The sequence below is a fragment of the Convolutriloba macropyga genome, chromosome 11, assembly GCF_964194025.1.
Source record: "Convolutriloba macropyga chromosome 11, txConMacr16.3, whole genome shotgun sequence".
Taxonomy (NCBI): domain Eukaryota; kingdom Metazoa; phylum Xenacoelomorpha; order Acoela; family Convolutidae; genus Convolutriloba; species Convolutriloba macropyga.
In genome coordinates this window covers 46,745,141-46,817,229 of record NC_134478.1, presented here as the reverse complement: position 1 = coordinate 46,817,229, position 72,089 = coordinate 46,745,141, and the positions used below count along the sequence as shown (strand labels likewise).

The 72,089-nt window shown below is 37.3% G+C and overlaps 1 protein-coding gene across 1 annotated transcript; it reads right to left on the bottom strand.

The window, feature by feature from the left end:
- Window positions 1–18,873: 18,873 nt before the first annotated feature.
- LOC142349749 (uncharacterized) lies at window positions 18,874–63,735 on the bottom strand. Its single transcript, XM_075401496.1, has 14 exons — window positions 63,416–63,735; window positions 54,553–54,745; window positions 53,996–54,075; window positions 53,354–53,503; window positions 48,686–48,769; window positions 48,016–48,177; window positions 47,718–47,798; window positions 38,108–38,297; window positions 37,004–37,496; window positions 36,612–36,738; window positions 27,539–27,692; window positions 24,685–24,875; window positions 21,651–22,156; window positions 18,874–19,846 (listed from the first exon to the last, which is right to left on the bottom strand). The coding sequence occupies exons 1-14, from the start codon at window positions 63,653–63,655 to the stop codon at window positions 18,979–18,981; spliced, it is 3,519 nt and encodes a 1,172-aa protein (XP_075257611.1). The 5' UTR covers window positions 63,656–63,735; the 3' UTR covers window positions 18,874–18,978.
- Window positions 63,736–72,089: the final 8,354 nt, after the last annotated feature.

Below are 72,089 nucleotides of genomic sequence, written 5' to 3'. Positions count from 1 at the left end.
TCATTGTTAAGGAAATCTATGTGAGTACCGGTTAAAATGATAATTTTTACAAAACTCCTGTTAAACACACAGAACTACCAGCCAACGATCGTTTAGGAGTTCTGTGGTTGACAAGAAAACTACACGATTTTGATTTCGACAAAGCTGAAATACTATACACAGATCTCAAAAATATTTGTTCGGTTATTAGTCTCAGACTCCTCCTCCGGAAAGATCTTTTTTGACAAAGGTACTGAAAGAAGCGAGTTATTTTGCAAACTTTTACACAAGACGGTTTACAACCTCGAGGATTTTTTGTTTTCCATATTTCAGAGATCTTCCCAATAAAAAATGTCAACTCTTGCAATCTGAACACAAAGCACTGTAAAAAAGATCAGGTGTCTAACCATTTTGCTAAACAAAAAGCTGAAATTGTTGCTCAGTGGCTGAAAAGCAAGGCAGAGGGAAACATCAGCAACTTCATTAACATAACTGTCAGAAATTTTGAAGATCTTTACTTGTGCTATTCCCCTTGATGATCAGTCTGTAATTATTTTCCAAAGAACACAATATCCCTGCATTCCTCGTCAAAAATAATGGTTTGACCAACAGGAGAAGGGATCAATATTCACAAACAAGCTTGATGTCTAACAGCAGTCGCGCTAAACTATGATATGCAGCACTACTGTCAAAGGAATTTTGTAACAACTACTCTATCACCGAGATTGACAGCTTTATAGCTTTTCTTTCTTTTTTTGATAATTTTTACCAGGTTCAATTTCATTTGAGGAACAAGCAGAGGCTCGAAAACATCGCAAAAAACTCAACTATGAATATAAGCAGAGGGCCAAAGAAAACTCTACATCCTCAAAAAGAACCGTGAACCCCCACTGAAAAGTACGGGCCGACAAAAAGTTTCTCCATTTGAAGTGCAAAAACAACTACCTGAATGTGAATTATGTCTGCAAAAAATGCCCGAAAAACTAGAAGCTAATGCGTTAGATCATCTCGAATTTCAAAAAACTTTCATATAGTCATCTGTTGGTGAACATGACTCAGCATCGAGATGTTGTTATGAATTAGAAATCAAACGTCATATTAAAGATGTTAATTTTTTTGAACACTGGCATATGAAACAGTTGCCCGTTGAAAATTCCGAGAATTATTTCAATTGGCTGTTTTTATTGTAACTCTTTTAACCTCCTCTTAAAACAAGTAAATTTTTTTCACTTTGTCTCAAAGGGATGACGCAGCCACCGGTATAAGTAGTTTAGTTTTCGATGTCAACAATAAAGAACTTCCACCCTGGCGTTGCTGTTCAAATTAATGCCGCCGTGGTCTGAATTGATTCTTTTTTTTCAAGTAAGCGTCATAGAGCTGAAGAAAATTCTTTGCTTTACAATGCTCTTCCTATTATCAGAAAGCTGTGAGGAAAAATCAATTTGGATTGCATTCTTATCAAGTTAGATGGTTACATTCTATCCAATCCAAAACTATGAAAAAAGTTATCCTTAACCATAACAGGGTCTTTATGTCAAATGTGACTCCGGAAAGACAGAACTCTTGTTTCGCAAGCTAGGATGTTCATCATTTTACCCCCATTTTGAGTCATTTTTTTTATTTTTGCAAATAATACCGACCGCTGTTCTGAGAAATGCAACGCTTCCCTCCGGGGTTAGATGTCATCAAATACTCAGGATACAAAAAAGTTTTTCCAACTGTCTACTGATCTATGACGATTTATGTGAAGACTTCTTCAACGATAAAGAGTCGATCAAAAAGGTAAAATCAGTATGCCATTGTAAATCTCACGTCATATATGTGAAGCATAAATTGTTTCATCAAAGCAAGTGATCAAAGACAATTGATTTCAGGTCGCAAAGAGACAATCAACAAATTGAGCACCTTGGAAAACAGCTCAATTGTGTTCTACTTTTGAAAGACACTTACGTGTTAGCAACCGCAGAGCATTTTGGACATTTGATCATAGAATTCGATTCATAAACCAGTCCAAAATGACGTTTTTCATCACAAAGGACTGGATTCATCAGTTTTTTACGTGTTCGCTGAGAAGACAAATGTTAAAGGCATAAAAAATTTAAAAAAAATAAACGGTTGCTTATGAACAGGCAATGGGCAGACACCAAATATAAACACACAGAACTAAGCAAATCTTTAACGAAATGGAATTTCATTTGGTTTTTGAGTGCAAGTGTGATGTACGTACTCTCTGAACTCAATGTGTGATGTACGTATTAACCAATTAAGTTGAATACTAAACGTTTGAGAAACCACTACGCAAGCTCACAAAAAAATGGGTTAAATTGATAGAATCGCAATTTTTTAATCTAATTCTGGAATCGCTTTAATTAAACTTATTGCATTGCCCTGTGAGGTAAATCTGAAGCAAAATTGACAACAAAAAGTTTTTGCTAATTCCTTGTCAAATATATACAAAGCAACAACCCTACGTTTCTCAAATGCATGACAACGAAAAAATTGGAGACAAATATCAAAAAGTATCACTGTTGCAGAGATTCAGGTCTCCATCAGCACCTTCTAACACACAACACGACACATAATAGCAGACAGATATATCGGAAACCATTAAAGCTGAGTCTAGAGATGCTACAGTTGCGCCTCACGCTAGAAATAAAATCAGTCAGCAAGTGTTGAGGGAAATTCAACACCTCGAGAAGAAAAAGTTGAAAAAGCGCGCATAATACAAGAAAAAATAGGGTAATCAGAGTCCCTGTCATTAGATCGAACGTGAGTGGTTCATGAATCAGAGACAAGAATTCTTGCCGCTGAATTTTTTTACAATCTGCATCAAACAAAATCTAGGCTGTCAATTGAACACTAAAAAGCTCCTAAGTAGCCATAAAAGTTCCTATACAGATTAGCACAAAATTAACTTGTAACGCTTATGCAAAACAATTTCTTGCTCTATCCAACATAGCAAAATTACAACTATTAGAAAATGAGTCATATAACGAAGAACAAGATGTCTCCGGAACAGAGGAAGCGAAAGCATTTGATGACGATGTGGGAAGATTTGAAGACGCAAAAAATGAAATCCAAACGTCTAGTTCCTGGGCATATTCCTTTCTCTCACGTTAAACAATTCAGTGAACTACTTTAAAGTGGTAGTTCTATTTTGTTAGCTTTGCTTTTCGACCAGAATGCAAACGGTGCACCGATATCAAAGAATGTCCGCTGCCTCCAAACAAAAGCCTCTTACACAAAATTCAAACAATTCAGAAAAATATTTCCACGGCTGAAAGTTATTGTTTTCAAAAAATCTAGATCTGGTCGTTTCATGTGGCGTATATGGATAAAGTTGCCCAACATAACAATAGAGTCAAATGTTTGCTGGTGGCCGTTGATGTTATAACGCGATAACCACGAGTGCATCCAAAGAATGTTCTATGCTCAAAAGATGCCGTTGAAGCGTTCGAAACAAATTATCCAGCAGAAACAATCAGAGAGGGTATGAACAGACAAGGGATCCGCATACAAAGATGAATTAGAAACATTTTGTCGAATAAAATTCAATTGCATACAACAGAAAACGAAACACAGTCGGCATTTGCTGAGAGGTATATTCGATCACTTCACAATATAATGTACAAATACTTGGAGTAAGTTTGGACTTTAACATATATCGAAGAATGGCCCAGGTTTGCAGATACTATAAACAGTTCGCTTAATCATGTCAGCCAACTTGCATCTAATGGACCTTTCCAAAAACAAGAACACTTTCAGATATCCCTTGCAAATAGCACGAAAAACACAAACCAAAATACGAAGAAGGAGAGCTTGTTTCGATTGCAAAGGCTGATGAAAAATTTAGGAAAAATTATAAACAAAACCATACAAACGAAGTCTACAAAATATTCCACCCTCAGTCAACCAACAAAAAACCTTATAGATGCAAAAAACTTTATGATTAAAATTAAATTTTATGTACCAGAATTTGTCCATGTGAACCTTCCCATACTCGAAAACTAAACATGGGAACTCATAATGAATTTACTATTGATTTGATATCGAACCCATCGGTGGGTATATTTTACTAATAATACCAAGTTTCGAGATCAACTAGCACAACCATTATAGTTAGATTTAGATTGGCATGTTGCCCTTGCTTCAAAATCATTTCCCTCAAATAACTTTAAAATAAACTCAACTGAAGTAGTCGCGTACGTTAACTCTGGTGTGAACTTGATGCTTCACACGACCGCTCGGTAAAACTTTGAAGAACTCGTAAAGATATACACAACAGTCGAGAAGATCTTTTAGAGGAAAATTTTCGAATAGCTAAATTGAAACAGTTCGACAACAATTTGGACAAGGTGACGCAAAAATTAGTTTAGAATATTGTGTCCCACGAACGGAGGTTTGTCATTTGAAGACGAAGAGCTCCCAAACGTTTTTGATTTTGAACGAAAAAAGACACTTCTCGTCATGGGTTTATTCATATTGGCTACAAATCGGAAAATGAAGCCAACTGTTCGAATCGACAAACTGAAGATTTCTCAGTTGATATCACCTTCAAATTGCAGTTGATATTTGAATAAAATGATATAATTGAACATCAGAACGTTGGTGTTGACAGAGCTCCAGCAATAACTATCATAGAATTTGAAAGACATTTGAGAAACAGAACAAGTGCTACAAAAATTTGAATTATAAGCCAAGACAAAAAAGCCATATTTCGAACACTCCAGTCGAGTTGAGAAACGAAACCGGTAAACTAATTCTTTTTACTGGTAGCGGAAAAGTTATAATCAGTTTAAAATTTCAACAAATTATTCGAAATGGAAGTATATTACAGCAATCAAGCATCTCAATCAAAGCCGCATTTTTCCGGAAACTACAAACAAAGAGGCAGTGGCTTTGGATTCCTTGCTGCAGGTATTGGAAGAGTTGCTCTAGCATTGATGCGCGAATTTCTCTGGCCCGCAGCGAAAAAGATTGGTCGAGATTTTTTGGTTCAGGGAGCACCGGAGTTAAGAGAAGTTGTACCAGAAAGAAAGTCAGCATAACAAGCATTGAAAAACACAGTAGCCAAAACAGCTCGCAAGCAAATAGGTGGACCTCTTCAATCACGTATTGAAACATATCGTAAAAAAATTAGACGAAGCAGACGACAATACACGGTACCAAACCAAAAACGAGAAATCTCGACCAGAAGAATCGTTTCTCGAAAACCCCGTCCAAACATAGGTCATCTGAAGTTTTTTACACGAGTGAAAAAAGCAAACCAATATTTTGAACCATCTGAAACCACTTACAGTTCATTAGATTTATTTGAAATATCACCTTTGCAGCAAACAATTGATCAGTCACTCGAGCCATAAACAGGACCACTTTATTCGCCTTCAGGATTATCATTGCAATTTGAAGTTGTTGGTAACCGCGAAAATTTTATTGATCTGCAAAAAATTTACCTGCAGATTGAGTGTCAAAAACTCCAAACCGAAGAGTTGGTTTTGCGCTACGCACCTGATGACGCTAATGCCAGTGATATTCCAAACTTTGCTAACAATATCTTCAATTCGCGTTTCGCCGACGGAACTGGTTCTTCAATTTGCATCAAAAATTCAACAGCTAATGAACACTATGCACAAAAACGTTTCCTTCTCTCACGGGACAGACGCAAAAAAAAAACTTGGATTAAATGTTTGGGTTACGAGTAAGAAGAAAACCCGGCATTATTCCAGCAGGAAAATTAAAAGTACGAAAAAGAACAGTGCGATATTCTGCACGCATAACGTTATATGAAAAGTTGGCAGTTGACTTTTTCATGCTCGAAACATTTGGTAAAAGGATTTATGTTAAGCTTTTCAACGAGAAGATCTCAGATTTTGTTGTTATCAGTGAAGACACAGAAAAACACTACAGGTAAAACTAAAGATGAGGCTAAATTCTTTATTCGGAAGATGACGACGCCATATAAAGTTGTTGGTGCAATTGAAAAGACATTATTGAAAACTCCGACAGTTTACCGATATTATGATTTCATAACCAAACCACTCTTGGCTACAACAGGCCAACAAAATTTGAAACATAAGGATGTTATCACTAAAGAGCCAATCACAAGAGTCATTGTTGCATTATGCGTTGGTACAGCATTTATCGGTCCCAACAGTGCTAACGCATTCCAATATCAAAAATTTGGTTTAAGAGAGATAACCATTTATCGAAAAAAATTAGTAACGGCTGGAACCCCAATGTCAACAACTGATAACAAGAGGTTGTACATTTCATTGATTGCATTAGCTTTTGTAGAATATTGCCATGGAATACCCCTGAGTGAGATCTTAAACCAGTATAAAATGGTATTTGATGTGACCAGTACTCAAGAGGCACCTCATTACTTCATTCATCTAGAACTCACAAATTCACCATTGTCTGTTAATCTCAAGTTCGATGCAGCGTTAGCTCATAACGTTGAAACTCTTTTTCTTGAAGTAAAAAGCATCCACAATCCACACTGACTCAGCAAAAAACACATTTAAAAACGCTTTACCATTGAAAGGCTCATAAGGGACGAAGATCAAATTTCGCATGAAATTTACGATGGTGCTTTGATGTTGCTATTTTGGCAAAATCATTATCCGTTGAAGATTTTTTCACCGGAATTGTCATGGATCAGTGGACAGTTGGAAAGGTTTTTCTTGTTTTCGAATCCTTGGTATTTGATTACCTCTAACTCCGGAAGAAACCATTGCTTTTCGCTAAACACTGGTTGGTATTCTTTGCAAAAATAAAGAAATTGTGCAAAACTGCGTTCCGAAATTGACAATTAGGAGCCTGTCATGAGTAAGGATAATCTTATTTGTAGTTTTAGTTTGGAAAGAAAGTAACCAATTAAACAGGTTAACAATTCAATCCAAATTGATTTCTCCTCGCAGCTTTCTGATAATAGGAAGAGCATTGTCAAGCAAAGAATAATCATCACTATGATGCTTACCTGAACAGAAATAATAACTTCAGACCAAGGCACTATAGAATTTGAGTTACAATACAATTAGTCAACTGAACGTTTGTACTCGGAATGACCAACAGGTGACCGTTTCATATACCAGAGTTCAAACAATATAAAAGCTTTAATATGACTTTGATTTCTAATTTATAACACTATCTCGATGCTGAGTCAGTTTCATCAAATTACAGCTTAATGAAAATTTTTGAGCTGCGAGATAATCTAATACATAAGCTTTTAGATCTTCAGGCACTTCACACACACATAGTTCACTTTGAGGTGGTCTTTTGAGGTGAACTTTGAGGGTTAACTGCTCTTTTTGAGAATGAGATCTCTTTGGACGTCTGCTCATATCCATTGTTGAATAGTGTGCAATGTTCTTGCGATCTCTGCTTGTGGATCAAGTAAAGTTTGAACTGGTAAAATAAACATCGATAATAGGAGGAAATGCTCTAAAGATACCAAGCCGGTCTGGTGATGAGGTAATTGTAGCAAACTAACTTTTGACAGCAGTGCTGTATATTGAGATATAGCGAGGCTGCTCTGAGACTTCATGCTTGTTTACGAAAATTGGTCCCCTCTGCTGTTGGTTAATCGAAGTTTTGCGGAGGTAGGCAGGGATATTGTGTTCTTTGGAAAATAATTACAGACTGATCATCAACGGGAGTAGCACAAGTAAAGATCTTCAAAATTTCTGACAGGTATGTTAATGAAGTTGCTGACGTTTCCCCCTGCCTTGCTTTTCGGCCACTGAGCAACAATTTTAGCTGTTTGTTTAGCACAATGGTTGGACATCTGGTCTCTTTTACAATGCTTTGTGTGAAGATTGCAATAGTTGACACTTTTTATTGGGAAGATCTCTGAAAAATGGGAAACCAAAAAGTCTCGAGGTTGTAAACAGTCTTTTGTAAAAGTTTGCTAAATAAATCGCTTTTGTCGGTACTTTGGGCAAACAAGATGTTTCGGAGACTAATAACCAGACAAAAGGTTTTGAGATCTGTGTGGTATTTCTTCCTCGTCCCAATCAAGACAGCGTGGTTTTCTCGTCAACCAAAGAACTCTTAGAAGATTGTTGGCTGGTAGTTCTGTGAGCTTAACAGGAGGTTTGAAAAATATTGTATCCGACTAACTGGTACTAACACTGAGGTCCTTAACAATGAATCCAAGACTACAAGTACAATCCTTAGAGATCGATAACAACAATGTTTTTTGACTCAACGTTGTCTAGCATTCCAAACTACGGAATAGGCGAGGGTGGAAAATTTTAACAAATAAAGCAGATAGTAATCAGGTCAAATGACCAAATAAGCAATTGTTTAATGGGAAGTAGTGGAACGCCTAAACATATACGGGAACTATATCTTTGCAGTCTTTAATGAAACCTGCTGCCCCATGTAAAGCTGCGTGAAGTCTGAAAACTTGCTGTCTAAGCGTGAAATCTAAATTCCAATCAATTCACAAAAAGATCTCATTTTTAATGCTATCTCTACGTCAATTTCAGGATCAAAAAACAAACACTTCACAAGAAAATGCAATTGTCTTTGTGAAATATATGTGTGTGTGTGGTGTGTGTGTGTGTGTGTGTGTGTGTTTGTGGGGGGGGGGGGGGTGTTGAGAGTAGTTGGTTGATGTTTAGCGGATGTTTTTGGGTTGTGGCAGTGAGATGCATTTTGGTGTTTATCACTCACAAATTGTGTTTCGCACCATCTCATATTGATTAAAACCAAAAATACGTAAATTTTTTAACTCTATTTTTTGAAAATTTTTAAAAGTTTATGTCCCCCTAGGGCATCAATTTTGATTTTTGGAAAAAGTGTGAAATGATTCACAACATTTCATACCCATTAGAGACAAAAATCGGCAGCAAAAATTTATACCCCATTTTTCAAAAATTTTACGAGTTTTTTCCCCTCTTTTATGAAGGACAAAGAAAAATTTCAAAAATTGCATTCTCATTCCGGCGGAAAAAAGGAACGGGAGGACACTTTTGGTAATGCGTTACGTTTTTTCCTTTTGGTCATTGTCCAACCACTTTGTAACAATCGCGGTAAAAATCACTAATTGTCCCTCCCCCGTTGTACCTCTAGTCAGCTTCTTTTACTACTATTATAGAGCAGCATCCACTACACCTGCTCTCACAAAAATTTCTGGAGAACTATACAAAGCGTAGAAGGTAGACTTTTTCATGCAAACGTTTAATAACCAAAAAACAATTTGGTTTCGGGAAAAAATTTTCATACCATACTATAAAAAAAATTGAAATGTCTTGGATTCAAGGATTCAACAGTGAAAAATTTATCAAGGTTCCTAAGGGTAGGATGCAGAGTAATTGTAAATAATGAAAACTCGGACTGGTTTCAATTATATCATGGGGTGCTCCAGGGTCCAGTTCTGGACCGCTTTTATTCAATCTTTATGTAAAATCTTTAGAACTAAAAACTTGTGAAATAAACCAATACGCTGACGATACCGTTCTTTTGACAAAACATTGTGACCTTGATATTTGTAAAAACTCACATGAACACTCAATAGAAGTTATGCTGGACAACTCTATGTCACTGGCACTTAAATTAATTGCAGATAAAATTGAATTTATTGTTTTTGGCGACGAGCTCAGCTGTCAAACAGAGGTTCTGAATCTACCATCAAAAATGGCCAAAAGTATTAACTGCTCATAGAATTTGAGCGACTACCTGCTGTTATCATCGTGCGAAATTCGAATAATCTACAGATATCAAGCTCCTTCTTACTTGAAAACCAGAATTTAATACCGCAAATGGAATCTCGGTACCTACTTTTGACGGCTATGAAAATCAGAAGTGAATGTTTTTTCATCAAGCAGTTAGTAGGAGCAAAAACTACGATAAAAACGTGATCCAAACAGGTATTGAAGTTTTAAACAATTCACCTAAAAATCTTAAATTCTGCTCAGGTAATTAGGCGACATTTAAAAAAAATCCCAGAGATTTTTTCTTTAAACAGTTTGTTGCAAACTTTAAAATCATAGTTTTGGTAAAATTTCATGGCGTGAATTCAAAATATTGTGCGTGTTTTTTTAATGTAATAACTAATCAAATAAAAATTTTGGATTAATGCCCATTTGTAATAAATATAGTTGTATTTTCTCTATCCTTATTGACTGTAAACGCGCATTTTCTGTTTTGAGTTAGTAATTTCGTAATATTGCAACAATTACTCATCTTACATAATAACTGAAAAACACACTGCCTGGAATTTTACCAAAGTCTTTAATTATTCATGTAATTCAGTGACTCTTTTTCTACAAAGATTACAGATTCGGTGCACCTGAATTATGCACTCAATTCAACTGTAGATAACCATCGTATATTTATGTAGAAGACAAAAAACTTCGCTCTCCAAATCACATTTCAGCAAAAAGTCTAGCTTTCCGCTAAGCGAAATCAGCACTGCGGCAAACTAGCAAAACAAAGTAATTTCGGTTATTGAAGTAGCATAAAAATTAATTTGGATAACGAAACAGAAAAGTTTGTAGAGCTCCTCCCGGAAGACCAACTGCTGTAGTGACGTAATGACACATAAGAGGAGAAAAACATGTGGGTAGCAGGTAAGGATGCCACGCGCGGCCAAAATAACAAACTAGATGACAAGTCTTGAATCCTTCAGCCACAAAGTGTTTCGTCCGATAAGCATAAAGTTGACGACAGCTCCACTGAAACTGGTCCAGAAATGTGACACCCATGTTTTCCCACATAAGTTTTGATGGCCTGTATGAGCTCTGGGCCTTGAGCCCCGTAATAACCAGAGCGGACCAACATACATTTCGTATTATGCAGTCTGGAAAACCGAACTTGACCATTCATTATAGCGATCTTGCGAAATGCGGAATGTGCGAGGAGCGGCACTTCCTTTATAGAGTATATCAAAAGCCCAAATATGGACACTAATGTACGGGCAATCACCAGGCAAAAAATGATGTAGACGTCACCAGTTAAAAAACGATCACTAATAAGTCAATATTACTCATGTGATGTATTCTAATAGACCAAAACTTTTTCATAGGTTTCCGGCTTTCGATCGGTTTTCGTCAGATAAAAATGCGTCCTCTGCTTCATGGACTCACTGAGAGAAATCACAGGGCGAAATCGTTTTGGACTCACTGGGTGGAATCGGGGGCCTGCAGGCAAAACAGAGCCACTGATTAGTGAGCAGAGTCATTTTTGCTCCTTTTAGCTACAGTTTGCAGAGATTGTTTAAATTACCGAAGGTAGCTAGGTTGATATTTAAAGAAATATGGCCTCGTTGCTGTTACCTTTTGAAGGCTGCGATTTGGGTGAACAAGATACGGCAGATCATTTAGTGATCTCATACCAGTAATATTTGCGACTTATTGAGTTGTTTGCTGGCTCTAGTGAATGTAGCTTGTTTTAAGGCATTTGATTCGGCGGTTACAATAGATGCTGCTAATTTCGCTGGTTCTGGTGGCTGTGCACCAATGATTTGTGCAGATCATCATCGCTGAGCAGCTCCTACTGGTTTTTTTTTCATGCAATTGTGAATAAGACATATTGCTATTGTTAGCGGTTAATTTTTGCCCGCAATTCAAAAAATTGTTTAGAAATGGGAAATACGATACTTCGGATATATTGTTTAAAGACAAATATTGCACCAACTTTCTACATACTTATCCAATCCTTCTGTGTCCGTGATTTGCCTAATTTTTCATGCCTAGACTTTTACATGCCAAGTAATAAATCTTGATAGGTTTCGTGACATAAGTCAACTGTCGAAATATCTACAACGGTACACTGAAAAAAATTTATACAGTAGTTCTGCATACATAAAGTGCCGAGAACAAAATGACAACCTGTCGCAGTAACTGGCACGCAAACAGCAATAAATTTTAATACTTGCACCGTTTCTGAAATTGACTTCAACAAACAAAATTATTGATAGTAAGGACGCTCCTTCGATCATCTTTCAATTCAGCACAAAAGGGATTTCCATTAAATTGTTTGAAATGTGAAACAATGGATTTCGAAAAGGACTACAGAAAAGTTTGCAGAGATAAAAAAGAATAACAACAAAAATGTTTTGAAGATAGCTGGCAGACTGCCAGAAAATAGCCGCAATAGCTTTGTAGATCTGCAGTCTCAAAAAAACAGTAAAGACAGACCAAAAAAATTCGTCTTTTCATTGAAGGCCGATATATTATATTTTGATTTAAAATCTGTATAAGTTTTTGCTGCCTCTATTAGCTGCTCTCAAATAACCTTCATTTAGAGTGACACACACCCATTTGACCTCATCTCTTTGAATTAAAGTAAATAAAAGTAAACTTCAAAGTGAGGAAGTCATTTTTGAGAGTGAGGTAAGTCAAGTGTGACCAAAAATTTAATCACGCGAATGAACAAATAAACTCGCTCCACTAAGAGCGAAAAAAGACGTCACACACGCACATCAATTGAAATTGCAGGAACGATTGAAAAAAAAGCAGATTTGAAGTGTTTGTGACGTCATATGGTCGTAACAAAAATCGTGACGACGAAATAAAAAAACATAGCAGGACAAGTCCTGACGTACAATTCAAAGAATTTTCATTTACTTAACAAACAACTAGACCTAGAACGGACAATGAGTGAATTAGGAAAACCAATTCTAAAAAAATCAGATAAAAAAACAGAAAATCAATGTCAAAATGCTGCTCGGGAGAAAAAACCACTAGAGAGATATGTAATTTTGATTCTAAAAAAAACTAGGTACAGAATGAGCTGTGAATTGATTGGGAAAAACTATTTAGAAGAAAATCCGATCCAAAAAATTGAAAAAACAGTAAAAATCAGAGTGAAATTGCCGCATGTGAACAAAAAACTACTACCGAGAAACCGATTTTTTGTTCAAACACCGTTTTCTCACTCTGATTTTAAAATTAGAGCGAAAAAAAATTCACACCGCAAAACCACTCGCTTTTTCGCTCTATTTCCTGTTCCGGCGTGACCAAAATCACCACCCCAATTCGACTTCAAAAATCATGAAAATGTGTGAAAAGATCTTAAAAAAAAAGACAGCGCCCCAATACAATTGAAGTTCATTGAATTGTAGAAAAACCAAGAGAAGGCCAATAATAGCCCCAGCTATCGCTGTTGAGCTATTAATAAAAAGAACAGTATTCATTTTGTAATAATGCGATGCACCAAAGTAGCAAATCCATAGTCAGGTATACAACCAAGGAGATATTTGATACACTCAACCACCTAAATGTTAAGAAGCCGTGTATCCACCACGCAATCCAGCTTAGTCCTTGAAAGATGCAAGAGAACACACAGCCAAGCTTGTTTTTTGGTTAACCAAGTTTTAGTTGAACATTTCTCCCTGGAGACATCCAGCGTGCCCATGTGATGACTCTTTAAAAAAACGATCCTGAAGATCCGGTTAAATATCGACCAATTACACTTACTGGAGCTCTGGCAAAAAGAGAAATCCATCTACGAAATCTTATCAAAGATTATTTAGAGAAGGCTAGGCTGCTTGCACCAACATAGTTTGAATTCAGAAAAACTGTCAATTGCGGAAGCTCTTTTATTTAGCAATCAAAAAATCAGATATGATATCAGCAAAAGATTGTTACAGGCACATTTTTAGACCCGTCAAAAGCTTTTAATTCATTAACACATTTCATTTTCCTACGCAAAACCAAAACTTCAGGTTTTAGTGAACAAGCAAATACAAACCTCTAATCTTGCTTAGAAAACCGTTTGCAGAAAGTCAAATTCTTGAAGTAGGAATCAAGTTGAATGGCACTTAAGCGTGGAGTACCAAAAGGTACTGTTCTGAGGCCAATGCTCTTCAACATATATGTGAATGTTATGAAACATGATACTGAAGAGAATTCTAACAATCTAGTACGCTGATGATACATTTATTTTTTGCAAAAAAAAACGGAATCAAAAATACATCATGAAAAAGGCATTGCCAAACGGTTCCCTTTTTTCTAGAAAAACAATTTAAAAGTAATTAAAAAAATCCGATTGCATTGAGCCCCTAGATCGATCAAAATTGAAGAAATTGTTAACGGATGTACATTTCACAAAAGATTGGTGAAATACTTGGGAGTTAATATTGACCAGCTTAACTAGGGAGTCCATTTTGAATTTAAAAAAATGCTGAAATGGTGGTAAAAACATGTTTCAACAGAAGCAAGTTTAACAGTGCCACTGATCTCAAGACTAAACACGCAGCCACCCTTTGTGCTTAAATGAATGATCGTACAAACAAGCTGTCAGTTGAAGCAGAGCATAAAACAAATATAATGCAAAACTGTTTTTCAAAAATGCATTTCAGTGGTATAACGCTTTACCTCTCACCATGAGGCAGAATATCCTTAAAAAGCGGGCTTTCACATTTGCAATAAAATTGCTGGAATTCATAAAATTCGCAGAAAAGTTTTTCAAAGTAAAGAAAATGACCTGTTTTTGTGCCTAGGATTAGAATAAGAGTATTTAAAACATCAGCTTGATAAAAAATCTCAAACTGCCACTAAAGTACTAGATAAGCAGAATCTTATCGGCACTTCTCAATTCAGGTAGAGAACTCAGCTATGGTCATTTTGCTTATAAATGTCAAAGAAAAACGTAGATGCTTCTATCAAACTTTGTAACTTTTCTGAACCGAAAAGCAAAAAAGGTTTCGAGAAGCGATTGCTACTTTGGACGCTAATTAAAAAATAGAAAAGGAGGGTATATCTTATTTTCAGAGATCTGATTTTTCAACTCTGCTTTTCAAATTCTAACTAATTTAGTGCGATGACTTTTATTTCCGACCGACATATTTTCAGTTTATCATACCATCGAAAAAAAATCAGTCTCTCAGAAAAATCGGTGCCTTGCTTGATATAGATTTGTTTAAAAAAAAACAAGTTCTAAAAACATTATGTTCCTTCTAGTAACAGGAAAGAGTGGTAAAACGCAAAAATTTTGCCAATATTATATTACCAATAATAGAAGTTCACCTCTATTTTTTTTTACTTCACTGTGGCATCAAGTCGAAAAAAAGCAAACACATCTTAAAAAACCTAGCCTACAAAACATTTTCAGAACATTAGAAGAATAATAATTGTTAACTAAATCTAAAAATTAAAGATGATTATTTAGATACAAAAATATATTGAATTATAAAACTCATTTATTTCATAATGTAGAAGCAGTTCACATAAACATTTCGAGAGTCAAAATGAGATGGTGAAAATGTTCACGCAACAAAAGGAAAGCCATTAAAGGCGCACATCAAATTTTTAAGTAAAACCAAAAACCCAACAAACTAAAATTTTATTTTCTCAATTTGTCAATTCTCTTAAAAATTACTTATGCCATCGAAACAGCAAATTTCCACCCCCACTCCCCAAAATTCCGCTAATTAGCAGCCATCTGTTAAATCCCCCAATAAAAAATGAGCATAGAAAAATTGTTTACATCATAAAAACGCCACAAAATGGATGTAAAACAAAATTAGCATGAAAGTGAGATTAATCGCCAAAAAAATTAAAACTGCTTGAAAAATCCGTCCGTGAACTAAAAATTTAGCTGGCTTACAGAAAACTTTTTCAAGCATTTTTGTCGCTCTCTCGACAACAGCGCTATGAACACCGAACACTCTTGCACCTCTCCAATTTTCTAACAATCAAACCACTAAACGTTTTCAGGTACTTGACATTCACGACAATAAATTTGAAAAAAGACACTTCTCCAATACTCTTCGAGTCGTAAAAAAAACGCATCAATACAATCCAAATCCTTTAGTAAATCGTTACCTACAATTGAAATTAAATTGTGAAGGGAAAATAGCAGAACAAATTTGCTCATCGCATACTAAAATAGGCAAACTAATTAATTGAACGCTCATCAATCGATTTTTTTAACAAAAATAGAAATTCCCCACTAAAACCATTCATTGCAACTCAGCAAATTTAATTGCAATTTAGCAAACATACCCGGCAGATTGCCGGAAAATAGCCGCCGTTGATTCCAATAAGCATGATTGGGATTGAAATAACAGAAGATATTGAAAAAAAAAAAAGATTTTTGTTGAAAAACATTTTTTTAAGTCCGATTTATTTTGATGGCATTTCGTGGTTGCACATACTTCTGCTTTAGAGAGAGGCTACAGGGGCTACTATCAATACCAATAAGCATTAGAGATGGTAACTAAGACTTATAGGAACGACGTTCAATTAGCGGGCATCTAAAATTGGGCTTTATGGGTTTATCCCGTTTCTACTTCTGACTTCAATTTTTTATACTGACTCTGTTCATTTTGAATTGCTTTGCTGAGCAACTGATGTTCAAAATCACTTTTAGCAGAATGAGAGAAGAGAGAAACTAGCCTAGAGAAGTCAAAAAGATTTCACGCAAAATGTTGAAAAGGCGGCAAAATGAGGTAAAGCGAAACATTTTTTTATTCGACGAAGTAAAAAAAAAATAGGAGCGCTATAATAGCCGGCTGAGAAGATGAGGGCGGCTATTAAAAAACAATGCAAATTAGCAAAACAGCACAATTTAACTACAGCTCTTGGCCAAATCTCAACCTTTCTATCTCGTTTAGTTAGGGGTAAGAAACAACCGACTAACTTCGCGATAATTGCTCTGAAACGACGCGCGATGGCTTCGGTAGCCAGCTCGGGTGTAGAGATGCTAGAATTAGGGTGCGGTTTTATGCATTGAGGAGGGTAGGGTTGGGAGGAGAGTAAAAATTGACAGGTGAAAGAGGTTGGACGGGGGTGTTTTGTGTGTGTTTGAAGGGTGAGGAGGGGTGTGACTGAGGGTTTATATCTAGATTGAGAACCACTCTTCACGTCATGAAATTTGCTCCTCAAAACAGTTTCGTTGAATCTATTACTAAGATACTAAAAAGGCGGAAGGCTCTAAGAGAGCTGCTCAGCCACTTAATGTCCTAAGGGCTTTACCGGTTGATTTCGTTTTTCAGGACAAAAAGTTAAAAGAGTCACACGAAAAGTCGGTCAGGTGAAAAATCGCATTAAAGAAACACAGGAATAATATAATTGCTGCAAATTTTGTTTGAGAGCAAAAAGAAAAACAGCTGCAGAAAGTGAAACTTTATTGGGAGTTTCTGTTAGAACGATAGCAAAAGCTCATTTGTTACCAGGTACGTGTAAACTGCAGCGAACTCAACAGCGTAGTTAGATGACTCAATAACACATCAACTCACAAGATATACAACTACGTTGGGGTTGTAACAGGTTGCTGGGAATGGGCGTGAAAGGAATTGGCAACTTGACATTGGGGACTGATTTGAACATGAAGTGATAAATGAGGACTATTTCTACAAAAAAGTATCAAACTATTAAACAAAATGGTTCTTTCTCATTATAGACCACCAATATTAGTCGGGCTGAAACATTTACCCATTTATCCCCCCCCCCCCAAAAAAAACCGTAGTAATAACCTAGTAATAATAATAATCTTCGAGGGGGCCTATAATGGGGAAAGAGCCAACAAACCCCACCCCAAAATTTTTTGTTTTCTTTCACAAATTTTAGGTCTACTTACTGCACTATTGGAATGTAGGTATGTATATGTGAACAAGTTCCAAGATAAAAAAGAACTCTAATCCCACTTAGCTTGTTAAAGAAAAGTGCACGAAGAAAATGTACGAATAAGTGAGCAAATTTTATTAAATTTACAACAACGGAATGTTTACTAAAGAATATAAGCACGTGAATTAAACGGATCTTTCTCTGCTCATCTTCTAAAATTCTAAATTAAATGAAGTAATCTTCTTAATTTCATTTTCCACCATCACATTTCAATGTCATTTTGAACTATTTAAGGAATTTATTCAGACGCCCTCTGCTGTGAAACGAAATAGCAAACTCCATAAGTAAAAATAAACTTTTCAGACAGATTAAAATATTCTCTAAAGGCTTAAATTTCAGTCCATTAAGTTCTAAGAAATGTCCGTTTTGCTTGAAAATAATATACATACTGAATATTTTTACAAGCAGATTGTATTAGCATACAAATTCAAATAGAGTAGCTTCAAATTTTTCCAGCCGAACATCTGTTCGAAGAGCTGAAGCAGCAAATTTTCAGCGTTTAGCTTTTTAGAGATGGCCATTTGAACATAATTTCCGTCATTTTATTCAATTGTTTATTGATTTGATTCTAAATAGTCGTGTGTAGTTAACGAAAAGACTAATTTGTTTAATGGTTCGAATCTTAGTTTCAAATGATTTGCCCTAAACCTTTCAGATTCTGTTTAAAATTGAAAAGGTTTACAATTTTGTTAGGACTTTGAAACAGCCCACCCTACCCCCAAAAACAACTCAGTGAATAGGCTATTGATAAATAAAGCAGATTTTTCAATGTTATTGATAAATAGCTACATGAAATGTTCAAATGACCAGGATAATTACTATCAAAGTGTATTAAGAACAAGAGACAAATGAGAAGATGCATTTACAATACTTACACAAATCGATTTATTCTAAACTGAAATTCAAATTGAAAATTGCTAAAACTCTTCCTCTCTCTTGAAAACTCTAACTACTAAACTTTTTTGAGTAACATTGCAAAGCATTCAGTTTACATGTCATAACTAATTATCATCTCAAGATATAGAACGGTTGTATTTTAGATAATCACAATCTGAATAGCGCACTAATTTTTTGTTTCAAAGAAGAACAGAAATGGATGTGGAAATTTTTCTGTTTCATTGATTCAACATCGTGTAATTGATGCTTATACGTTGCATATTTCCAAAATTAACTGTAATGAAACAGTTAGTTTGTCGTCCATTTTCAAAAAAAAGTGTAATATCTGGGACATCAATTAATTTTTTCGCGAACCCTGATATTATTAGACCACTTTAGTTATCAAAAAATATTCTAATGTTTATACTATCCCAAAGCTTTTTATGTTCCCAGTTTTAATATTAAGCTTTTCTTTGAAACCACACAACATACGAACTCTATTAGACCATTTCTTCTATCAAAACAATTGCCCAAAAGTACAACTCTAAATTCTTGAGAAGTAATTAGAGCATGTGTTAGTATGCAAGACATGTTTTAAAAACTTATGACATGACCTGCAGACTTGAGTCCGAGGTTGGGCGGGTGCCGCGCTCGGAGGTGTGGCGCTGATTCCATAGGACGCCAGGGTCGCCGCTTGTTGATTAGAATTACATCCCGAGGGGGGCTTACGAGAGGAAACATCTGTTCGCTGGTTACCGAGATGTGACGAATTAGGGTTCGATTGCTGAACAGATCCATTCTGATGTGATCGGTACTGAGCTGAACTTGCCCTTCGGAACCCTCCAACTCCAACACCATTTGAAGGTTTCAAACTGTTGTTTCCGCCGTTTGAATTCAAATTGTTGTTGGTATGTGAAATGTTGCTGCGATTCATTTCATGACCTGCTGACGACTTTCTTGACAAATGGTTTGATGCTGTCGTTTCGGTTATGAATTCTGACTTGTTAGCAACAATCGGTTTAGCGATACAACTTGAAGGCCGGTTGAACCCTTTCCTGGAACCGTTAACATTAATGTTTGCAGTCCCGTTATAGGCAGATGCAAAACTATTCGTAGGTGTGTTGTGACTGCTGTTATTTTCGGGGATCTTAGTCAAGTTTGTGGTTGATACCATAGGCGACCCGGATCTCGGGGTTGCATTACCTCCCGACAACCCGGAGAGATTGTTGTTCAAATAACTGCCTACAATACTGGCATCGGCGTCCTCTTCCGTTTCTGTTGTTTCTCCATCTGCACCTATTTCTGGACAAGTTTCGTCTCCACTAGAAGAGGAAGTAGTTGAAGAGCAGCTGCTTGAGCTCAGACATCTGACTCTAGGAGGTTCATCTTCGTCTTCAGTTGTACTGTCGCGTCTGAAGGTGAGAGAGTTACAGAAACTTTAAAATCAAGCAAACTCTTAAGAACTTCAAACATACCCGGCAGATTGCCGGAAAATAGCCGCCATTGATTCCAATAAGCATGATTGGGATTGAAATAACAGAAGATATTGAAAAAAAAAGATTTTTGTACAAAAACATTTTTTTAAGTCCGATTTATTTTGATGGCATTTCGTAGTTGAACAAACTTCTGTTTCTTAGAGAGAGGCTACAGGGGCTCCTATCAATAACAATAAGCATTAGAGATGGTAAATAAGACTTATAGGAACGACGTTCAAAAAGCGGGCATCTAAAATTGGGCTTTATGGGTTTATCCCATTTCTATTTCTGACATCCATTTTTGTACTAACTCTGTTCATTTTGAATTGCTTTGCTGAGCAACTGATGTTCAAAATCACTTTTAGCAGAATGAGAGAAGAGAGAAACTAGCCTAGAGAAGTCAAAAAGATTTCACGCAAAATGTTGAAAAGGCGGCAAAATGAGGTAAAGCGAAACATTTTTTTATTCGACGAAGTAAAAAAACATAGCAGGACAAGTCCTGACATACAATTCTAAGAATTTTCATTGACTAAACAAAAAACTAGACCTAGAACGGACTATGAGTGAATTGGGAAACCCGTTTCTAAAAAAATCAGATAAAAAATATATAAAAAAAAACAGAATATCAATGTCAAAATGCCGAATGTGGACAAAAAACCACTAGCGGGAAATGGAAATTTGTTTCAAACAAAAAACAGGCCCAGAATGAACTATGAACGGATTGGGAAGCCCATTTAGAAAAAAAAATCCTATCCAAAAAATTGAAATACAGTAAAAATCAAAATGAAATTGCCGCATGTGAACAAAAAACCACTAGCGAGAAAGCGAAGTTTTGTTCAAAGACCGTTTTCTCACTCTGCTTTAAATTTAGAGCGAACAAATTTCACGCCGCAAAACCACTCGCTTTTTCGCTCCACTTCCTGTTTCGGCGTGACCAAAATCACTACTCCAATTTGACTTCAAAAATCATGAAAATGTGTGAACAGATCTTAAAAAAAAGACAGCGCCCCAATACAATTCAAATTCTTTGAATTGTAAAAAAAAATAGGAGCGCTATAATAGCCGGCTGAGATGAGGGCGGCTATTAAAAATAGAACAATGACATATTCATAGCAGTTTTTTTTTCGAATTCAGATGAACAGCTGAATTCGCATATTGTCTTTCATGGTTATTTTCTAATACTTAAATATAACCTTCTCGAGTTGACCACAAGATTCGTACAAGGAAACATTCCCCGGAAAGTTCCATGAAGTCTATTGAAATAGTCTTATGACCTGACAACGCTACCCAAATGCACTACATGTTAGGCGGTCATTCTAAGCCGCACCTAGAGTGAACATGGACCAGCACTGGAATTGAACAAGTATTTGTAAACTTGCAGCCCTTAAGCGTTACTTAAAAGGATACGCCTCAAAGTTCCATCTCTGCAGTCAACGCTGAACAAGTAAACCTTAAATTTTCAACAGATCTTTCTAAGCGATCGCAAAACATCTAACGGAAAAAGTTTGATTTTGTTTTCCTTTTTATCTTCCAATATACTAGGCAATAGTGTTGTTTACTAGTTATCCATTTCTGTAATTTATACTATAAGTCATTTTGTATATCCATGCAAAGCCAACTAATGGTAAAAACAATTTATCGGTGGTAGGAACGATTTGTTTTGAAATACTACCTCAGGCAATATATTTTATATTCTCTACTTAGCAGCTAATCAAAGGCAGCAACCCTGATAATGACTGACCTCAAAGGCAGGTCCGAATGTCTGGACTTCCTTCGATTACGACCATAGATTGCTTCTCTGCTCGACCCAGATATGATGAGAGAAGACCTTCTTGATGACTCAACACCACCTCTGCCGTCCAATTTATCAGAACTCTTATTGTATCTATTCTTACTACCAGAAGCAGTTGCTGTAGAAAGGCACTTTTCTTCCGTTGAATTTGAGAGGCAATCCCGACTTTTAGACTTTGCTGAATAGCTTGGTATTGACTTTTCATTCGCAACAACAACCCTTGAAGGCGTAGGACTCAAAATAGTGATAGGAACTCTTAGTAAATTTGTACTTGGCATCTGAATTGATCTGCAGCAGGACTTGCACACACTTTTGGCGCAGAATTTGCATGTGAATTTCTTTTTGAACATGTTGAATCGGGTAGTTTTGCACAGGAAACAAACGCACTCAGAGCGAACGTCTGCCAACAGGTCTTTTGCAAGGCTAAGGTTGTCTAGCTCCGCTTTTGTCAGCACCTGCAAACATTCCAAACATGAAAGGGTACAATAGACCTTATAAATTTGATATCTCACACTCAAGAACCGCCCATCACACTATGAATCTATCTATAAACTGATTCGACATAACTGAAATCACTGCTCGTTCTCCTTCTCATTGAAAAAAAAATTGGGAAAACCCGTACACAGATCTTCAAAAAACACACCGCAGATTGCCGGAAAACAGCCGCAATTGATTCCCATAACCCGATTGGGATTGAACCAACAGAAAATGAAAAAAAAGATTGTTGTACAAACAATTCTTTAGAGTGCGAACTATTTTGATGTCATTCCGCAATTACACATACTCCTGTTTCTTGATGAAGGTTTGCAGGAGCATAGTTTATACCAATAAGCATTAGAGATGGTAACTAAGACATATACGAATGAAGTTCAAGTAGCCGGCATATAAAATTGGGCTTTATGTGTTCATCCGTTTCTATTCTTGATTTCGTTTTCATGACTCCTTTTTTAGTTGCTGTTTAAAAGGGGCCTTGAGCAGAAAAAGTGAAGAATACAACTGGCCTAGGGAAGTCAAGAAGAATTAACGCAAGATGTTGAACAAGTTGTGACACACGGTAAAGCGAAACAAAGTTTTATTTGACAAAGTACAAGAAAAACAGGGCCGCTATGATAGCCGGCTATGATGAGGGTAGCTATTAATAGGACAGCGCCCCAATACAATTCAAATTCTGCGCTCAGATATAAGAGCTATTAATAAAAGAGTACCACTGGAGAAAGGATACAGGGTTTCCAAACTTCCCAAAAGTGTAATTACAGCTCCTCGGTAGTTTTGGTGAAAGGCATTCTTAGAGACTAAAAAGCCCGATTAGTACTGAACAGATACTTAATTCTGTCAAGCTTTACCATTTTATACGGCAATTAAAACAACATAGCCGGCAGATTGCCGGAAAATAGCCGCTGTTGGCGCGCTTGATGAACATCGGGATTGAAAGAGAAACATACCCGGCAGATTGCCGGAAAATAGCCGCCGTTGATTCCTATAACCACGATTGGGATTGAAAGAAGAGAAAATAATTTTAAAAAAAAAAGATTTTTTGGAGGAAAAAAAGTGCGAACTATTTTGATGTCATTTTGTAGTTGAACAAATTCCTGTTTCATAGGGAGACAATACAGGAGCCAGTATCAATATCAATAACCATTAGAGATGGTAACTAAGATTTAAAAGAACATAGTTCGAGTAACGTGCAACTAAAACTGGGCTTTATGGTTTTATCCCGTTTCTATTTCCAATTTCTTGTTGCTTTCCGTTTTTTGATACTGACTCTTTGCATTTTGAATTGCTTTGCTGCGCAACTGCTGTCTAAAAACGCTTTCAGCAGAACGAGCGAAAAGTGAAACTAGCCTAGAGAAATCAAAAAGATTTCACGCAAAATGTTGAACAGGCTGTGAACTAAGGTAAGGCCAAAAAATAGGAGCGCTATAATAGCCTGCTGAGAAGCTGAGGCGGCTATTAAAAATAAAAAAGAAGAGATAAATTGATCAAATTTCGTTCTGTTTTTTTTCAGTGCCAAAAAGTGTTCTAATTTGGCGTGCAGTTCTAAGTTGGATTCTAAAACTATACTTAATTCAGCTTCTAAACTGAAAGCTAATAAGCTTAATACCAATGTCAGCTAGCAAACACTAATGAACTTTGATAACCTAATTCTCAATGACCGGGCTTTATTGGTCTCTTTCGACTTTGATCATTTGACTTTGACAGTATTGACCACATTGCGTAATTGGATGTGTGAAATAATTTAAAATACATTCAGTTGAAACAGTGAGTGAAGTAAGTAAGAAGTCAAAGGTGAAAATCGTGACTTATATAAACCGAAAAACGTAATCAAAAGGTAAAGTGAATTTAAAAAAGGGGAGTGCCTAAAAAATAGCCGTTGAGAGGCTGACAGCAGCTATTAACAAACCGACTAAAGTTGGACGAATTGCTCTCGAACGACAGGCAGAGCAAGTTAATTCAAAGGGTACTGTAGCGTAGATAAATATTTTATGGGTGCAAAAACTTCCGACCGAGGATGGATTCGAGACCAGACCTCCGGCATAATTCAGTGCACCATTAGTCAGCCGCTCTTCTATCAGTGCCTTATTTTACAATTGATTTTGTTTTAGCAACGACTGAATTCTTAAACAAGCTCAATTTAGGTCACGAAAAATGAAGTCAAGCGTGAAGAAGTTACTCGAGAAATCAAATCACTCAAGCGAGCGAAAGAATGCTTTCGAAAAAAAATCGCAAAAACTTTGCATTAAAAAGACACGTTCGTGGGCAATTAAACAAGTTAAAGACTATCAGAGGATCTAATGGGCCTTTCTGTTCTTTCTTGCCATGCGTCAATTCTGCTGTCAGCTGCGCGCTGGCTGATATATACAGGAACTGTTTTCATGTGAGTAATTTCTGAATAGAATCAATCAATCAATAATTTAGAGGAATACAAGATACTGACTGGACGAGAGTGTGCTTGTTTTGTATGCTTTACTTGTATTTTTCTTACCTGTCTGATGTGCATCATCTCATCTACTGTGAGATTGAGGAAGTCCCTTCCATCCACTCCCTCATTGCACATCTTGCACTCTGACGTTCCACCCTCCCCGAGCCCCCCACCGACACTCCTGGCTGCCGACAACAGGGACTCCTCACTACCTCTGACCCCTCGTCTCCGACCAAATCCACTCGAACCACTTGCTAAAATTACAAAACTCGACATATATCAACGATATCTTATACACAAACGAACATTTCAAACACCTGATTCTTATTTGAACAACTCTATTTAACTGGAATTACATTTTCACATCCTACTGAAAACGGCTTATAGTTTGTTGAGCGTTTTCCAATTATTTATGTTCTACCATGACGCCCCACCGCTCAAATACGTTCTGAAAAACTCAATTAAGCCATCACTAAATTTATTTTTCATAACTGTTTTAGTCAAATTAATCTTAACGCAGAAGCTAAAATTCTGCTATATGAGCTTCGACTACTCCCAAACAAGATAAACAATAAACATGCAACTAAATTTGTAAATCAGAAGCTGATTCCTTCCCTATTACCTGATATTAAAAAGGCTTATCAAACTTCAACTTCTGGTGTTAATTTCACAAACAAATATATTTATAAACTCAACATTTCTATTACGCAGCAGCCATCAAATTAAAGCACCTCATCTAATTCAAGAATTATGGGAGCGCACAACCACAAAACCTTTTAGACAGATGAAATGGATGTCTTTGTTATCAGCTCTGGTAGACAAAACTTTTTCTATTCTTCCATTTATTGCCAAGGACTATGCAATATTTGAAAAACTAAGCAGAGGAACCAAGCAATTTAAAGCAAGTCAGCAATTTAAATGTTATTTGTATTTGTCGCACGCAAAGTAATGTACTCTTAATTTAAGTTACATAAAATTGAAGAAAAAATCTGTTTCAGGATTTCTTTGACCGCATTGTTTTAAAGTGATGAGCATTCTGCATTCACAGTTTGGTGACGGTGGTTTGGTTATAAACCTATTCCTCTCTATCAAAATTTAAATTGATAATTTTAAAGATACTAAAAGCTTAACTTCCGAATTTCTGTTTGACAAAATAAAAAAAAACGTGACAGATTTTTATTGACTAGACAGAAACTAGACTTATAATGGACTATGAATGTATTGGTAAACCCATTTAGAAAGAAATCCGAGCACAAAAAGCGAAAACAAAACATAGCCGGCAGATTGCCGGAAAAAAGACGCCGTTGACACTAGACGCATATCGGAATTGAAACAGACGAAGAGTTAAAAATTGACAGAATTTTTTCCGAAGTTTCAAAAATTGTTCTAATTCGGTGTTCAGTCTCGTTTAGGTTCTAAACCTTTACTTAATTCAGTTTCCAAATTAAAAGATTCTAAATTAAATTTTTTAAAAAAGGAGAGCGTCTAAATAATAGCAGTTGAGAGGCTGAAGGCTAAAAATCTAAGACAAATAACCTCATAAAAACCGCCAGCAAGAGAGCCAGTTTTAGTTCCAACTCCCTACTCTTGCTCTACAATAAAATTAGAGTGAAAAAATGTCACACAGCACTCAAAATTACATTCCACTTATGTTTCGGTGTGGCCAAAGTCATCAATCCAATTTGACGTAAGAAATCACCAAAAATGTGTAAACAGATCCTTAAAAAGAGCGCCCCATTTCAATTCAATTTCTTTTAAACTAAAAAACATCTTACTATAATAGCCGACTGGGAAAATAAGGATGGCTACTAAAAACTCGCTGTGATAAGTGCAAAAATGACGTCACGCCGGCAATTCGAAAATGCATAAATAAAGCATGAATGAAAAGCTGTTTTGAAGTGACCCTGACTTCATATGGTTGCGAGCATAACGCCATATGGTCATAGCAAACATCTCACGATGAAACAAAAAAAGAGAAAGCCAATAATAGCTCTCTTTATTCAACACTATCAAAGCTATAATATAAACCTTAATTATTCCAAAATGCAAAGCTTAACTTTCTGGTAATATTTGTTTCTGCAAAAAAACTAATTTCTGCTTAGTTTTACCAGCAATCAGATATACTGTCATTGTTATGCATCATAATATAACGAGCAAAAGATGATTTCACGTTTCCGAAAGAAATGGAAAAAAATCTATTTTCGTGCGTGAATTGCTTCTCATGCATGCCGTAAAGATGCACGAGTACAGGGTAAAAGATTAAAACTTCAGAAGAAAACAGACAAATACATTTTTGAGTTTTTCGTGATCCTTTCTATTCCGCATTTAGTCTTACATATACTGATTTCAATGGTGTACCTGATATGTACTCAGTGCAGAGACATGCAATTTTGTCTGACAACTGGATTTGGCCTAACAATTGGATGCCAGCTGTTATCTCAGATGGATTGAACGTGATTTTATGGTGTCTCACTTGAAAGTTTTTAACGACTTCTTAAGTGTATCTACTTAAGACTTAGAAGTGTATCTACGACTTAAGTTGTTTTCTTCTCAAGATTTTTTATCATTCAATTTATCTGACATATTATCAACAGAGAAAACAGCAAAATACCTTTTAAAGACTGCGATAAAAAATATTTTTGAGATAAAATATTTTGAAAAATGCTCGATTCTATTCAAGGATTGATTCCGTTTTATTCAGAGCCTTTGAATGATTAAATTTAAGTTTCTCTTCGCTACCGAAACCAATCACTCAAAAATAGCTTGCTAAAAAAGGCAGGATGTCAGATCGCGTAACCTAATAATAAATTTGCAGGAACTTGACATCAATCTATCATAAGTAACAGAGCACCTGGATCCTAATTTTACGTAAAGGCCATGCACTAGCGTTCGCAACAACGTTGAGCGACAAAAATACCTGAGAGCGCATTGTTTGATCCTCTGAGACCAGATGAGGATGATTTATGTCCCCCTCTGGGAAGTCCCCCTGCACTGCTGTCACGCTTCCTCTGTCTTCCATCTCTCGGACTGTACACACGCCGTCCAAGCCCACCACCTGGCGTCGGATGGGGCTAAAAATCAATTACTTATTTTTTAAATCGTTTTTGGTTACTACCCGCATTTCCACCCCTAACTACACCCCCAAATTAGCATTGCGATTCAGCGCCCATTCCAAATAAAGTGGACCATTTGGTATATTTTACCTCTGTAATTCCACAAAAGGTATCTTATTACATTTACATCCCACCAGTTAAGAGTATCCCAATTGAAAATCAGATTGGGGGTTCCACTATCGCAATTGAAAAACCGATTGTGTGGATTTTATTATTCCACCTGAAAACCCGATTGTGTGGGTTCTACTAATCCAATTGAAAACCCGATTGTGTGGATTTTGATTCACATAATTCACACACAGTGACGAGGGGCCATTAATCCGAGAGTTGCTGCGATTCCAAACTTGGATTATGACTTTTAAACTGATAACTAATGGCATGTCAATGAGTTAATAAAATAAAGTCGACCAAGATTATCTTACCAAGCCATATATTAATTGAATTCTATTTTTGTAAAAAATTATATAATGTCTTATACCGCCAAATTTCACAAACAAAGCGCAATATTATTTAAAAGCCCGGGATCTGACTCGTGATGAGTTGGCGCCTGAAAATTTGCTTGCAACCTCCCACAAGTCCCGTGAAATTTTAAAAAATAGCCGGCAAATTGCGGAAAAATAGCCGCGATAGACGCTTGTGGCCTACCATGAATTGAAACAACTAAAGAAATAAGATTGACAGATCGACCACCAGCTTTTTAATAGACCACTAGACTTTTTTTGGGTTCGATTTGGATTGTCATTTTTATGAGACACATTTTCTCTACAAGGAAAAGCCCTAATGAAGCTACTTTAAAATTAATATTCGATATTAAAACTCGAGACTCTACTACTCACGAATTAGGGCATAAGTTTGAAACTACTTAGATGCCCACTATAGACCTTTAATTAGTAAATTTTCATAAAATTTAAAGTTCCATAAGTGAGTTAGGAAGTCATTTTCTGAGTGATGTAAGTCACGCAATTGACCTAAAAGCAGAAATGACGCCACGAAAACAAATTGTAACTGCAAAGCAGTAGAAGTCACTGAAGTCATTGAAAAAGTCAATTCCAAGAAGTCAGGGTAAGACAAAACAAAAATCTGTTAGACGATTAAAAAACATTAGGAGCAAAATAATAGCCGCCTGGAATTGCTGATGCGGCTATTAATCAAAACAATTTACAGCTGGAGTCGTTTGACCTACTCGGTAGGCTCGTAAAGGCCCCTTTCATACGATATTTTACGCATCATTTCAATTTATCTCCCATTTATATTATGCGATACCCAAACACAAATTATGAGTTAATGACAACCCACCTGAGTGGAGGTTCCGCATTTTGTACTTTACGCAGGGAGATTACCGGAACAAAATTCGAAACAATCACAAATTTAAAAGTAAATTTTTTCAACTATCTTCATTTCATAATTTTTGCATAATATCCGGAACAACTTCTATTTAAACATTTTGGATTATTACTTTCGCATCGCTTTTTGGTAACAACATAGCAAAGCAGTTAACATGAAAATAGAACACCGACACCATTTTGGGAAAACAATAAAACCCATCATCAGGTTCTGCATTAGGAAAGAAGATTCCCAACTGACCAAAAGAAACCCGATAACGGTTCTATTTCTACCGCTCTAATTCAAATGCCCGAAGCTGAAGCAGTAGTTCTTACGATCTGTGAAAGTGTACTGACAAGAGAGGACGAGATCTAGGTGTATTCCTCCGCTTCACCAATCTCTGCAAGCAAATTATTGCACGTTATAACACGGACATTTCATTATAAACATAGCGGGGTCCAAAAATAACAAAAGCGTCGTTATACCATGACGTATGTCCCGTCTGTAGTTTCAGTGAACAGAACACTTGGATTTCAAAACACTTCTTTTGACATGAATAAATACCATTTTTCATTACAAAAGAACTCGTGCGTAAGTCAGCCACTATTTCTCTATATTAAACATAACCGACTAACGGGCGAATTGGGAGGTGTCTCAACCTCTAAGAACCGCCCTTCACAACATAAGTATAAGTCTCCAAAACAGTTTGAGCTGAAACAGAGCTGAAAGGCTCTAGGAGCACTTAATGCCCGCTGGGCGCTACCTGTTTATCCCGTTTTTGAGGACGAAAAGTCAAAAGCGTCAGACGAAAAATCGGTCAAGCGAAAAATCGCATTAAAAAAAGACCGACAGGACTAATATAATTGCTACAAACTTCGTTTGAGAGCAATTAAAAATAATTTTCAGAAATTGTAGATGAAGATTCTCGTGGTCTGTCCTTCTCTCATTAAGCAGTGCGTTGAGATCCCACTCATATGGCGAGGCCACACTAACTTGTTGACTACACCTCCTCCTCTTATTGGGTAGGCTATACAAGCTATCATCATTAAGGCAAAAACAAACATTAAATTGTTCACACATGTTAATTAAAACAATATCTGGTTCTCTGGGTGGAGGACATAATTGCACGATTGGAACATCTGTATCTGTGTTATTATCGGAGCATGTTTATCAAGCTACAAATTTGCAACCAGCCGACGTAAACATTCCTTTCTACATGTGCACAAATTCTTCACATACGCATCATAAATTCAAGACAATGAGCGAACATTAGATGCGTCTTACTAAACAGTTCGACTTTCAACAGCTGAACAAAATTGACGAAACCACATGAAAACCTTGAAAGAGAAACTTTCATCTCTTCAAAGCTTGATGACGTGATTCACTCAGCATTACATTCACCTCTGAAGTTTTTCTTCAATTCAAGAACTTTAAATTTTAGTTTTATTTTTGGTAGCTCTCGTGTAATTAATTAGTAAAACAATGTAAAAACTACGTGCCATTCTCAAGTCATTGACTATTAATCAAAAAGCTTGACGTAAATAAAAACAAGTTACACTTTTGAGTTTGTTCAACTTTTATGACTCAACTACGGTATCTAAACAATGATCACGCAAATTAGCACAAAACCAATAACTATGAAAAATACGTCTTTCAAGAGCCGCTCAATCTTTCAGAAGTGGAAATTTTTCGGCAAAATCTATATAAAACAGCCAAGCTGCATACTTACTTAACAACCCATTAACCACGTTCATCGAACTGTGCTCGGAATTTACAATTTTGAGAAAGTCGAGATGCGGACGCAATCTTTTATCTCAATCTAGAAAACACTTAATTTTTTAAATTGCAACTGATTGTTTGATATCTGTACAAAGGCTTCAATGTTAAACGCCTTCATTATCTGCCTTGAAAAGATGAAACAAGCGTCAGACGACAGAACAAATCATAAACCGAATAACGTCGGATGAATTGCGCTCGAAGCACCGGGGGCGCTGTCAGTTTAATTTAGTTTAGAGGTGTAGCTTAGCAATTTTTATGGGTGTAAAAAAAACGACCGCAGAGTTTTTCCCGCCCTCGACCTCTTGAATGCCAGTCTCCCATCGTAACCACGAACCCACAACGGCTTTGATACGCCATCGCTTACGCTCACAATTGCGTTAGTTATGAAAATTCATGTCGGAATGAGATCACACAAAAATTAAGAAATCACGAATGAAAAAGTTACTTGAAAGCTAAGCATTTTCTGAACAAAAAGGCCAAAAAGGTCATGCACAAATTTGCACAAAAAAGACAAGTTTGCAATAATTGCTTTAAACTTTGTTCGTGAGCAATTAGAAAACTTTGAGTAAAAGAATAGCGCAGTAAAACCTCTTGATTGATTGCGTTATCAAAATCACCAGTGAAATTTGACTTTTCATTGAATTCAAAAATCAGCCAAATGTGAAAAGATCATTCAAAAGTATGGTCGGTAAACAATCTATAAACAATTTCAAGTTGAGATGTCACCACAAAAACAGAAGTAATTAAATAAAAGACTGCCTAATTTAACGTACATATAGCCGCGATAGACCTCCTCGACCTCATTGGCAAGCAAAGAATAAGGATTAAACATAGCCGGCAGATTGCCGAAATAGCTGCGAAATAGACTTGCATGCCGTAAAATACAGATGGAAAAAGATACAGAACTGAGTTGATAGAAGTCATCGCCACCGCCTATAAAACATACAAGTTTAATTTAAAGGAGATTGTTTTTCGGTGCAAAAAATGTTTCACTGCCGCGGCTCGAACAGCCGATCTGATTACCAGCCAGTCGCCTCAAACAATCGGCTGCCGGACCATACAATCTTTATTCTTACAATAAAATTTGTTTTAGCAACAGATAACTTCTGAATAACCGCAATTTAGGTCACTGACAAAGCGTGAAATCAAGCGCGAAAAAAACCATTTAAGCAGTGACGAGAAAGAATGTTCTAGAACAAATAAAAAACGAAAATGGACCATCAGACTTTGCAGCTATAAAAATGAAGGAAAAAGATCTAAGAATAAGGCTTTGTTAAAATTAGATGTTTCAGATGAAAAGTACAAAAACTATGGATAAAGAATTAGAGCACTAATGTTTGTGGCACCAATTAGATGCGCACTATTAAGACTCAAAATATATTTTTTTTTAATTTAAACTTCACTAATAGAGCTCAGAATTCTTTTTCGAGTGAGTTAAGTCCAAAGGTTATCATCTATCACAAAATAGCCGTGCTATCGCTTCGCAGCTAATAACAAACGTTACCTTATTTCCCGGTTAAAAGCAGACATAAATGCCAGAAAACGATTGTTCATTAAAACAAAAAAAATCTATAAGAAAAAACTGAATTTCTGGATAAAAAAAGATACGCAGGTTATACCCTATTTAAAACTAGCAGAAAAAAACACAATAAAAAACTACTAAATAATTTTTGGAAAGAAGTCAATTTTTTCCCACTTCCAATCAAACATCATCATAAAGAATCCACCAATTCTGATAAGGAAACCATTTGTTGTTTTCAGAAAAGCCACAGAACCAGATGCTGAACGCAAAAAAAACAGAAAGCAATCCCATCTCGATAACATATAACCAACTAACGTCGGGCCAATTGCCCTCAAACGACCGGCAAGCGGTTGTTTGGCTTCGTCAGTAGCTAGCCAAGGTACAGTGAGGCTAGCCTTAACTTAATTGAAGGGGCGTGAGTTGAGCGCAGAGAGGGGTGCACCGGGGGCTGCGGGGGGACAGGGGGGTGTTGGCAACAGTTGGGGAGGGGCAACGGTGGAAGGGTTATTTTTGGCTGCACTGGGCCCTTACGGCCCAAACAATGCGCAGGGGTGGGGATTGGATGGGGGTGGGTTGTTTGCCAACTTCTAAGAACCGCCCTTCACACCATAAGTATAAGTTTCCCAATCAGTTTCTGTGAACCGCATACATGGAGACTAGTGAGCTGAAAGGCTCTAAGAGAACTTAATGCCCACTGGGCGCTACCTGCTTATCTCGATCTTGAGGACGAAAAGTCAAATGGGTCAGACGAAAGATCGGTCAAGCGAAAAATTGCAAAAAAAAAGACCGAGAGCACTAATATAATTGCTACAAACTTCGTTAGGGAGCAATTTTAAATCATAGCTGGCAGATTGCCAGAAAATAGCCGCAATAGCTTTGTAGATCTGGGGTCTAGAAAAACAGTAAAAAAAACGACCAAAAAATCTTCTTTTCATTGAAGGCTGATATGTTATATTTTGATTAAAAATCTGTAGAAGTTTTTGCTGCCTACATTAGCTGCACTCAAATAACCGTCATTTAGCAGGACAAGTCGTGACGTAAAATTCAAAGAATTTTCATTGACTAAACAAAAACTAGACCTAGAACGGACTATGAGCGAATTGGGAAAGACATTTTCTAAAAAAAAATCAGATCAAGAAAATTTGAAAATCAATGTCAAAAAGCCGCATGTGAACAAAAACCACTAACGAGAAAAAAATTTGGTTCAAACAGAAAACTAGGCATAAAATGAACTATGAATGGATTGGGAAAACCATTTAGAAAAAAAATCCGATTCAAAAAATAGAAAAAACAGAAAAAAAATCAAAGTGAAATTGCCGCATTTGAACAAGAAACCACTAGCGAGAAAACGAATTTTTGTTCAAACACCATTTTCTCACTCTACTTTAAAATTAGAGCGAAAAAATTTCAAGCCGCAAAACCACTCGCTTTTTTGCTCCACTTCCTGTTTTGGCGTGACCAAAATCAGTACTCCAATTTGACTTCAAAAATCATGAAAAAGGGTGAACAGATCTAATAAGGTTACCAGTAAAACAAATCAGCAAATTCACTTTAATGACATTTAAAACAATGCGCTATGGCTTCATCGGTTTCTACCACTAGATTGCGGAAAAATTGTTCGAAGAATTCAAAACTTAACTCGGTTGAAATAGCGATTTAAAGAAAATCAAGCAGCGGCTTTACGGCAAAAACACCCTAAGATCGAATTAATTTACAAAATCAGCCAAAACCTCACAATTTTGTCATCAATTGGCTCATCAAAAGTTAAAACTCAATTGGTCTTTTCTCGAAGTTTGTAAACATTCTTAAGAGAATGTTGCCATGACCAAAACACAAAGTTCAAAATGTACCAAAAATCTATCGATATATGCCCACCACTCAACTCCGTTTGGACACAGAAAGCTCAAAAATAACATTAACGCAAAAAAGAATGTAAATTATCCCAAAGAGAGGGACTAACTGTCCTCGGTGTTCCCCAGTCTATCTCACTTCTCAGGACGAGAAGTCAAAGGTCTAAGATTTTTGCCTAAGTTGCGAAGAAAAGCCAAAAAGAATAGAATGTGATAATGGAACGGTAACCAAATTTGAGGACCTCTAAAAATATGACAAGGAACACAGTGTATGTTCTGAATGATCGATTAAACTGTACCTGTTCTATTAATTATCCAAATGGTTTTGATCCTTTGGTACTAAAATTTTACCCTGCTACACGGCTATTAAAACAATCCCATTGCTATTGAGGAAACGGAACCATGGATTTTCAGGGTCTTTACTCTTCTGGAAAGCTTTGAATTAATCCGTTCAAAAAGGTGAATTAATCTGTTGAATAAAATCAATGAACAAAATTATGTCACTGAATTGTTAAAGAAAAAATCGAATATCAACTATAGATACAAATGCCAATGAAGAATAGAAAGATCTAGAAAGTCTTGTTGTTCATTTTGCTCTACAGAAATGAGAGCGCTTAATAAGCGGATGTAACGCGCAATTTTAGTATTGAGCATGAAAAAAAGACAGAACCCACAGCATTCTAATCGATAATTCAGACCAATCAGTCTGCTCACTGTAATATGACCTAAAGGCTTTAAATTTTGGAGCCTTTATAAGATTTGACTGCTAAAAATGATATTTTTATCTTTTTCTGAACCTAACCAAAACAGTTGAATGCTCCTTAAATATAGGAATAGCTCTATCTAATTGAAAGCCCGAGATAGAGTTCAGGAACGCAACTAAGTTACTGACGTCGGAAAAATTGCTCTCGAACGAATAGTGGGAGCACGAACCTATTGCAGCTTAATTCAGTCGAGAGGAGGAGGGGAGGGGTAATTGTATTCACCAGGAAGGGTTTCAAATGACGTCATTGGAGGTTATTATATACAACTAAAAACACTAAAAAAGTTTCAATAGACAAAATGTCACCAATATTTCGGCGTCAATTGAGTTCAGCTGCCTAAAATTTTGAATGGGAGAGAATTTTGCTCGCTCAAAACAAAAAAAGTTAATGGCGCAAAAGTCACATGGGTCAAATGAAAATTTTGCATGAACATAGCTGGCAGATTGCCAGAAAATAGCCGCAAAAGATTCGTAGATCGGCAGTCTAAAAAAAACAGTAAAAAAGACAGACCAAAAAAATTCGTCTTTTCATTAAAGGCTGATCTGTTATATTTTGATCAAAAATCTGTATAAGTTATTGCTGCTTCTATTAGCTGATCTCAAATAACCTTCATTTAGAGTGACACACACCCATTTGACCTTATCTCTTTGAATTAAAGTAAATAAAAGTCAGTTTCAAATTGAGGAAGTCATTTTTGAGAGTGAGCTAAGTCAAGTGTGACCAAAAATTTAATCACGCGCATGAACAAAAAAACTCGCTCCACTAAGAGCGAAAAATGACGTCACACATGCAATTCAGTTGAAATTGCATGAACGAATGAACAAAAAGTGGCTGTGACGTCATATGGTCGTAACAAAAATCATGACAATGAAATAAAAAAAAACCAAGAGAAGGCCAATAATAGCCCCAGCTATCGCTATGAGGCAATTAAAAAAGACCCGCACGTTTAATAATTGCTTCAAACTTCGTTCGAGAGCTATTAAAAATCTGAGAAGACCATATGAATGAGGTTTGGAATGAAGTAACGTTGGTTGATACGCAAAAACACCTGAACATAGCCGGCAGATTGCCGGAAAATAGCCGCCGTTGACGCGCTTGAGATAAGCCAACCAAATTTTTTTTTCAGTGTCAAAAAGTGTTCTAATTTGGCGTGCAGTTTTAGTTGGATTCTAAACCTACTCTTAATTCAGCTTCTAAACTGAAAGCTAATAAGCTTAATACCAATGTCAGCTAGCAGACACTCCAATGAACTTTGATAGCCTAATTCTCAATGACTTAATGACCGGTCTTTATCGGTTTATCCCGTCTCTTTTGATTTTGCTCTTTTGACTTTGACAGTATTCAATACATTGCGTACTTCACTGCGTGAAAGAATTTAAAATCCATTCATTTAAAACAGTGAGTGAAATGAGTCAGAAGTCAAGCGAGAAAATCTTGGCTTAAGTAACCGATGTCGTGGCTTATGTAAACGTGATCAAAAGGTAAAGCGAACTAAAATAATGAAAGCGCCTAAATAATAGCCTTTGAGAGGCTGACGGCGGCTATTAATAATTGTTACAAACTTCATTTGAGAGCAACTAAAAACAACTGTAGTAAACAGACGTAGAGCTTCTTGCAAAAGGCGCGAATTCTTTCTCACCTTGGCCCGGGCAGGAAATGCATCTCTATCTTCTGGATAGTTTCCCACACTGAGTCTGGCAGTTCTGTGGCTGTTTGCTTCATTCCCTCCTTTGTTGTTAATGCACAAATTAGTAGCCATGGAAGTACTAAAAACTAGACAATGAAAGACCAACGCCAAGTAAATGTCCAGCGAGTGCCTTCCATTTTTAACCCGAAGACTTTATGAATCTGTACAATCAGGACCGCTAAGCCGAAACATCTTTTCCGGAAGTTGACACATTGAAAATTAAAACGTGCGAATGCAACATACATACATTTTCCACCACGAGGTGGGTTTCAAAAGGGAAAGGGTTTGTTCATGACAAAAGAAAACATCCTTTTCATTAGAGCAATCAGTGAGAGGAAACAAACCTTCTGTCCATTTTATTTCTAAAGCCATCGGAGGATCCCACTCCATTATGAGACGAGAACTCTTTGACTATATCCTCAAGCGAGCTAGCTTGCGGCGTCGGCGTATTTTCTTCTCGTTCATCTTCGATCTCCGAGTCTGTTGTCAATTGCAATCCCGCATGTGAAATCTCACAAAAAGCATCAATATCATCAACAACAGTCGGAATCAGTGATTTGTCTTTGAAACACTCGGCGATGAAATTCCCAGCATCGTTTTTACCATTCGACGCGTTCCTCGTCATTTGAGATGTCAATGTTGAGTCGGATTTGGTAGATTTCTTGTGTCCCATTACAGGTGACGCAAAGTTCTGTTCGGTGAAGACAGTGTCATCTTGATCGCAACCTTCGTCTTCAGTGCAGGAGACGTCCTCGATGTCCAAATTCATGATAGATGCTGGTCGGATGAGGAGTCTGGTGCCTTCGTATCGCTTGTTGCCGTCCTTCATTATGTCAACTAAATAAAATTATACATTGAGATAAAATTTAAAGCTTCTTTTTCTCCACCGCATAAATTTTGAAACTAATCTGACACTGATTTTGATATTTTTGCTTCTCAATGACATTTTTTCTGGTATTACATCTTTAACCCCTTTATTACCCCTTTATACTGGTAGACGCAAACTGTAATAGTGAGTGCAAAACTATGAGTGCAAAAACAAGCAAATGCTTGTTCACATATGGAAATGAAAACGAAAACGTTATTCATGGGTAGCCCCAAGTAATATACATAAGAGTATACATAAGAGGACATTTTTCTGCAGTACTTGGGCACCCCACCCACCCTCTCCCCACCCTCTCTCCCAAGTATTAATGCATAACTCATAAGTATACAACGGCCCCAATGGAGTAACCTTCAAAAGCAGGCTCTAAAAATATTCTATAAAAAATTTGGACTAACTCATCTAAGACATCAATATTCCAAAGTTTCGCGTTAACTCTATCAATGGTTTGATAAATTTTCAGTTTAATAGGCGGAGGGGGTATATCGTATTCCGGGAGGCATAAAATACTGTTCACGCAAGTACAGGGCGATTCCGAAAAATTGCACTACGGTTTAATACTGACCAACTCGTCCTAGTTGCAGGCCTCTGTTGTAATTGGGCGTCTGGATGTGTTTCAGATTGGGTCTTGTTCTGATCAGATTGAGCATTGTGTCTCGGGCAGTGATAATCTCTGTTGAACTGTTGCTTTTTGAGGAACCTTTGAATGAGCTGGAACCTCCCGAAGTACTACTGCGCGAGCTTCTCCGAGTCACCTGAAACAAAGTGGACTTCGTGTTAATTGTAATGCATTCGATTCTTCGTCGAGGTGCGAAAAAATATACCGCAAAGTCTTCGGTTAGCAAAAAAAACGAACTCATAACGAAAATTGAAACACTTAACTTAGTCTCACATGATATTCCACTTAACAGTAAATTGGGAGCACAATTATTTGTTCCAAAACTCCAAATTTATATGGCGGTTAGAATCATTGTGCTAGCATGTTTTTTTGTCGAATCAATCTGGGCAGATCCATTACTTTTGCGGAGAGAAACATAACAGCTTTTATTAATACAGTTGTAAAGCTCTTGGAAATCTCAAGCAATCTTTGAATAAACTTTCGCAGAAAAACTGATCTTTTCCGTTTATCCATCCTCAATACGTTATGCGCCCCTACTTACAGCGCATGCATCATTCCATAGCAAAAGCAAAACAAAGTAAAATTATGTGGTTCATAACTACTGGGGATGGGAGTGGGGTGAGCGGAGCTTGATACTATGAATGTACGCCTGAGCAACAGTTTCGATGAATCGCATATCAGAAAGATTTGGGATCTACTCTGTCCCCCATCTCGCGCTTAGTGACAAGTAGCCTTACATAAGATTGCAATCGAGGGCATAAAAGCACTGGAAGTGCGGGCGAAATAGATTACATCCCAGACGTGTTGAAAGACGAAAAAACCCGTTTGGCAGACTAACACCTTAACCACTAGGCTATACCATTTTCCCTATCAAATTTACAATCGCTTTTATATTACCAACAGACTTAAATTCGGAATGAGCGCAACCCATAACATAGCCGGCAGATTGCCGGAAAATAGCCGCGATAGACGCTTGGGGCCTTCCATGAATTGGAAGAACTAATGAGATTAGATAGACAGATCGACCACCAGTCCTTTAATAGACCACTAGACTTTTTGGGTTAGCTTTGGACTGTCATTTTTATGAGACACATAAGCTCTATAAGGAGAAAGCCCTAATAGGGCTTTTCAAAATTAGGATCTTTTCCGTTTGTGCCCCCTCAGCTTAGTGGGCACATATTATTTGCACCCCTCAGACGAATGTGCAATACTTTTTTACATAATGACTTAATGTAATGGCACGTGCTCTGTAACTGGGGGGCGCATAACGTACTGGGGGCACAAACGGCGAAGATCTCAAAATTAATATTCGAAATCAAAAACTCAAGACTCTAATAATCAAGAATTAGGGCATATATGTTTGGCACTACTTAGATGCCCACTATAGACCTTTAACACGTAAATGTTCATAAAATTTAAAGATCCATAAGTGAGTTCAGAAGTCATTTTTTTAGTGAGGTAAGTCATTGAAAAAGTCAATTCAAAGAAGTCAGGGAAAGCTGAAACAATAATCTGTTAGACGAAGTAAAAAAACAGCAGGACAAGTTCTGACGTACAATTCAAAGAATTTTCATTGACTTAACAGAAAAACTAGACCTAAAATGGAATATGAGTGAATTGAGAAAACCATTTTTGAAGAAAAAATAAGATAAAAAAATAAGAAAAAACAAAATCAATGTCAAAATGCCGCATGTGAACAAAAAACCACTACGGAGAAACCGAATTTTTGTTCAAACACCGTTTTCTCACTCTACTTTAAAATAGGAGCGAAAAAAATTCACGCCGCAAAACCACTCGCTTTTTCGCTCCATTCAAAGAGTTAGAGAAAATACAGGCACTTTTAGAGCTGCTTAACTTCAGCTATCCAAATCTAATTTGTCCTGACAAAGATTAGTTTAATAGCACCTCACTTCAATATTGAAAATTTTTACAATTCAATGATAATCAAGTAACCTCTTAAAAAGGTAATAGCTCTAATGACAGGTCACGATAACCTCATGATCATGAGGGGTAGCTGTATGAGCATGACACACCCGCACGTTGAGAGAAAAAAATTGCATGTTTCATGAGTTTTGATATTTTCAGTTTTTGCTATGTCTTCTTCTTCAGCTAAGTGTGCTCGTTCGTCGGTAGATGAAAAGCTATCTGACGACGACACCTGCTATAATTACGGAGTTGCAGCTCAAATTTGGGAGTTGGTGGACGATTCGGGCAAGTTTCAGGAGGCGCCGCTCATCACCAAAGAGGATGTGGAGCAAGAGAGGGTGCGGCTTGGGAAGGTGCCGGCCCCAGTGATCAAGCTTGCCTAGGAAGCAGCTCAGGTTTGTTGTTCTACTTCCTCCTTGCTGTTCCTCTTTGTTGTTCTTGTTGTTGTTGGCTTGAGCACATGAAATCAAAACTTGTTATGAGAATAAAAAAACAAAACTAATTTTGTTACAGGCAGCTGCGATGGCGTTGACTGGTCGAGGGAGCTACCGACAGATGTTGGGCAGTGTAGGGGATCCTCGGCCAGACAGAGCGTTTGGGCGGACGACCATCTATGAGGGCGTGTACCCTCTTCTCTAGGAAGAAGCCCAGCATCGCTCCGCAGCTGAATGAGTTCGAGGTGTTTGGCGGGGATCGACTTCCTGATGCATCGCTCCTGGTTGCTGATGGCCCATCGTGGAGAGGTCATCATCTTGATGAGATCCCTGACTTGGTCCAGACGTTGGTTGTGCTTCATAGGGGTTTCAAGCTGTGGATCTTCTCCTCGACCAACCGCACAACGACGAAATTTTGGGTCAACCAGGAGTTTGATCTTCACTGGAAGCTTGCGTTCCTGCAGGTAATAATTGTGTGTAATTAAACCGAACAATGATTGACTAAACCCCATGAATACTAATCCACTAATCCGCTTGTTTGTCCTGTGGCGGTAGTTTACATGTTGTGCATGTTGATGGCGCAGCTGGCTTCTCCTTTTGTGTGCAGCGTCCTGGTGAGACTGTCTTCATGGAGAAGGCAATTGGTCACTGTGTCCTGACGGTAAGCTGCATTCCTCGGGAGTTCAAGGACCTCAGGACCGAGGATGTCGGCGCAGTGCTCGTATCCTCTTGGGTAGTGAGCTCCCGGACAGACAGTGACGAGCCCACCCTGCAGAAGTCTTGGTACTTCGCTCCTGGCCATCGGACATGGCCGGCGACTGCTGAGTCGAAGAAGTACAAGAAGAAAAGGAAGTCGACATTTGGTCGAAAAGGTCGCCGATGACTAGGTAAAAAACTATTTTACTGCTAAGAACCTTCTGCGGTTTTCTCTGCCATTAGATCTGTTGAAGTTTCCATTTCCATATCCACCTTGTGACTGAAAGTTTCCTCCGTTGTTGTTAGGCTGAACACCCTGGTGCATTGCTATCATTTGCTGCATCATGCCTTGCCAGTCGAAAGAAGGGTCGTTTGCTGCTGCGTGGGCGATTCCTTGATAGTTTTGTCCATATCGTCCTGTGTTCCAATTACTAGAACTCACATCTTGTGCTTGAGCTTTGTTTTCTATATTTGATAGTTTTTGATTAAGTTTTTCATTAGACTTTCAGTTCTTTTTGGCTTTTGTTAAAAGCTGAAATACTAGCAACAACTGTTTCAAACTGTGAGGTTGATATTTCATTAAAGGTTGACTCTGAATCATCCTCGGAGTACTGATCATCTAACATTAACCTTTTTGAGGCTTTTTCGCAATGTTGTTCGACGGGGGTCGCTACTGACAGAGTTAACAGATATTTTTTAAGTTTGTTTGGCATACCGTTTATAAAAGCTTCTTTAACTCTCCTAGTTCTATCATTTGCTCGTCTTCTGCAGCTAATGCAGGTAAACCACCGACGGCAGCTCGTGCTGCTATATTTGGAAAAGCTAAATTTGCCAATCTTTAACTCAGTTAGGTAGTCTTGAACTGTTTCTTTTGATTTATTAAACTTACGATTCTGAAACTGCAATTTCTAAAATTCAATGCGTTCGGGACCTACATACCTTTCACGTAAAGCTGCCAAAGCTAGATCCAAATCTTCTCTTGTAGCCTGTGCGAGTTGGTCATAGGAAGTTAAAGCGTTACCTTTCAGGTGAAGATGTAGGTACAAATGTTGATTTGCTGCATCAATTTGAGCCAAACCAATGCAACTTTTCAATTGCCGCTCAAATTGGTCAATGTTTTCAGTTTCTGCTCCAGAAAAAATTTTGCAAATTCAAAAAAGGTCGGATAGGTTGTGCCATTTTGGATGAAAATTTTCAAAAACCTCAAAATTCTATTCAGAAACACCAAATGACTCCTGTCACCATGTCACGACCGGCCCGGAAAGAAGTTTAAAACACGAAACAAGAAGTCGCGGTTCAAATGGTGCCAAAATTATTGCGCTGCGATTAGTGGTTCACCTGGGGTTTTGTAATTTTCATTTTCTACAGATGCGAAAATTGGGTTACTTTAGTGTTTCTCAACTTAAAATTAAAGAAAGGTTTTGAACTAGATGTTTGCTTTAAATCAAAGAGTCAGAGAAAATACAGGCACTATTGTAGCTGCTTAACTTCAGCTATCCAAATCTAATTTGTCCTGACAAAGATTAGTTTAATAGCACCTCATTTCAATACTTAAAAAAAAATTACAGTTCAATGATAATCAAGTAACATCTTAAAAAGGTAATAGCTCTAATGACAGGTCACTATAACCTCATGATCATGAGGCGTAGCTGCATGAGCATGACAGCTGCGAAAGAATAGACTTGCGTGCCGTATAAGAGATGCAAAAAGATACAGATCTGAATTGAAAAAAATGACGGCCCTCAAAAAGCTAGGTAAAAAATGACGGCCCTCAAAAAGCTAGGTATGTTGTGCATGTTGATGGCGCAGCTGGCTTCTCCTTTTGTGTGCAGCGTCCTGGTGAGACTGTCTTCATGGAGAAGGCAATTGGTCACTGTGTCCTGACGGTAAGCTGCATTCCTCGGGAGTTCAAGGACCTCAGGACCGAGGATGTCGGCGCAGTGCTCGTATCCTCTTGGGTAGTGAGCTCCCGGACAGACGGTGACGAGCCCACCCTGCAGAAGTCTTGGTACTTCGCTCCTGGCCATCGGACATGGCCGGCGACTGCTGAGTCGAAGAAGTACAAGAAGAAAAGGAAGTCGACATTTGGTCGAAAAGGTCGCCGATGACTAGGTAAAAAACTATTTTACTGCTAAGAACCTTCTGCGGTTTTCTCTGCCATTAGATCTGTTGAAGTTTCCATTTCCATATCCACCTTGTGACTGAAAGTTTCCTCCGTTGTTGTTAGGCTGAACACCCTGGTGCATTGCTATCATTTGCTGCATCATGCCTTGCCAGTCGAAAGAAGGGTCGTTTGCTGCTGCGTGGGCGATTCCTTGATAGTTTTGTCCATATCGTCCTGTGTTCCAATTACTAGAACTCACATCTTGTGCTTGAGCTTTGTTTTCTATATTTGATAGTTTTTGATTAAGTTTTTCATTAGACTTTCAGTTCTTTTTGGCTTTTGTTAAAAGCTGAAATACTAGCAACAACTGTTTCAAACTGTGAGGTTGATATTTCATTAAAGGTTGACTCTGAATCATCCTCGGAGTACTGATCATCTAACATTAACCTTTTTGAGGCTTTTTCGCAATGTTGTTCGACGGGGGTCGCTACTGACAGAGTTAACAGATATTTTTTAAGTTTGTTTGGCATACCGTTTATAAAAGCTTCTTTAACTCTCCTAGTTCTATCATTTGCTCGTCTTCTGCAGCTAATGCAGGTAAACCACCGACGGCAGCTCGTGCTGCTATATTTGGAAAAGCTAAATTTGCCAATCTTTAACTCAGTTAGGTAGTCTTGAACTGTTTCTTTTGATTTATTAAACTTACGATTCTGAAACTGCAATTTCTAAAATTCAATGCGTTCGGGACCTACATACCTTTCACGTAAAGCTGCCAAAGCTAGATCCAAATCTTCTCTTGTAGCCTGTGCGAGTTGGTCATAGGAAGTTAAAGCGTTACCTTTCAGGTGAAGATGTAGGTACAAATGTTGATTTGCTGCATCAATTTGAGCCAAACCAATGCAACTTTTCAATTGCCGCTCAAATTGGTCAATGTTTTCAGTTTCTGCTCCAGAAAAAATTTTGCAAATTCAAAAAAGGTCGGATAGGTTGTGCCATTTTGAATGAAAATTTTCAAAAACCTCAAAATTCTATTCAGAAACACCAAATGACTCCTGTCACCATGTCACGACCGGCCCGGAAAGAAGTTTAAAACACGAAACAAGAAGTCGCGGTTCAAATGGTGCCAAAATTATTGCGCTGCGATTAGTGGTTCACCTGGGGTTTTGTAATTTTCATTTTCTACAGATGCGAAAATTGGGTTACTTTAGTGTTTCTCAACTTAAAATTAAAGAAAGGTTTTGAACTAGATGTTTGCTTTAAATCAAAGAGTCAGAGAAAATACAGGCACTATTGTAGCTGCTTAACTTCAGCTATCCAAATCTAATTTGTCCTGACAAAGATTAGTTTAATAGCACCTCATTTCAATACTTAAAAAAAATTACAGTTCAATGATAATCAAGTAACATCTTAAAAAGGTAATAGCTCTAATGACAGGTCACTATAACCTCATGATCATGAGGCGTAGCTGCATGAGCATGACAGCTGCGAAAGAATAGACTTGCGTGCCGTATAAGAGATGCAAAAAGATACAGATCTGAATTGAAAAAAATGACGGCCCTCAAAAAGCTAGGTAAAAAATTGGGCGATAAATTAAAAAAGCTTGTTAACATTCATTCCGTAGAAGCCTTTTATTATGCACCTTTACTGCACATATTAGTTCCTTTGACCTTAAACTAATTCAAATTAAACTTAAGCTTTAAAGTGCAAAAGTCATTTTATCGAGTGAGGCAAGTCACGTATGACCAAAATCTAATCACGCAAATGATCTCAAAACCTTTGCTAGAGAGAGAATGAGAAACGACGTCACGCGCGCAAACGCCGCTGGTAGGAGGAAGAAGTCAATCAGAAAATTTGAAACAAAAACACCAAGAGCATCGAAATATAGCTCCGTCAGCTGAAAGCTTCGCAGCTATAAAAAGACGCTTCTGTTTACGAAATTCAAGGCAAATTTCGTTTGAGAGAAACTACAAATTTTGTTAAATTTCTTCATCTGGAAAATATAATTGTCATACAAGACGGATACTTTCCCAGAAAACACATCAAACGTTACCAATGCTGCCAAGATGCAAACTTTAAACTGAAATTCCTATTCAAAAAATTTTAAATTCCTTGGTTTTTCAACAGTTAGGACTTCATATAATTGACAAAACACATCTGTTCTGCCGTCAAAAGGAAATTAATTGTGATTAGTCTGAAAAGGAACAAAGAAATCGTGCAAGTTTCTGTCGATGCAAACTTGTCAACGCATACTGGCAACACAAAAAGTTGTGAAGTCATCGTCTTTAAAAAATACCTTAACATTTCTAACTCCCATTTTAAACCTTTTGATTCTTTTCGGCTCAGGCTGAAATCCTAAAATATGGTAAATACGAACCACGAGAATCCATTGACTGAAAGCCATGGAAGCGTAAATACTTGATTTTGGACTAAACAAATCGAATGTCAAAAAAACGAGAAGTCTTCTTTTTCAATATTTCGGCAAATATATTTTTGAAAAAAATAGTTTACAAAGATATGAATCCTCCTCTCAATTGACCCAAAACAAAGAAAGGATTAAATGTTGAACGGCAGCTGATGTCTAATTTTCTTAAATAACTTCTCTGGTGTTTAAAACAGCCGGCAGATTGCCGGAAAATAGCCGCGATAAACGCTTGGGGCCTTCCACGAATTGGAACACTAAAGAGATTAGATAGACAGATCGACCACCAGTCCTTTAATAGATCACTAGACAGTTTGGGTTAGCATTGGACTGTCATTTCTTGAGACAGAAGCTCTATAAGCAAAAAGCCCTAATAGGGCTTTTCAAAATTAGGATCTTTTCTGTTTGTGTTCCCTCGGCTTAGTGGGCGCATATTATTTGCACCCCTCAGATGCACGTGCAATATTTTTTAAATAAAGAATTAACGTAATGGCACGTGCTCAGTAACTGAGGGGCGCATAACGTACTGGGGGCACAAACGGAGAAGATCCCAAAATTAATATTCGAAATCAAAAACTCAAGACTCTAATAATCAAGAATTAGGGCATATATGTTTGGCACTACTTAGATGCCCACTATAGACCTTTAACACGTAAATGTTCATAAAATTTAAAGATCCATAAGTGAGTTCAGAAGTCATTTTTTTAGTGAGGTAAGTCATTGAAAAAGTCAATTCCAAGAAGTCAGGATAAGACGAAACAAAAATCTGTTAGACGAAGTAAAAAAAACTGGGAGCGCTATAATAGCCGCCTGGAATTGAGGACGCGGCTATTAACAAAATGAAATTTTGACATTGGTCAGTGAATGAAAACTTTAAACTTAAACAGTCGTTGGTTGAAAAGTGGTTGAAGTCTATGGCGCAAAAATTAAAGGTAACCTCCCTAATTTGACCTGCATTCTTTACGTTTCCGTAACAAACATGAAAATGTTTGCTCGATGGCTTTCTTATACGCGCTGATCTTTCGCATACATGTCCAGAGTGATTTTTTTCAACTGAAAATCAGCGTTTGTAAAACGTTTGTACACATAGTAAAACGTTTGTTTTACCAACTCCAATTAGAGCTTCAGTTCCTCAAACGCTTGAGTAACACTTTTGCTAGTCGTTGGAAAAATCGGAAATTTTTAACGTAAAAAAGTTAACAAAAATGTTTTCTGCTTACTTCGGAAAAAGAACGGAAAAGTTTGATTGGAAAAAAATGTTTTCTGCTGACTTCGGAAAAAATTTGATCTTCAATCAAAAACTTAGTAGAAAACCAGTGGGAGTTTTCGTTCAATTTATTTCGAAAAAAAGCCACAATTTTCATGGTCATTATGGGTAAACCATGTTTTCAAGCAGGAGCAAAACTGTGCATCTGAACAGAAAACGATTCATTTTTTAAATTTGACGGGTAGGATAATTAAGAGCGTGTACATATTACCACCCCCCCCCCCGTTTCATTTTAGGATGGAAAGAAAAAAATGAAATCGGATTTAAATGTCACTCTAATAAAGTTTAAAGTTGTGAATTAATGCTTAAACATTATGTGTTGATTCTTATATTTGTTACAAGTGTATTTGACCAGTTGGTTATAATTTTAATTTATTTGTTTCGAAAAAAGTAGCATAACTTAGTGGAATTGGTAACAATGCACAAAAAAACTTTGTGTAATCCTTAAACATCTGGCTCCAAAATAGTCATGATATTGAAAAAAAAACTGAATCTCGAATTGTCAACACTTGATAATGAACACTGAAGTAAGTGAAAAACACGAGAGTGACTTATATCGTTCTAACTACCGTCTTTCTGAGCCAGATATTTACAAACTGTACATGTAGGGAACTTTAGCATAAAATCTCACCATGCCCGAATTCTCCTTTAAACTTCTCTGATTTCATAGAACTATCACGTCATGCAACCGTAAAGCGCATGACACTTACTGGTTTAAGAGTAGGTCGGCTGCGAATGAACTCCAGGATTATGTCGTGGGCGTCCTTTCTCAACTTTGGAGAAATATTGCTCTGAAACAGCATCCAAATATCAACACAAAAAAGGTTCTGATCAAACGTTTGAAAAGCTGTGCAAACAAATTTAACAATGATTCGACTTCGCACCAGCCACCAGATCTCAGCATAGGTAGCCCCAAAACGATAAATGACTAATTCCAAAAAGTCGCAAATTCACCTCTGACTTGCAAAAGCCGAGATTTTTCGAAAAAGACAAGTTAATTATGCTTACAATTTTCTTGAGGTTGTACCTCTTGCACCTGATGTCTTCCATCAAAACTTCATAAGGAGTCAGTTCATACACAATGTCATGTGGAGTGTAGTGTCTGTCCTCTGCCTTCTTCAAAGTCACCCCTGTCCTCAACTGCCGCATCACTTGCATCCATAAACGCGCCTTAAATCATAACGACAGCGATCGAGAGTTAGAGCCACACAAGTGTGAACAATTTCAGGGCTAAGTTTTCATTAACTATTTTAAAATTGGCTGGATCGAAACGCTGGATCGATTCTAAATCGTAGATTAAACTATTATTGCAAATGTGTTATGAATAGAATTTGGTTAATTGCCCAAACAGACTATCTCTCTTCATCTATCCAGGTCTCAGTTATTCTAAAAAGAACAGTATCTCACTTAGCATGAAGAAAGACAAGAACATCGCTCGATGAAATTATATCTAAGTATTTCAAAATCTGACAACTTATATTCCTCTCAAACTATTGGGCTCAAGAAGCAGACTTTGGGTTCATCACATGCAGTTTGAAAGATTCACAGTTACCAAAACCTCCAATCAGAAACAAGTTAGAAAATTTAGACCAGGTTCTGATTATACAATGACCATCATGCTGACTTGCCCAAACTCTCTCAGGGAAATTTGCTCAATAGATTTGGTTTTTGTACTCACCCACTCGGTAGATCTGAGGTCCTCCAAGTCCCGTTCTTTGAACAGCACATTGCCGCCACTTACTTCCCTCGTCTGCATAAGAACCTACAAAAATACACCATAGTCATCAAAATTGATTACCATTTTATAATACACGACGGTAATTCTTTGCATTCAATGCTTTTACCACTATAGTTATAACCAAGTTGTAGGTTTGATTCATACACTTAAAACCATGGACCAAGAAGCACGTTTGTACCATGAAATAAAGCTTAATTGACCAGGTTTCTTGAGCTCTCCAGGAGTCAGCTAAGGAAACAACCTTAAAGAAGACAGCCAAAACAAGAGCCCCAAGCCACCAAGAACGGCCCTAGGTTCCGCAAACAAATGAGGGATTGTCAATTACATACACTACACAGTTACTTGGCGCTGTTTTAGTCAGCGCCAACCGAGATTGCTTAGCAACTTTCATAAAATTTTTCAGAATTAACATTTTCGTTCGTTTACTTAAAAGTCGTTTCATGCCCAGCTTTAAAAAATGATCGGAATAATAAAACATAACCAACTAAACGTCGTAAGAATTGCTCTCGAACGACTAGTGGGAGCTCTAATCAATTGCAGCCTGCTTCAGTCGGTTGGGGGGGGGGGGGGGTATGGGGGAGGGGGAGCCTAAATGGGACTAAGAAGTTCAATAGTGAGCTTCAAATAACCACAGAGGTTAACATATACCACTATTAAGATTTGAAGTATAAAATGGCACCAGTTTCGGCGCACTTTTCATTTGACTTTTAGTATTAAATTTCCGCCAATTGAGTTCAGCTGCTTGAAATTGTGATTGAGAGAGAGGGTTTTAGATCACGCGAAACGCAAAAAGTCAAGGGCGTAAAATTCACTCGAAAAGTCAAAATTGTCAAGCAAAAATTTTGCATAAGACACACGTTTACAATGATTGCTATGAACTTCGTTCAAGAACAATTAACAAACAATTAACGTCGAGCAAACTGATCTCAAACGACTGGCGAGAGGGCTGTCTTTGGAAGTAGGCAGCTTCAGACAATAAAATGATGGCACTGAACAGACTTTACTCGGGCTTTACGAGTTTATCTCGCTTTAAGACCAACAGGACCCAAGTAATTGCTACAAACTTACATAAATTACATATAAAGTTCGTACAAATTTTACTCAAACCATGAACGTGGAACGGATAGTTGAAAAATGTGGATTAATGAAGCTATCCTAACTAAGTATGCTGGAGTGGGGAGAGACATATATGGGGGTTGAGACATAAAAAAATGTCCCCTTCACTTCGAATTTCTGACATGACATCATCTTTTGATTACTGCGAATAATATGGACCAGTGATGCTCAAAACCAACTGCACCCTGATGAAACGGTATAAATGGGCTTTACCAGTATATCCATTTTCTGAGGACAGTCATCAAATTGTCAGACACAAAAAATCGCATTAACAAAGAAACACAAACAGGGTTGAAATACATTATTTTCTCTCAATTTTCGGTACCGTAAAGAATCTGAACGTCAAAAACATGTCTAAATCATATCTAAATTTAGAAATTTTAAATTTCTCCCCTCTTAAAAAATCAAAGAAGTTGGAAACTAGATTTCGAGCATCTCTTAGCATCAAAGCATGCATGTTCGAAATTAAGTTTTTGAGGAAATTGTTTTTGTTAACCTTGTGATAGATCAACGTCGCTCTTTTACATACTCAAGTTACTAAAAAAGAACTCGGATCCACTAAGCATGCAAACTGGGACGCATCATTTGACAAAACTATCACTATCTTTGACAACCTCTACCAAACTAACCCCTCATATACTCTTAAGGATTTCCTATAAACTTTAATTAACCTCCACTTTACAAAACCAACGCATAACTTCTTAAATTTAGACAAACATATGAACATTTCTGCCGACATACACTTCCAAAAATAATACTAAATTAGACGACATCCATTAGTGCAATTTGTCTGTGTATTATATTAGGCGAATCTAGCCATATGACCATTTTCAGTAGCCTATAGTATTAGACCCGACGCTTCCATTTTATAGCTACATGTCATTGAACAAATTTATAAAGGTATGCCGAGTCCGAAAACATCAAATATGCCAGGATAATAGGCAATAACAAATTGTCAATTATAGGTACATCCAAAGTTGCTATTAAATGTAACATTCTTTGATCTTTATGTCCAAAGACTCAATCAAAAAACAAATTCTTGAAAATGAGCTTTGATCTTCCAGGGCAAGTGTTGAGCCCGAAAGCACTATAACTTCCCGTAAAGACTTTGTTTTCAGATTGAAATCGCCACAAAGTTAGCATGAAAATCCGAAATCACAGGAATTCTCTTTTTCGTTCTCTATTAGTTATGGTGTGCAAAAACATAAGCTGAAAATAAATATTGCAAAATAAGTTAGAGCAAAAATTTAGAACAACCATATTGTGGATGCATAAAAGCATTTAAACTCTTTAGTCTCAAGTGAAAAATCAGCCAGAAAATCAACCACCCTAAGCTCAACATGGCAGCCACAAAATACTCCTTGGTTTTCTCAATCTTCTGAAGTAAAAAAAACACGCATATGATTTGTTAGCAACGTAGAATCTACCAAAGCACGCACTCTTAAAAATCGGGGGTGAAAAAAAACAAATTTTTTTTTCAGTGATACGCCTACTTTTCTCCACTATATGTGAACCAACATTTCTCTCATGGTGAATAATAAACAAACAGACTAACGTCAAATGAATTGTTTTCTAACAACAGGCGGGGAGCAATTTATTTTAGAAGGTGTAGCCTTCTAAAAAAATTTCTTACGGGTGCAGAAAAATCCCACCTCATCACCAGCAACCTCCAGGAATGCAGTCTGACATCTTAGCCACTATTCTAAAACGGCTATTAGACTCAATTACTTAATCACTTTCATATTAGCAACAAACTTTATTTCGGAATGACCGAAATTGAGATCACGCGAAAATTAAGAAGTCAAGTGTAAAGAAGTCATTTGAAATCGAAGAATGTTCTAGAACAAAAGTGGAAAAACGGTCAAGCAAATGATTGCCATAAAAAAACTTGATTATTTCGTGGACCTGTGGTATCGAAATACCTTCTAAATACCTAAAACTTGCCAGACTTTTTCAAAAATGGTTTCTAAAAACTGCCCTCATTCTTCAATTAGAGTCAATAATGCTGTTGACCAAATCAAGTTACAAACTCAGTCCTGAAATTGCATGAATGAATATAAAAAGATGATTTGAAGTAAGCGTGACATCCCAAGAAAACAGGGGCAGGCCAAAAATAGCTCCGTTAAGCTATCTTTCATGAATTGTTCTAACTATTACTGGCTTTAGCTTTGGGCCTTAGATACGATTTTCGTGAAGAAATTCAAACTATCACTTTGAATTAAATTTGCTCAAAAAACCAATAAGAGACAAAATTGTGGCAAGGAAAAAAGCCGCTATATATTCCTTAAACGTTTGTCATCAAAACAATTAATTTTTAGTTCCAGACACTGATAATTGTCAGATATCTATCATGCAGCCAATATATCAATTGAAGCTCATGGAACTAATCTTGCGGTTCCATTAATTGATCATAATCGACAGTGGTAGGGCGAATTGCTCTCAAACGACCGTCGAGCAGTTGGATTCGGTAGTAGCTAGCTTGGGCTTAGGCTTGCGAGAATTTAGCTTCAAGTGTGGAGGGTGGGAGAGTGATGGTGATGCGGAAAGACCCAGTAAGTGTGGGGGGAGTGGGGATTGACGACTTCCAGGCTTTATCTGTTATCCTGTTTTTGAGGACAAAAATCAGACAGATGAAAAAATGATCTAAAATATCGAAAAGAGCAAACCTATTAAACTCGCGCGAAAAAATTGCTACATATCGGCTTTCCCTATTTCTAATTGATTCAAAATGTCAAAATGATTTTTATGTTTTTGAGAATTAGTCGAAAAAATCTTTTATAGGGAGAAAATTCAATTTAGCACTATTGAGAAGCTCAAAAAAAGGTGTTTGTGATTTGTGAGCAAGAACGTTATAAATACAACCATCCAAAAAAAATTATGTACCAGTGCTGAATTATGGCTGCCAAGTTTGTTTCCACAATGAAATTAAACTACACCAAAATGTCACAATGAAACTACATACAAAAGGTCACAATACCGAGCTACGTCACAATAACAAAGCAGATAAATGTCAAATAATAAACATTGATATGCTCTCACTAAAGCTATATCTAGGAATTCAGTAGCTTACAATACTGGCATAAAAAATAATTAGGGATGAACCATAGTAATTGACAAGGCAAGAAAATTTCATTCCATAAGAATCAGCTGTTATGTTGATATTTTCGTTCGATACTCAGACAAATTAACAGTAGGTATTAGCATAAGCTTGTTTTTATCTTAAGCAGATATATTAATCCTATGTTCGATTGTTATAGTTCCATGAGCCACTGAGGCATGGCTAAATGCTTGGTAAGTATCCTTTATTATAATCAAAATTGATTTCTTATATAAACACTATAGATATTGTATTAAATAGCAGTTGTGGTAACTCTGAAAAAAATCTGTATAAATCTAATAATCACTCATCTTTATTACCTGAAAGACCAACAGTTTCCAAATAAATGCTACAAAATTGATTTGAGAGCAACTAAAGTGTGGGATTGGACCGACCTGTTGTGCAGCTTCTACTTTGTCTAAAAAGACAGACAGGTCCGATGCTTCTTGGAATATTGCTTGACATACTTTCACAAAATGAGCGTGCGCACTCTCGAAACTCATCCCTTTTCGTCCTTTGGAGGCTATGGCTGCTGCGTAACACACCTGCAAACCCAACATACTCTGACTAAATTTAGAAACACTGGCAAAAGAAAAGTGAAATTAAACAAAACATAGTAGAATGAAAACTTATATTTGTACAACAAGTTACTTATATTTCCATTGATTATCAGTCAAATCGAATCATAGTAGTCTTGAAATTTGTCAGCATGGACATTCAGGTTGCCTCTATTACTTTCAAAGGATGCGATCAAACTAATGTATATTAATTTCTTATCATTTCGTACAATCGCTTAATTTTCTCCACTATCATAGCTTTAAATGAGCCACTCATTCGCTTTGGTTCCCTTGAGATAAAACGGAAAAACAATGAAGAAGCAAGACGCATAATCTGCTCATCGCGATGACAACCATGATCGTTATATTTCACATTAAAGACTAGGTTGAAATTAAGAGAAAAATGCTACTCTTAGAGTGCACCAAAAATCAAATAACATTTAGATAAGGACAAAAGATTTGATTGCAATTATTTCTCACCCTCATCACTTGTGAGAAAGATCTGATTCTGCCTTTGTCATCCCCAGGTCGCAAAATGTCATCCGGTCCAGGTGCAAAACCTTAACAATCATTCATAGTCTCTCCAACAAAGTCGCAGCAGAGAAAAATCCTATAGTACGACCTAATAAGTTGCAACGCAAGCACACGTTCCTAAAACTCCAGAGGAGCTCATGGACATCGGAATGCTCACTTTCGTTTCAATACTTCAAGATTAAACTACAATATTTTTTCGGCATGTTTCAAATTTGAACTTTGAACTCCTTTTGAAACGTTAACTTGCATTGCAGTTTATGGCACTGACTGCAAATAAAGTTGAAAATTTTACTTAAAAAGCAAATGATTTAAATTTTTGTCAAATTTCACGGTCGATTGTGTTGCTCTTTTATGGGAACTACTATATACATTCATCAATTAATCACAATTTAATCACAATCTACGTCTTCAACAAAAACAGACTATTTTGATGAAACCCCTAATTTGTAGCAGAACGCGTTTTCTGGACAGATGTTACGGATACGTGGTAATACCCGTCCTACCTTCATCTGGGGCTATTTCGTCATCACTGAAAGCCCCACTTCTGCAATCACCGCCATCGTTATCAACATCTTCGTTTTCAATCAATCGGTCCAGGAAGTCCTCTAGCAATTCCGGCAGATCACCCCTCTCTTCGTCAACTGGCAGGTTGTAGTCTAATGCGTGGAACAGCAGCTTACCTAGGCTGTACAGTAGCTAAAACAGTTCAATCGTTACCTTACGTTCGTCAGACGAGATCTACGCATACACGACGTAGTAGCACTATATTTACATTAGCCAGTTATGTCCTATCAACTCATTGTTAGATCTACTCAATTTAAACTGTGAAAATTGTTTATCTTGTCCAAAAGGTATTGCAGCAGCATAATAAGCTTTCTCCTCAAGGAAACATAAAGGATGCTTCAATTTATAATGCAAATTTACTTTCAAAACTTTAGCACCCCGTGTAAGTTGCGATTAAAATAGGTTTAAAAAATAGGTTTTCGGAATCATGCATGCCGTTCTTTCGTCACATTGCATGTTTCATTAGAAAAAACTAGTAGGCTAAAAACCGAAGTTTCCTTTTCCAGCCTTTTCAGATTGGTCTTATCGTGGTCCAGGAACACCCCGAAAGTGCATAGCCGCATGTATTATCATCATTGTACGACACGTTAAACATAATTAAAATATCTAGGTCTTTTTTTTGAAGTCAACTTTATCACAATTTGTCCGCAATCGTTGTCCACTGCTCTTCTCTAAATTTTAGTAGCATGTATTTCTTGCCGTTTGCCATCATTCTGTTACAAAAAAGGCCATTATATTATTTATTACCGTTCTCTTGATCGAGTTGTGTACGGCAATTATCACTTTCACGTCAACTGTGACGAGGAAAAAACTCGGTATTTGTGACCAGAACATTGTTGATTGAATACAAGGATTTGTGAGCTCAAAATTAACTTTCTTGCACTTAATGCACAAATCGGTTCGCTTTCGTCTCGTCTCATTCATTTTGAAAAACTAAATCAGGTTAATTAGATTTTAAAAATGCTATAATATTACGAAATTTCCGGCAGAGCGAAAACCGTCAAATTTTTTCAAGAATTGAAAAAAATAATGGGGCAAACTAGTGAAGGATAGCACGTTGGCAAGAAATCCACTGACCTCCTATCAGAGAAATTAAAAAGGAGACTCGCTAATGTGCTTGCGCACATAATATTCTGAACCCGCTCATCCGCATTCTTGACTTAATTGGCTACCAAACGAGGAAGAGATAGAAAACGTTCAAAACCATACATATCGTTCAACAAATCACTGCTAGAAAAATTAATGCAAAGTTAGAGGGCCGATGATAACTCGTTGTTAATAAGACTACTAGAAAAAAATCAAAATCAAATAACATTAATTACAACTAAAACCGGATGTCTATATTTCAAAAGTAATAACAAAACCAAAGTCGCATCAGATAAAACTTTAGCAAAACAAATTGACCTACACTTCATTCCAAACGATAAGAGACCTGTCCTCAATGCGACTAGGTCAAAGATCGACAAAAGAGCAAAAAAGGACGTTCAAAAAATTTCTATTTTTGAAAACAATTAACTTCAAAGCAATTAAAATCAATGAACATTAGCTGAAATTATTTCAATGTTCATTTATATCTCCATGGCAAGCAATTGATGCCTGTAATTATTCACTTTAAGTCATACGACTAAAAAAGGACAAATACCAGCAAAATTAAAAAGATCAATTCGACTTTGCGCGAAAATGACCGTGAAGTCATTAAAACCATAAAAATTGTCGCTAAAAGAGCATTAAAAATGTTCATTTGCACAATTTTCTAAAACCAATGGGACCTTCTATTAATGTTATAAACTACAAAGAAAGCAACAATCATATAAAATGTACAATTAAGTAAAAAGGAATATTTTAGGAAATCGCGTAGAAACAAGCCCAGAAATATTTGAAAAATCGTTACGAATAAAATATAGCTCAGTGGAAACGGGCTGTGACCTGTCCGTAAAGAGACTAAGCTACAAATCGACCCAAGTATGATTTAACAATGGCGAAGCTCAAAAATTCTTTTAAAACAAACAATTTCAAATGCCATAACAGACATAAGATTTCAACTAAAAAGGGTCGATTACCTTACAACACCTCAGGGAGTCAATTGCGCCAGTTGTTAATGAGACTAAGTCGCAAGGCTACAAAATAACAAAACACACGCAGAAGCCAAAACTTACAAAAGGACTTCTGAAGTGACACCAAAAACAAACCCAAAAGCTGAAAAGTACCAAAAATTTATTAATTTAAATGGTCGAAGCCATCATTCAGAACATATAACCAACAGAGAAACTATTTGAATCATCAATAGCTTAATAGCTTACACTTCTTATTAATAAGGTTGAGTTACCTATTGGTGTAAATTAGAGCAAAAAGGAGACAGTTGAAAAATCTTTCAATTTGCTTTATGAGAAAGTCACTAAAACGTATACACAAAAAATCTTTGAAAAAAAGTTCAATAATACATCTTAAGGAAGCTCATCAGTTATACGTTGTAAAACATAAAGAAAGACAATTACAGGCAAAAAAAATCCAATCTATTTTGCGAGAGAACTGTTTCAGCCCATAAAAGCATATACAATTCAACAAAAAGAACTAACATATTCGGTTGCACCCATCTTTAACGCAATCATTCCAACAATGCATTCTTTCAATTGGACCAGCCAACAATGCGATAAGTCTACAAGAAAACAAAAAGATCCTATAAGATGTGTAATATAGCAAAAATATGCAAACATTTATGAAAACCCGTTGCAGCCAACCAACCATTAGTTAACTATGAAAACGGTAGACATTAATTGATAACTCACAGGCAATGGTTGTTCTTGTGAGACTACGTTAGAAACAGAGAGGAAAAGATAAAATAGTGCAAAGTTAAGGAATTCATCGACTTCTTAAAACAAATAGATTCAAACTCACACGATACCTCCTAAAGAGGCCGATTGAATCTGTGATTGGGGAAACTAAGCAATAGGACTTAAAAAAGTATATCGAATGAAAACAAAACATAAGAGTCCACAAAATTCTACGAAACCATTTGGTCAAAGCCATAAAAACCATGAGTTCAACTCTGAATCCTTAATATATGTTTGTTGTGCCTCATTTTTTTGCAAACCGTATCTGTAATAAAGGAGCCATAATTTGATATTCTTGCCAGTAAATAACATAAAAATTATGAAATTTTTTCAAAAAGGCAGCGCCCCAAAAAAATTGGAAATTTTTTTACTGTAAGGATCCATGCTGATACCCAGGTCAGCCATCATAATACTGCGCGTCTAATAACTTTTAATTAGTAGTAGTAGTAGTAGTAGTAGTAAAGGCTTTAGGATTTAAACATAAATCCAAGGGTTTGTTGGGCCCACATGAGTTCAGTCCAAAGGTAGTTTTAGTTTAGTCTAGTTTTTTCCAGTTATTGCAGTGGTCACATTTGCAAACAATTCGCCAAGTGCATTTGTCCCTCTTGTCATATTTTCTCAGAAAGTAGTCCCAGTAGATTTTGGAGATGGTGTCTTTATTGAGATATTTTCCGTAGCTGGTGTACACTCTGATAATAATATTGTATAATAATTTTGTACGATGGAAGAAGTTTTCATCGGTTTTGTAGAGTCGATTCGTTCCGATCGTCAGTTCTCCTCTTGTATGCTGTCGAGTTTTATCTTCGGTGACTCTAGGTAGATCAACAACAACGTCGTATTCGTTTCTATCCAATGATATCAGAAGCAGGAGATTGTGCATTTCGACATATAAGCTGAGAGGCAGCAGCTTTAGCTGTAGAAGTCGATCTTTGTATTCAAAACTTGCATTCAGTATCCACTTGGTAGCAATTTCCTGCACCCTTTCAAACTTCGCAAGATTCGACTTGTTCGGCTGCCATGCTTGAGAGCAGTAGGTCAGGACTGGCACAACGTAACCAACGTAAGAATTTAGCTTGCTGTTTCGCGTGCTGTTTGTAGACAGGTTTCATTTCAGTTGGAACAGTGCACTTAATCCCTTCTTCGTTCTCGTGGTACAGTTATCGTTCCACGTGAGATTTGAGGTGATCCATAGTCCTAGGTCGCGCTGAAGATTCGTCGGTTCAATTTCAAGGTTGTCTATTGCTGCTGTCAAAGTGCCTTTTATGTTGAGGAGCTTGCATTTAGAGGTGTTCAGTTGCATTTTGTTTTCGGAGCACCAATTCTGTATAGTCATGGCACCAATCGTGAGTTGGCTCTGAGTCAGTGCAATTATCTTGAAATCATCGGCAAATCCAAAACTTTCACAATTTGACACTGAAGCTGGTATATCATTTATGAACAGCAGAAAGAGCAGTAGTCCGAGAATGGAGCCTTGTGGAACTCCACTGCTGACACTTACTGGAGTGGATGTTTCCGCATTTATTTTAACATATTGCTCCCTGTCGCTCAAGTAGGAGCTTATGAGTTGCAACTACTTTCCGCCAATGTCGAAGGACTGGAGTTTCAGTATAAGCAAGTCATGCGGTACTTTATCGAAGGCCTTAGCAAAGTCGAGATACAGAATTGTCAGGTTGTCTACTGTGGAGTCATCGTACTTTTGGTAAATTGAATCAAGGTAGACCAACAATTGTACCACTGCTGACCTATTTTTTCGGAATCCATATTGGTTTTCGTGTAGGCGGTGTTGGCAAAACTTGTATAGTGTGTTGAAGATGAGACGCTCAAGGACTTTTGACACACAGCAGAGTAAACTAATCGGTCGATAACAAGTAGTGTCTGATTTGTTTCCCCCTTTGAACACTGGCGTAACTTGACTGATTTTCCAGAATCTGGGGAAGATTCCTTTATTCGAGATTGTTCGGAATAGGAGGAGGAGTGACTTGCTGAGTGAGAAGGCGCACTTTTTCAAAACAATGTTTCCGATGTTGTCAGGTCCCGTAGACTTGTTCAGAGTTAAGTGTTCCAATATGTGCTGGATTTCGGTTTCGGAGAAAAGGAGACTATTGAGGCCTCTGTTCTCAAAAGTTATGCAGTGATGTTGCTTCTCGTTGAAAACACTTTGGAAAAACTGATTGAATAATTTGGCCTTTTCTTGGTCAGTTTCGGCTTTTTGAGTGGACAGAGTGACGACAGGAGGAACGTTTGGTGACTTGCGAACACAACGTAGGTACTTCTGGATGTTGCTGAACTGTCGACTTTGAAAGATTTCGGTTTCAAACATTTTCAAATCTTCATTTGTGGCTTCTTTTATTTGACGCTCCATTTTCTTCAACTTCAGGAGTTTTGACAAGACCGGAGAGACCCATTGCTTCTTTTTTGTTGCTAACTTCTTCATCAGGTGTGAGGTACGGCTGGATACCCAAGGTGGAAGCGTTGACCTGTGTCTTGTAACTTTCAGAATGAAATGATCGATGAGGCTGAAGATCCATTCGTACCATTTTTTGACAAGGAAATCGAGATTACTGAAACAGTAAGGGTTGAAAGGACTGTCTACTATAGCCTTATTCAATTCGTCCCAATCCGCTTTCTTAAAGGCATATTTGACTTGATGAGGAATGTATAGTTCGCTATGGAATGCGTTTACTGTAACACTGACCGGTAGATGATCAGCACATGGCTTGCCGTTTAGTGCGTAACAGTTGTAAAGATCGGTGTCAAGATCAGTTTTGACAATCTGGTCAGGGTTGTTGGCCAGAATGACGTCTAACTGAAGATTTGAGTAGTTCAGGAAATTGTATTCCGAAAGAGCATCCAGAACAGCGTTTTCACACTCGGAATTGGAGCTCATGTTGTTCCAGTCTGTTTTGGAGAAGTTGATGTCTCCACAAATGAACACGCCTTGGTAGCCTATTCTTTTAGCATGATTTGATATTTTGGAGAGCAGAATTTCTAACTGTTGCGGCGACCAGGTGTAGTCGCTGTCTGATGGGGGGCTGTACAAACAGCATATGAGAGTCGGCTGTGGTTTTGTTTGTACACTAATCACCACAAAATCCTCAAGATGTAGGTCAATCAAAATTTGTTCGTGCATAATAGTCGATCTGATTGCTATAAGTACGCCACCGTGTTTCGTTTCGTGTTCGCATGGTATTCTGTCATTTCGGTAGATCGTGTATGCAGGTAGGAAGAGCGAATAGTTTTGAACATCAGGAGTCAGCCATGTTTCAGTGAGGCATAAAATGTCATAGCTTCGCGTTGACAAGCAGTCTGAGAACTTCAGGCGACGCTCAAATTTCATCAGACTCCTTACATTGAACGAAAGCATTTCGAGTGTGTATAGTCACCAGTTGATACCAGTATTCTCTTTTTGTGCGTTTTCAAAGACAACCCAATTGTCTCCAACTTTATGCTCCACCTTGAGATTTCTAATACGAACTTGCCTGCTATTGTAATTATGATTGTCAATGAGATCACGGCGAATGCGCAGACATTCATTTTCTTTTTTCGCGTCTGTTGCAGACAGCTCAGGACTTATGAAGATTGGTTGTTCGTAGGCCTTTAGCAGGTGAGCTGATTTCAGAATCAGGTCTTTACTTATGATGTTTTCCATGCAAACAAGTATAGTGCGTGCCCCTTTTTTGTCAGGGTCAAATTTACCGAGACGATGAATTTTGCTCATGCGTTTGTCTTTGATTTTCAAGAAGTCTAGGATTTGCTCAACCGATTCGATGTCGGAATGCATACGCTCGTCTGGTGTTTTGGTTCTACTCTCAGGTATACCTCTTATTCGAATTCCCAGACCGGGAATGTTGTTTGCATTTGACACGTCGCGAATTGTGCTACCGGGCAGTTTTCCAACAGCTTGTGCATAACTCTTGGGAGCAGTTGACTTTAATTCGGTCAAGTCTTTCTTTACATTTTCGATCATTGCATTTGAGTTTTCAATGATTTGCTGGAACTTTTTCATTTGTTCTCGGAGGTCTGTTAGATCGCCCTCCAATTTCGACTGTTCAGCAGGTTTTAAGATGGACTTATGTGTCTTATTTTCACTGCATTCGTTACAGATGTGAAGCAGATTTGCTTCTAACTTGACAAGGACTTCAATACTGGACTGTTCGAAGCCTGTGCAGTCGGGTGTCATGTGCATTTCTTTGCTGCAGTAGGCACATGAGAATTTTGCTTCCTTCTTTGCAATCTTGTGATTGCAAGATTGGCACGTGATAACTCTTGAGGACATTTTGGCTAGCACATGCAAAAGATTTTGATTCGTCTTAACGGATTGTTGATGAATAACTTAATAGGTAGTGTCGGTAACACACACTCACTTTAGAGGCGGTCACGTGAAACTGAAAACTTAACTCTGAAAAATATAGCTTTTCTGACAACTCAAACTCACTTAAGAGACGGTCACATGAAAAGTTTAATTTTCAGAGAACAGATGCAGGACAGAATAGAAAAGAAAAGAAAACTGCTTAGAAAAAGCCTTTCGGTAACACGAACTCACTTAAGAGACGGTCACGTGAAAGACTGCTCAAAAAGAAAAAGCCTTTCGGTAACACGAACTCACTTAAGAGACGGTCACGTGAAAGACTAAGAGTAAGCAGCTAAAACTTTTCAGGGGTTTTGAATAGTGATTGTGAGTCCACTGTTTTCGGGCGATTGTTGTCTCTGTCTTGTAATCCGTCGTCTCAGTGACAGGTTGTTCCTCCTCCTGTTTCGGCGGGGACGAAGATCCTGGAGTTGTCGAAGATGGGCTAAGACTTTTCCAGAGAGTCTCTGTTCCAAGGAACGGCCAATGTGCAGTTGTCGGTACTGCCGAGTCAAGATGGGGTTCTTAGCCTGCCGCTTCGGTAGCAGGTGTTTGATGATGTCGATAATAAGGATTCCTGTTTTGCAAAGTTCCTCCTTTATGTTCGGGACTCCTTCGCGTTGGACATATAATATTGCGGCAATGTGGGGCTTAAGTATCTTGAGATCGGCAATGAGCTCAGCAGTGGTGAGGGGGTGATAGTTGTTGCTGGAATGCGGGGATATTGAGTTGTTGATCGTATCGTGCCAAATAACAGCTTTTTCTTTTCGAAAAACGTTTAATTGCCAGATATTTTGAACAACTTTCTTCTGATTGTTTGCTCTGATATTGAGACTCAGGCCAGGCTTCGTGAATACCCAACGTCTGAGCTTCTTTCGGGTGTCTTTTGGTGTCGCTACAATAGGTTGATGCAGTGAACTTGCTCCAAATATGATCATCAGCAAAGTCAGGGGGCCACCACGGCTGCCCCGTATATCATATTTAAACTGAAACAATTGGTCGCGAAATCAATCAATTTTTAAACGAAATTTCTCAAAATATCAAAACTAAATAATGCATTTTGTATAATTATCGAGTTTAAATTTGCGAAAAACTTAAAATTATAGTTCCCGAACTATATAAAGCATATTTGATCCCATTTTTGACAAAAAACGTCTGAATTTTGCGTAAATTAGCGTAAAAAATTAGCGTAAATTCTAGCCAAAAAAAAAACTCGAATCGAACAATTCAGCAACCCTCCACCAACTTTTTAGATAAAAGCAATAACACCACCTTTTAACAATTTTAACATATTTTAGCAAAATTGACAATAATTTGGACAAAAATTAGGGAAAATTTCAACGAAAGCTTAATTCGGCCAATTCGAACTTAATTGTTCACAAAACCGATCGTTCACAAAACTTAAAATCTTGATACTACCTGTAAAAAGCGAAATTAAAAAAAAAATCATTTTAATTCCATATTCTACGCTGGACGGGCTTTCTATTGATACCACTCAACTCTACGATGATTATATCGATCGGCCAAAATTGACTGAACAAAAAATACCCATTTGAGAATATATTCCCCCCGCTGAAGTGGGTCGGAACAATAAGTCTCTACTAGAGTAGTTCATGAACATACCTCAGTAATGTTTGTTTCTTTTTCTACATTCTTGAAGGACACAGCTCCGGCAGGCTCAAAATATACACAGTCAGCATCAATTGCAATATTCTGAAAGCCGTGAGATTTCACAGACAAGGCTATGCTGTACGCTACTGACCATGTCTGTTCGGCACTCAGAGGACAGTTGAACAGTCTCAGCGCCTCTGAGAAAAGCATCGGGTTTATCTGTATAGAATACTGACGACTGTCGCGCGACATTGTTTATGTTTAAAGGAATTAGGGCTATCATGACATATTTTATTACTGAAATGAGGCAATCATGAGGTCATTATATATCCACAAATTCTCACTACCTAGGAAATTACTCTTTCTACTGAAATGACAGATCATACAGCTGCAATACATACGATTAATCGAAGTAACACAACAAGCTGAGAGATTATACCATTATTTCTAAACTCTCAACAAAACAAATCCCCAATCTACTTTGAAGTATCTCGTAGAGAGCAGCAACCACTCGATTACATAATTTTTCAAGCACGAGAAAACATGTTTCGGCGGCTTAAGTTTTCGCAATCGTCTGCTATTGTCCAGCCTCTGCCTTTCAGCTAGCTCCTAGCACCTCTGGCGCCAACTTAACCATTGTTTTTTATGGCTGCCTCTTTATCAATTTCGCAAATTTTCGTCGAAGCTCGACTCAGTCGTTTTGAAGTGAAGAATTTGAGATCTGATGGCAATCTTTAAGTCTGCAACATCAGGTCCGGTCGCTAAACGAGACACAATGCAATACACTCCAGGGATATTTCAGTCCTCATTTTCCGGAATATTGGCGTTAATTAAACATTCGTAAATTTGTTGTTCCACGATGCCTGCTTTATTGGATAAAAAATTTACATTTGTCATCTCAGACAAATGTAAATACATATTCATTTTATCTTTTAACAATTTGTAAAACAGTTTTAACCTGACGATGAACGTAAAGTTCGAAAACGTTTGTTTTAAGTATTGGAAGTAATTTTAATTTGACAAATTGGTTTCTTTTACATTATTTACTTTGTCAAATATTTTGAAAACAAGGCCTATAGAGGGGCTCATTACATAATACTTTGAGAAGTTTTCACTGTTTTAGTGTTTTAGCGAGTATGAATTTTATAGATTTACCGAGATGGTGCATATTTTGGCTGCAAGTTCGCTTCATCACGCCGTAAATAGTCTCCCATATTCAAGCAAGAAACAGTTTTTAGGGAAAGTAACATCAGTTCCCGGATTCTCCTTCAACAGAAATTCCAGAAATTGGTTCAAGAACGCGAGAAATCTCCTTCAGAAGGGTCATCTGAGCAAGAGGAAGGACTTGGTAGTGTGGCACGACCTGATAAACAACACAATCTCACGTCACAAGTCAAACAACTACCAACCCTGCAGCGTGCCGGAGCTGACATCGTTTCTTAGAACGAACAAAGACCGCTTCTGTGCTATTGTGTACTGTCGACGTATAGGCACAGAGGATATTTTTCAGGAGCTGCTGAAGTCCGAGGTACTGGTGCTAAGCGTAACCAAGCACCTGATTTCGAAGAGAAAAAGGAAGACGCAGCCAGGAAAGTATTCTCAGCTGCATCAGGAAGCTGGGCTGGAGATTAAGACCTTGGAGACAGTATTACGCCATCAATACAATTTAAGAGGGCTGCTCAAGAAAGGAAAAGGCAAGAACTTGGGCAAAAGGCAGAGGAAAGTGAGAGCCAAGGCAAGGAAGGTGCAACAGACACAGACTGAGGAGGAGCTCCTGAACAATCGGGCTTCATTGCCCCCTGTCCTTGAGCTTCTTTGAGGTATGTGGTTGCTGCTACCGAAGACGTGGCTCAGGTATATTTTGAAAAAATCAAACTGTTTCAAACTTTATCTTGATTACTTGAAATCTTTAAATAAGGTCACTAGCTGCAATTACCGAATTGAATTTCTAAAACAATGCCTTAACAATGATATAATTCCGGATTTTTTGAGGTTTCGCGCTCCTAAAAATGAAATTTTTTCTGAACAAGCGGTGCACAGTTTTCAATTAAAGCTCCTAAAACAAGAAATAAACCGTGCGGAGAAAGGCCGTAAAGTGTTCAGGGAAAAACTTGAGACAGATAGGAGTAGTTTTAGGGAGAAGGTGAGACCAGAACTGATGCCATCCGTTGTTAGCTGCATTAAGCGTGAAATGAGGGGTCACTCCGCAATGGTTCAGAACAGACTTAATGGAAAACTTGATAAACTGTCAGAGAGACAGGATAGACCACTGCGGAATGGCTCCCACAGTAATGTTGTGATAATGGATGGCCCGGAACTTCCAAAGTTTGTACTTGACATCCTATCGTTGGGACCTAAACACCCAGTGAGAGACAAGTTTAATGAGGTGCACTTTCTCGCAGATGTAGACAAACTTGTACGTGAGTTACGCGAGAATAACACTGAGGGTGAGAAACTTTGTGAAATTGAGGCGTCCGCAAAATGGTATGCAAAGAATGTACGTGAAACCCCATTGGATAGAGGGGTCAAAAAAGTGCATGATTACCTAAAAGCCAATGATTTGCTGGCGGTACCATTTGACAAAGGTTGCGGTTTCTGTGTGATGAAGAAGTCAACGTACAGGGAAAAACTTGATGAGGTACTGAACTCAGATCAATTTCAAAAAATCGAAGTAGCTAAAGATGAAATTGTGATCAAAAATGAAAAACAGATCAATAACAGCCTGCAAAATTTAATGAAGCAAGGGAAAATTAGTGACAAAATTTATCAAAGACTCAGGTCAACAGGTTCACAACCAGCGAGGCTTTATGGCCTGGCAAAGGTACATAAAAAAGATACACCTCTCCGACCTGCTCTTTCAATACCGGGTAGTAGCCACGAAAACTTGAACAGATTTTTGACACCATTTTTCCAGAAACTACCGGGCGCAAACATTGAAACCAACACGCAAGATGCTAGAAAAGCCTTAGAGTCTCTCACTCTTGAAGATGACGAGCAGATAGTATCTCTTGACGTAAAAAGTTTGTACACCAACGTTCCAGTTGGAGAGGCTATAGAAATTGCTCTAAGAGATCTCTATTCAAGCAACCTAGCTCCAGATATCCCAAGGTCCGCCATGAAAAGTTTGCTAAAGCTTGCGGTGACGAATGTTCATTTCAAATGTAATAGGATCTGGTATGTACAATCAGAGGGACTGGCTATGGGTGCATCACTGGCTGTAATACTAGCAAATGTGTGGATGAAATCGTTTGAGGCATCACTTCAAAAACCAGAGCTCAGTAAAAACTTTTCCAGATGCGACCAAAACGGGAATTGCAAAGACTGTAACCGGAGAGTGACCTACCGAGGAAAAGGAGTGGAATGTGAGTCATGCAAAAACTGGTTTCATGCAAGATGCCAAAAAATATCGAATGAGGAATACGCCAACATGCAGGATGTGGTTTGGATTTGTACTTATTGCAGCAACCAACAGACAGTGGGACACGATAAGGAGAAGAAATTGTTTAAAAGGTATGTGGATGATATTATGTGCACGGTTCGTGGTGACCCGGATGAGTATTTAAAATTTGCAAATTCATTACACAACAACTTGCAATTTACCTTAGAAAAAGTGAATATGGATGGGGGTTTGGCTTTTCTTGACATTAACGTAAATGTGAGCAGCAAAAATAATATCACCTGTCATTGGTATCAAAAACCAACTGACACTGGAATAATACTGAATTTTCGCAGCTGTGCACCGCTTCAACATAAGAAAAATGTGATTCAAGGGACGGTTCACAGGGTTTTTAATGCAACCTCTAATTGGTTGGCCTTCGATCAGGCTCTTGAAAAGAACAAATCTTGCTGGACCAAAAATCAATATCCAGAGGAATGGTCTTCAAAAATTGTGAATCAGACTCTAGAAAAAATAATAAGTGGCGGTAAAGACCAATTAAGAACAACACCAAAAGAGCATCAAAAAAGCAAGACTAAATCTAATGATAAGCCAACTATTTTTCTACAATACAGAGGCAACCTCACTCAAAACTTCGCAAGCAAATTGAAGAAACTATGCGAATTGCAAGTAGTTTTTACAACGCGAAAATTAAGATCGTGCCTCCCCACCTTGAAATCATCCTTTGATAGAGATCTGAAATCCCACGTGGTATATGAAATTAAATGTAATGGATGCGGATCCATCTATGTTGGGCAAACAAGCCGGCATGTTACCACAAGGATAACAGAACATCAAAAGAAGGATTCACAGGTGGGTCAACATCTAGTTGAATGTCGTGGCGCCACGAATGACATTGAATGGAGAATTCTGGACGCCTGTCGGTCAGTAGAAAAACTAATGATCATCGAAGGTATATATATCAGCAAGCTGAAGCCGGCACTAAACACACGCGACGAATATAGGGGGAGGGAACTCACGCTAAAATATTAGTTCAAATCATATTTTTGACTAAATGAGAATGCATAGGGCAAAAAACATTTTGTGCATGACAAAACGAAATTTGCAAAACCTCCACAAGAGGGATACTTATGGTTAGGGCAAATTCGGAATAACCCTAAAAATACAAGAACATGGACAAAATCGAAAAATCCGGAATAGGAATGTTTTTAAGTAAATTGATAACAGATGTAAATATGTGTTGTAAATAGGCTAAATATTGTATATAAGGAAAAATTTTCGATTGAATTTTTTAGAATGTTTCCTAGAATTGTTTTAATTGTCATCTCAGACAAATGTAAATACATATTCATTTTATCTTTTAACAATTTGTAAAACAGTTTTAACCTGACGATGAACGTAAAGTTCGAAAACGTTTGTTTTAAGTATTGGAAGTAATTTTAATTTGACAAATTGGTTTCTTTTACAAAAAATTTTTCTGTTTCACAATTTTTTGTGCAGGAAAGGGAATCAATCCTCTAAATACAAGCTGAAATCGAAAGTGGGCCTCGCGCGGGTCATTTTTAATTCTTTGATGTGCAACTGATGACTTTTTAACATTTATTTTTTTGGAGTTTCAATTTATTTTGCCTTGAAAACTAGAATTTGTTCATTTCTTCGGTTTTCCACTCAACCACCTAGTTGTATCCACAATAACCTAAATGTTGTAATAAACTTTTGATAATTGCATGTCTGTAACATTGATGATGTTGGCTCACAAATACAGATGAAATTGTACAGCATTTTGGCTCACAAACACAAGAGACAATAACCCAAAGACCACAGCAAATAGTGATAACAACCCAAAGAGACAATAACTCCAAAAATAGGTTGTACCTCCCTAAACCAATACTTTGTTAGTTTTTAAATATCCATTAAATTTAGCTTAAGTTGACTACAGATCGCATTGTTCTTTTCCATGAGTATAGGAACTACTGAACCACTTCAATCCGACTTGGACGCCAAGGTGCTCTGAGAGGGGAATTCAAAGTTCCGAAAAGTCGACTCCGTAAAACTGACAACTTTCTTCGACGAACCTAAATACTGTTTAACTACGTTTTGCGAGTGTACAAGCACTACGGAACGATCCTGATCAAAACTACACTGATAAGAATCTACCATCGTTTCTTTGAAAAATTCTTCAACGTAGACAACAAGTGCAGATGGAAAATCATGTGCAGATGTGGACACTGCAATGCACTCGATAAACTAAAACTAAATTAAATTGGATCTTGTAAATGGGTGCAAACCCTTGAGCTGATTGCTCTACTACTACTTGTTTTAGGAACATCAATAACAAAGTACCTGGATTCAAGAGCTAAGTCTATATCGGTCACTCATACGAATGAGTTAACCCGAAAGACCATGTTAACTTTCAATCGCAATGCTCCTTTCAAAAAATCAACATCGTTGTTATCGCAGGTTGTAACGATCATAGATTTTCACCCAATGAGTTCGATTATTACTGGCAGCATTTGATGGATGTTTTATACATCCATTTTAACCCCTAATGATATCGCAAGAATATTGGGGTCTTTTCCTTTATACCCCCTGAAATTAAAGCCCTCCATTATGCTATAATTACCATGATCGGGGGGCTACATGTTATCTGACCATTAAGCTGTGGGGGCTATCATGGGAAAGAACCAATTATTGCGCCGAGTATTATTCTACTTGTACTGGAACTAAGATTTAAAAAAAGAAGCTAAACAATCTTAATTGTGTAAAGGAAACCAATTTGTCAAATTAAAATTACTTCCAATATTTAAAACAAACGTTTTCGAACTTTACGTTCATCGTCATGTTAAAACTGTTTTACAAATTGTTAAAAGATAAAATGAATATGTATTTACATTTGTCTGAGACAACAATTAAAACAATTCTAGGAACTATTCTACAAAATCAATCGAAAATTTTTCCCTTTAAACAATATTTAGCCTATTTACAACTCATATTTACATAATGCATGCCATGTGTTAATACATAATGCATGCCATGTGGTCGAAATTGAAGCAGACCTTCATAATCTAGAAAATAAAACTATTCAGCCAAAATTTCCTTGATTTGGTGAAAACGCTCAACAGCATAACAAAGGGCAAAGCATGGGGGGTCTGGAGTCATGGAAAGTATTTTGGATACATATTGAATGCTCCAAAACCTCAATTTGTTGCAGAAGATCATGGAAAGTCGTGGAAATCGAGAAAAACGCGGAAAAATTTTCAGAATAACTGATGTCGATGTTGTCAGCGCCTATTCTCAATACTCAAGCTGCGCTCATGAAAATCTTGCGTTTCTAAATCGCTCTATTCTTTATGCCTGGAACAACTTATTCGATAAATAGAGAACAAATCGATACCATTTTTTGCCATCTTTTTTATTTACCTTACCTTGGCAATACACACAAATTGTTTTTGCTACAAACCCAATAATCTAGACTCACAGTCACGGAGTCAATGAAATACGAGCCACATACTGTTTTCTTGAGAATATCAGCGTCTTGGCAGAGAGGAATACCCAAGAAAAACCCAACGCGTACCTTTAGGAGATGAATGCCTTCATTCATGCGAACATTACATCGAGACAAAAGTCACGGTCTTGGACTGGCAAAAAAGATCATGTCCAAGTGAAGCTTAAAAAAATTGCGGCACAAAATTTTTAGTGAGAAGTTTGCAAAGGTAATGCATAACGTATGCCATGAGGTCGAAATTGAACCAGACATTCATAATCTAGAGGGTAAAAAATTTCACTCCAAATCCCTTTGATTTCATGGAAACACTCGATATGAAATCATGACATGAAATCAAAGAATAGGTTGCAAATTCCTATACAAAAAGTTTGTTATTTTTTGAAAATCCATTAAATTTAGCTTAAGTTGACTACAGATTGCTTTGTTTTTTTTCGATTAGTATAGGACCAACTGAACAACTTCAATCCAACTTGAATGCTAAGGTGCTTTGAGAGAATTCTTTTAGGAACATCAGCAACAATGTATCTGAATTCAAAAGCTAAGTCTTTCATTCACTCAAACGAATGTGTTAAACCGAAAGACCAAGTGAACTTTAAATCGCAATGAGGCTTTTAAAAAATCATCATCGTTTTTATCGCAGGTTGTAACGATCATAGAATTTCACCCAATGAGTTCGATGATTCCTGGCAGCATTTGAAGGATCTTTTAAAAATCAAATTTAATCCCTAATGATGTTTCAAGAATATTGGGGTCTTTCCCCTCATAGCCCCCGCAAAATTATAGCACGGCATTATGGTAAATTTTCCATGATTGGCGGCTATAGGTTATCTGACCACTAAATTGTAGGGGTATCATGGGAAAACCCGAACATTGCACCGAGTAACCTTCTATCTTTTACTGAACCTAAGATTAAAAAAGAAGCTACACATTCTTTATTCTGCTTATATCGTATCCCGATTAATTTACTCTCTTCTGTTGTTATTTTTCATTGTCATCAATTTTTTTCTACATTTTTTGTTTTTTCTCATAATATGTGCATTTTTCAAATTTCGCATCAACTGATGACTTTTTAACATTTATTTTTTTGGAGTTTCAATTTATTTTGCCTTGAAAACTAGAATTTGTTCATTTCTTCGGTTTTCCACTCAACCACCTAGTTGTATCCACAATAACCTAAATGTTGTAATAAACTTTTGATAATTGCATGTCTGTAACATTGATGATGTTGGCTCACAAATACAGATGAAACTGTACAGCATTTTGGCTCACAAACACGAGACAATAACCCAAAGACCACAGCAAATAGTGATAACAACCCAAAGAGACAATAACTCCAAAAATAGGTTGTACCTCCCTAAACCAATACTTTGTTAGTTTTTAAATATCCATTAAATTTAGCTTAAGTTGACTACAGATCGCATTGTTCTTTTCCATGAGTATAGGAACTACTGAACCACTTCAATCCGACTTGGACGCCAAGGTGCTCTGAGAGGGGAATTCAAAGTTCCGAAAAGTCGACTCCGTAAAACTGACAACTTTCTTCGACGAACCTAAATACTGTTTAACTACGTTTTGCGAGTGTACAAGCACTACGGAACGATCCTGATCAAAACTACACTGATAAGAATCTACCATCGTTTCTTTGAAAAATTCTTCAACGTAGACAACAAGTGCAGATGGAAAATCATGTGCAGATGTGGACACTGCAATGCACTCGATAAACTAAAACTAAATTAAATTGGATCTTGTAAATGGGTGCAAACCCTTGAGCTGATTGCTCTACT

What these genes read in the sequence shown, in the direction of transcription:
- LOC142349749 (XM_075401496.1), bottom strand. Translation starts at nt 63,655, where the DNA reads ATGTCGCGCGACAGTCGTCAGTATTCTATACAGATAAACCCGATGCTT. An exon ending in CGAAATAGCCCCAGATGAAG is followed by an intron (nt 54,076 to 54,552) that starts GTAGGACGGGTA and finishes ATGATTGTTAAG; the next exon opens with GTTTTGCACCTGGACCGGAT. An exon ending in CTTTCTCACAAGTGATGAGG is followed by an intron (nt 53,504 to 53,995) that starts GTGAGAAATAAT and finishes TTGGGTTTGCAG; the next exon opens with GTGTGTTACGCAGCAGCCAT.